The sequence below is a fragment of the Physella acuta genome, unplaced genomic scaffold (genome assembly GCF_028476545.2).
Source record: "Physella acuta isolate Inbredline_101_S28 unplaced genomic scaffold, ASM2847654v3 ptg001379l, whole genome shotgun sequence".
NCBI lineage: Eukaryota > Metazoa > Mollusca > Gastropoda > Physidae > Physella > Physella acuta.
The window spans coordinates 1-72,089 of NW_026732894.1; the positions used below are offsets into that span (position 1 = coordinate 1).

At 35.6% G+C, this 72,089-nt stretch overlaps 1 protein-coding gene and 1 pseudogene across 1 annotated transcript; both read right to left on the minus strand.

Annotated features, from left to right (window-relative positions):
- Positions 1-453: 453 nt before the first annotated feature.
- Positions 454-17,419, minus strand: LOC131927171 (zinc metalloproteinase nas-13-like; annotated as a pseudogene).
- Positions 17,420-18,837: 1,418 nt separating this feature from the next.
- LOC131927172 (uncharacterized) lies at positions 18,838-19,813 on the minus strand. Its single transcript, XM_059282891.1, has 2 exons — positions 19,425-19,813; positions 18,838-19,210 (listed from the first exon to the last, which is right to left on the minus strand). The coding sequence occupies exons 1-2, from the start codon at positions 19,697-19,699 to the stop codon at positions 18,838-18,840; spliced, it is 648 nt and encodes a 215-aa protein (XP_059138874.1). The 5' UTR covers positions 19,700-19,813.
- Positions 19,814-72,089: the final 52,276 nt, after the last annotated feature.

Below are 72,089 nucleotides of genomic sequence, written 5' to 3' on the forward strand. Positions count from 1 at the left end.
AATAGGTTCTGAGGAACCTTATCTTTCAGATTGTGGGTCTTTTCCCTCCTATCGCCAGGACACTTAAACCAGTCTAGTGTTCATTTTCTACTTACAACGGGTGTCAAAATGTCCTCTTAGATTTGTAGCTACACCCCTTTTAACTTCAGGTCTAGATGTGACGTCATCACACAGGTTAAACCCCCCCATTACTTAGGGTCTTGATGTGACGTCACCACTCATGATACCCCCCCCCCCCCCGTTACCTTCAGGTCTGCATGTGTAGTCATCAATCAAGTTACTCCCTCCTTACTTTCCGGTCTAGACGTGACGTCACCACACAAGCTAACCCCCCCCCCTTACCTTCGGGTCTAGACGTGACGTCACCACACAGGCTAACCCTCCCCCTCCTTACCTTCGGATGTGACGACACCACACAGGGTACAGCCCCCCCCCCCCCCCCCCCCTCCTTACCTTCGGGGTCTAGACGTGACGTCACCACACAGGTTGCAGGTTTGCCTGCAGTGTCTAGACATCCAGACGACGTTAGTGGACACAGTCACCCCTCGACCTCCACACGGCGCATCTCTCCGGTCTCTCCACGTCTGCACATGTCGTCTCTGGGGTCAAAGTTGTAAACAGTCGTGGAAATAGTCGTGTAAACAGTCGTGTAAATAGTCGTGTAAACAGTCGTGTAAACTGTAGTGTAAACTGTCGTGGAAATAGTCGTGGAAATAGTCGAGTAAGTAGTCGTAAAAATAGTCGTGTACAAAGTCGTGTAAATAGTAGTGTAAACATTTGTGTTAACAGTTTTGTAAATAGTCGTGTAAATAGTCGTGTAAATAGTCGTGCTAACAGTTGCGGAAACAGAAACAGCCATGTAAACAGACACTGAAACAGACTTGTAAACAGTCGTGTTGCAACATTTACACAAATATATAAAACCGACATTTTAGTCGACATTTCAGATAAACTCTTCTCCATCTGCCTTATGGACCGCCAGGTTTAAAAATTTTAAGCAAGCAAGCAACAGAAATTGAATCAAACTTATGCAAACAGACTATTTCATAAACATCCATTTAGACAGACCATTATTTAAACAGACGTTTAAACTAAGACATTTCTACAACCTCAATACTCATTGTACCTTCATTAAATTTTAACTACATTTTGTAGTTGGGGACCCTAACTCAGGGGCGTAGCGAGGGGGGGGGGGGGGGCGGGGGTGCGGACCGCAAAGGGTGACACCATTTAGGGGGTTGACACCAAGGCAAAAAATAGCAAAATATATAGAGAAAAACTTGATGGGGGTGCAAATAGAAAGTTTGAAGGGGGGGGGGGGGGCAAATGGAAAACTTGAGGGGGGGTGGTGCAAATCGACAGTTTGAAGGGGTTGGGGGTGCAAATCGAAAACTTGAAAGTTTGTCCCCGGGAAGGGTCGCTACGCCTCTGGGGGGTGACACCCGACCTCGCTACGCCACGGCCCTAACTACATTCTGTTTTGGGGACCTTACACTTGAGTTTAGAACCACTCTTCAAGCTATAGAAAAACCTACCCGTCTTGTCCGCCCCTCCCCCACATTTTGCACACGCCTTTGAGCAGCTGGACCCCATGAAGACGGGATTTCTCTCACACTCGCCCTGATTGGCCCACACGTAGCAGGCCCAGCTGTCGTATGTGTTCACACATTTGGCTGGGGAAACAAGAAAGACAACTGCTGTTTTGTTAAGTGTTCAAAGAGAAATTACTCGGTTACCTCTCTTTACATGTTCATGCGTTTAGCGAGTAAACAAAAATCTTGTTCAGTAAAAAAAAAATTGTTTTGTTCTATTACCCCCCCCCCCCCCCTTTCCCCCCCCCCCCCCCCCACCCCCTTCTCAATTTCCCTGTTAATTAGTTATATTCCTTGTAAAACTAACAATTATGTAGCTAACCAAGAAACAAATGCTTGTCAATAATGATAAAATCTTTTTTAAAAACAATTTTTTACCTACCCATAATTTCAATATTTCACCGATTTATGTATCCTGTTTATTTACATTTCTTCTAGTGGGGAAATCTTTATTTTATTTTTAAAGATTAATTTTTTATTTTTTTTTTTCGCCTCAGACACGTAATTTATAGCGTCAGTTGTGTGTTCGCTTTAGTATTACAGTTTTCATCATCGGCTTGTGAGGACTGATACAGATTTACAATAGTAATATTTCTTTCTTACTTGTAGCCTGTTTTCATTCATTTAAGATGGTTTACTTATACATAGATCTAATACAAAACGTCTAAATATAAAGAAAAAAAATTAAAAATAAACCGGGAGTGATCTCCCCAAAACTTTCTCGAATATTCTTATATAAAATAACAGGGGATGGGAACTCGGGCTACAGACATGATTTTTAATCCATTTTAAATACTTAAAAGTTTTAAAAATAGAATAAAATCTCGTAGACAAAAGAATTGCACACCAAGTGAACGCCAAATAAAAAGTGCATAATAGTGCGCAATATTATTAGTACTTTAAAAATTTACATTAGTTTCTTGAGAAATCAGAAATAGCGTAAATTAGTACTTCCGGTTAACGAAAATTACTCAAAATTTGACAGAAGGTAGAGAATTAGATCTTTTACTTACATGTTAAATTTCATTTATCTATCTGAAATAGTACTCAAGTTATAGGCTTTCGAAAAATTCAAAGCAGAAAAAGTACCACTTCCGGTTATCGGAAATCGCTCAAAAGTTGATACGGATCTACGATTTTGATAAAATACTTATATATGACATTTCAACAACCTAGCTGTAACGGTACTCAAGTTATCGTGTTTACACACACAGACATACAGACAGACAGACACACAGATAGACACACAGACATACGGACAAGATGGCAAAATTATGTTTTTCCGTATCAGTGAGATGTAAAACGTCGAGATTTGTAAAAAATCTCGTTTTTTTTTTTTTTTTTGCACGATTACAAGACTGTCTCTATACTTCGTATATACGAGAAAGTAAAAAAAAAAAACAACCTGAAACACTTTACTGAAATTTTTAAAGATTAAAAAAGTTGATCATCGTTGGAATTTATAATTAAGTAAACCTTACGACGACTCCATTTCATTTTCCTATTACATTGCTTATGTCCCAGGTCTACTGACATTGTTTATGAATAGCATTTATAAAACAAATGGTGTATAGAATACTTGTTAAAGAAAATTAAGTTTTAAACTTCGCTTAATTTTTTTTAATTTTTATTTTCTATGTCTCTTGTATAACTAACATTACTTCTGGCTAGCTAATATATAACAAATACTGATTTAAACTACAAAAGGAAAAATAACCCGTTTATCTCCTCTTAATTTCTCTATTTATCGGTTATGTCCCTTATATTACTAGCCTGTTCTAATTTCAGAAAATAATACTGTTAGTTTGCGTCAATATTTCAAACATTGTGTTCTTCGGGAGAAAAACTTACAATCATTTTCTTCATCTTCAACATGAGAAAAACTTACAATCATTTTTGACCTGTTTGGTCCGGTCACAATCCGAACTGCCGTCTCGACAGATACAGTTACAATTCTGGTCAAGATGGCCGTCTGACCCACATTTCTTTTGGTCTGGGCAGTGACCTGAAAAAAATCATGTGTCAACGGTTTGCTGAATTGGTGCGTATTTAGTCAAACGTGAGCATTTAGAAGAAACTTTTATTTTAATTAATTGTTTTTAAAAGTAGAGGGCTATTTAGTGACGGGGATGGGGGGGGGGGGGGGGGGGGTAGGCCTTGTTAATTTAAATATAAAAAATGTCTTCCTAAGTTTGAACACAAACTTGTTGCGTTGTTGCAACATTAAAACTTCTATTTTAAAGGTATCGGTTTGAAAAGTTTAAAATCAGTATTAGAAATAAAACATTTCTGACTGAAACCTATTTTCGTTAAACCTACCGACCTTTAGAAAAATACATGACATAAACCTACGTGACATAAAAAAAACAACTAATTTTAACGTAACTTAAGACATGATTTAATACACACGAATTAAACATATGACTCCAACACATTTAACCTACCTGAACGGAGGCTGTCTTAATCTTACCTTTCGTGAACATATCTCATTAAAAGCTACTTAAATTAAAACCTACATGACTTAACTTACATGGCTTAAACCTAACTGTCTCCTGACTCAAACCTGCATCACTTAAACCTACCTGACTTTACCGTACTGATTTAAACCTACCAGACATAAACCTACCAGACATAAACCTACCTGACATAAACCTACCTGACATAAACCTACCTGACTTAAACTTAACTGACTTAAACCTACCTGACTTAAACCTACCTGACTTAAACCTACCTGATTTAAACCTACCTGACATAAACCTACCTGACTTAAACTTAACTGATTTAAACCTACCTGACTTAAATCTACCTGACTTAAACCTACCTGACATAAACCTACCTGACTTAAACCTACCTGATTTAAACCTACCTGACATAAACCTACCTGACATAAACCTACCTGACATAAACATACCTGACATAAACCTACCTGACATAAACATACCTGACTTAAACCTACCAGACTTAAACCTACCTGACCTAAACCAACATGACTTTACCGTACTGATTTATACCTACCTGACATAAACCTACCTGACATAAACCTACCTGACATAAACCTACCAGACTTAAACCTACCTGACATAAACTTACCTGACATAAACCTACCTGACATAAACCTACCAGACATAAACCTACCAGACATAAACCTACCTGACATAAACCTACCTGACATAAACCTACCTGACTTAAACTTAACTGACTTAAACCTACCTGACTTAAACCTACCTGACTTAAACCTACCTGATTTAAACCTACCTGACATAAACCTACCTGACTTAAACTTAACTGATTTAAACCTACCTGACTTAAATCTACCTGACTTAAACCTACCTGACATAAACCTACCTGACTTAAACCTACCTGATTTAAACCTACCTGACATAAACCTACCTGACATAAACCTACCTGACATAAACATACCTGACATAAACCTACCTGACATAAACATACCTGATATAAACATACCTGATATAAACCTACCTTACTTAAACCTACCTAAATTAAACCTACCTGACTTAAGCCTACCATACTTAAACCTACCTGACTTAAACCTACCTGACTTAAACTTAACTGACTTAAACTTACCTGACTTAAACCTACCTGAACTGAACCTACCTGAGCAGTTGTACATAAGGTTCACCGCCCACACGTCCGAGTAAGCCAGCTCCTTCAGATAGACATTGCCAATGGACGCCTCCTTTGTCTTGTCCAGCGGTTCTATCGTCTTGTTGGTTTGGTCTTTAGAGAACGCCTGCAAGGTACCGTATGCAGTACCAGTGTATTCGTTTAATTAAGGACACAATTAAGCTCCTTCAAACACCACTTTTGTAATGGGGGTTCATAGCAGAGAGGAAGTGGATTTAACAAGTGTTAGTGACTTTCATTTAGAAGAATTGTTTTTGGTCAAGACATTAAGAATTTACATTACTTTTCTAATTTGAGTCCGGTACTAATTAGAGCTGGGTGACCTCAAAATGATACTAGTTAATATGTAACATTTTAGTGATAGGGTTGGGGTATTCGTTGAGGTGAAAGCTTATTTTATTGAACATCAAAAGATATAGTGTGGTGAGGTACGGCTAACCCAATTGGTGACTCACCGTGACACCGTAGTGCATGACGGACGAGTACTCGTAAGGCACGCGCATCTGGTTGACCTCGGCGGTTGAGTACTTGTTGAACCAGATGCGCATGTGCGGCTCGACGTTGTGGTAGAGGATGCTGATGTAGTTGTCTCTGTCGGGCAGCTGGTGCTCGTGGACTAGACCGATGGCGTGGCCGATTTCGTGTAGGTACAGCCCTTTCTGGAGGTCAGAGGTTAAATAATTAGGTCAAGTACAGCCCTTTCTGGGGGCCAAAGGTTAAAAATTAGATCAGTTACTGCCCAGAAGAAGTGGATAGATTCACCTACCTTGGAAGTATTGTTGATAAGCAGGGTGGGACAGAAGCAGACATAAAAATAAGGACGGGTAAGGCAAGAGCAGTCTTCAACCAACTAAAAAATGTTTGGGGTTCGGGAGATTTAACCCTTGGAATAAAAATCAGGATCTTCAACACACTAGTAAAACCTGTTTTACTCTATGGAGCCGAGACATGGAGAATAACTGCTATAAATAAGAAGAAAATACAATAATTTATAAACGCATGCCTCAGAAAGATCCTGCGAATCCGCTGGCCTAAAACCATCAGAAATGATGTTCTATGGCAACGGACAAATCAACTGCCAGTTGAAGTAGAGATCCTCCAGAGAAAATGGAAATGGATTGGCCACACACTCAGGAAGCCTGTATCCAGCATAACAAGACAGGCCCTCACCTGGAATCCACAAGGCAGGAGGAAGAGAGGCAGACCAGGAAAGGCCTGGAGACGTGACCTGGAAGAAGACACCAAGAAGATTGGATACACCTGGGGACAGTTGGAGAGACTAGCCCTGGACAGAGGCGCCTGGAAAGCTCTTGTCAGCGGCCTATGTCCCAGTAGGGACGACAGGCAAACATGACATGAACATGACTGCCCTTTCTGGGGGTCAAAGGTTACACATTGGTACCAGGTACTTTTATTTAATTTGCTTCTTCGTTCTTTTGTCTGTAGTCATGGATCTAAACTGCCGAGCAAAATTTCGACCACTTATAATACGTCGATCTTTGGAAAATGAAAATACTCTCTACACACCGAAAACCAAAAACAATTAACAAGTCAAGTCACATAACGCTTATCAGTTTTCTTCTTCTTAAGAGAAGAATAAATGTCACAATATGATGTATTTTAGTAATTTAAAAAACTGAACACGATGGTGTAGTTTACATCAAAACTATTTTCTAACACGAAGGACGAGGTTCACTTACAAATCGGCAACCTGGAGGTTGTAGGTTTAAGATCTGAGCACCGCCAACCATGCCAAGCTGTGAGTTACACCTGGTTGGGAGTAAACGAAGGTGTTAATGGCAGATGGTTACAGTTTAATGTGGTACTGTTACATCTGGTTAGGAGTAAACAAATGTGTGAATGGTAAATAGTTACAGTTTAATGTGGTACTGTTACACCTGGTTGGGAGTAAACAAAGATGTTAATGGCATTGTTACAGTTTAAGTAATGTGGTATTATTTCACCTGGCTCAGAGTAAACAAAGAGTTACAGTTTAAGTAATGTGGTATTATTTCACCTGGCTCAGAGTAAACAAAGAGTTACAGTTTAAGTAATGTGGTATTATTTCACCTGGCTCAGAGTAAACAAAGAGTTACAGTTTAAGTAATGTGGTATTATTTCACCTGGCTCAGAGTAAACAAAGAGTTACAGTTTAAGTAATGTGGTATTATTTCACCTGGCTCAGAGTAAACAAAGAGTTACAGTTTAAGTAATGTGGTATTATTTCACCTGGCTCAGAGTAAACAAAGAGTTACAGTTTAAGTAATGTGGTACTGTTACACCTGGTTGGGAGCAGAGGCGTAACGAGGGTGCCAAACTGGGTGTAAGATAAAATAAAATAGCACATTCTGAGCTGCATTACTGAATTATACACAGTCAAAGTTAAGAAAGCAAACTACTACTTATCTTTCCAGATTTATTTAACTGTTTTCTACATTACTTGTGTTTAAACATAACTTGTGTTTAAAATGGGGGAGGGGGCGCAAAATCGATCGTTCGCCCCTGGCTCAGGAATGGGTCACTACGCCTCTGGTTGAGAGTAAAGACAGCTGTTGTTGTCATACGGTGAGACGGTGTGGAAGATTGTGGTGCTGTTATTCTCAGAGTACCATATAATATAACTAAGAATAGACTTGATTAAAAGCAAAGTTTTTAAAAGTATTTAGATTTATGTTAGGTTTAGCTTCAGTTGTTATAATAAGGTTAAAGTTATTTAAAAACTTGTGTTACTTTTGTTTTACGTTGCGAGTTCGGTTAAAAGAAAGTGTAAAGTTTAAAGCTTCGTTAACCACGTTAAAACGTATTATGGATGTAAGAGTAATTAAGATGCAATCAGTTAATTTAACGCTTACATAACTGCGCTTAAATGTGTGGCTGGATTAGGGCCAAATTCCAAGTCAACCTTCATGACTGGATAAGTATAAACAAAACATGCCTGCTCATAGACTGATGTACAAGGGTAATACACATTTCATTTCTAGTCGCCCAGCATCTTAAAGAAACAAAGCTGACTGGTACCTAGCACTGGCCAGGAGTCGCTCTTTCAGTCAATTCTCTGAGGATATCTAAACCGTACATAGGTTCGATTAGATTGTTTTTAAACAAAACTAATATGTTGTAATATAATGTGAGTCACCTACCCGAGGCCACCCTGAATTCTGAGACTGTTTTTATCCGAGTCATTGGCCGGTCTAAACTTCATACAGGTGTAACGTTCCCACTCCGTCATAGCTCGCCTCATCATGTACTCTTCTGGTTTGGCTGTGACATAGACATACGTGTGCATAGACATATATGTACATAGACATACATAGACATACATGAGAAATCTCCTGCTGTGAAAAAGTACAATATTTATGTGGATGTTTACGGTAATTTCGAGCTAAGAATTACCGTCTTTGTCTTAGAACTTACAGAAATCTCCTCCAGCGAACAAGTACGGTATTTATGTGGATGTTTACGGTAATTTCGAGCTAAGAATTACCGTCTTTGTCTTAGAACTTACAGAAATCTCCTCCAGCGAACAAGTACGGTATTTCAGCATTGGGCCACCTCAGCGTTGTGTCTCTTATGGCTTTCCTTTTACTGCGGGTGCGCGAGCCCTTGTTAATGTTGTTGCTGTTGTTGTTGTTGTTGTTGTGTTGTGCTGGCTTCAGTCCCATCTTAGCCATTTCCCTGCAAGATTTATTGACAGCAACAGTTAAACCCACATGTAAGATGGGAACTAGCATAGGATTCGGTGTAGTTTATGTTGTAATTGGTTAATGTTAAAGTAAGGGTTACTGTGGGTAGATATGTATAGAGTGGTGGTGGGGTGGGCTTCTCAACAGGTGAGAGGGTTGTTGGGTGGGCTTTTCAACAGCTGAGAGGGTTGTGGGGGTGGGCTTCTCAACAGGTGAGGGTAGCGGGTGGGCTTCTCAACAGGTGAGAGGATAGTGGGGGTGGGCTTTTCAACAGGTCAGAGGGTAGGACAATAAAAATGTTTGTGCTTCAAGAGTTAAAAAAGATGGACAATTGAATAAGGGCTGGACAAGACGAAAAGGGACTGGACAATAGTTTAGATGGACAATAGAAAATAGACAAGTGCACATATCCGCTATAGTTATAGTTTCAAAAAGTGTTCAAGCTAAACATATACCGACGCTTGTGTACCCTTACAAAACAACCATGTAAACACAAAGTGCTGACAGAATGTGGGGTATCAAAACATCACTGACTCATCTCACAACGGCTGGTACAGTTTGACACAACAACCATGTAAACACAAAGTGCTGACAAAATATCAAAACATCACTGACTCATCTGACGGCGGCTGGTACAGTTTGACAAAGCAACCATGTAAACACAAAGTGCTAACAAAATATCAAAACATCACTGACTCATCTGACGGCGGCTGGTACAGTTTGACACAACAACCATGTAAACACAAAGTGCTAACAAAATATCAAAACATCACTGACTCATCTGACAACGGCTGGTACATGATGACACAACAACCATGTAAACATAAAGTGCTGACAAAATATCAAAACATCACTGACTCATCTGACAACGGCTAGTACATGATGACACAACAACCATGTAAACACAAAGTGCTGACAAAATATCAAAACATCACTGACTCCACTGAGGGCGGCTGGTACAGTTTGACAAACTGCTCTGGTGTGAGTACCATGTCCAGCTCTGCCATGATGTTGCCATTTTCTCCTTCCATCATGTTAACGGCAGCTGGGTGAAACAGAGTTTTTAAAAAGGGCAAAAATGGATTTTAAAAATATCGATCTAATTATGTCGATTTAACAAAGTCGATTGTACAATGTCAATTTAACAATGTCGATTTCACAATGTCAATTAACAATGTCGATTTTTCATTATCGATTTCACAATGTCATATGGAAAACGTCGATTTAACAATGTCGATTTGACAATGTCGATTTGACAGGAGAATTGTTATTAATTCGTGATGTATCAAACATATCCGCTATAACATCATGATGTATCAAACCTATTACCTGTAACATCATGATGAATTCAACTTACCACTTATAACATCATGATGTTTTAAGCATACCACCCATAACATCATGGTGTATCAAACTTATCATATATAACATCATGATGTTTTAAAAAGACGTATTAAACTTACCACCTATAACATAATGTACCGAAACTAACTTACCATCATGATGTATCAACATTACCACCAATAACATCATGATGTATCAAACCTATAACCCACAACATTCCGATGTTTAAACTCACCTCCGATACCCCCCAGGCTAGCAGTGATCAGCTCCTCCATGCTCCTCCACTCAAACTTCTCGTAGCGGTTTTTCAACGACCGGGGCGGGTCCCGAGATTGGGATTTCCCGACCAAAAACACAACCAGCTAGAAAACAAAACAAAAATAGTATGGAAACAAACAGATCCTAAGTGTATACTTTCTCTGCACCTACGGAACAATGACAACAGTTTTAATCGAGAAAAGAAAGTGTACTTTGATTATTTTAATTTATTCTTCAAAACATTGATTATTTTTGTTATAGTCTATATATTTTTTTAAAGCAATTATTTTTTGTTTCAAACATTTTAGCTTTTGTTAGTTGAATGAATGAAGTCATGTTTTCGGTAATGATAAACAAAATGAACTACACAGTAAACATTGGTGCCATACTACAAGAGATACACTATTTTTATATCTTTTCACTGACAATTGGGCTAATCAATCAATCGTCGCAGATGCATAGCGCCCGGGGACAAACTTTCGAATTGCACCCCCCCCCCCTCGAACTTTTGATATGCACCACCCCCTCTCAAACTTTCAATTTGTTTTTCCAACCATTTTGGCGCCCCCCCCCCTAAGCTCGGCGCCCGTGGACACATGTCCCCCCGCCACCCCCTCCTCACTACGCCACTGCATCGTCGTATCACCACACAATCTCTGACAATCAAGCTAAGATATTATTTTTTTTTAAATGGATTTTTATTTGTTGTAATTGAATATTTTAAGTTGATTGTCTGCCCCTTCAGACAACATTAATTAAATCTGGAATGGACCAGTCCACAGCAAGAATTTTATCATCTTGACCAATCAGATTGTAGAGTGCTGCTTTAGCATGTCGTGTGATCGAGAAATAAATAAATATTCAATCGACTTTGACCAGCCCACACTGGAAACCCATCCTGTATGTGAAGTGTATACTCCCAGAGGCGTAGCTAGGGGAGGGCGGGTGGGGCTCCAAACTGGATAGGATAAAAAAATGTAAAATCCCATTTTGAGCTGCATTACTGCATTGTGCACAGTCAAAGTTCAGGAAATAGATTATACTCTGCTCTACTTGTTTATTTAACTGTGATTTAAATCAATCTTGCGAATAATTAAGGCGTCCAAAAGTTGGGGGCCGTTTTTCGCCAACGAGAATAAGTATATTTTTATTCCAGGAACGTGGCTGAAATTTGATAGTTCGCCCCGGGCGCCGGAATGGGTCTGTATGTTCCTTTCATTTCTTTTGTTCTAATATCATGCAGTCTCACATGCTTGTTACGTTCTGGGTTGGTTTCAGATAAATGACAACTCTTCAAGACTTCGTTCGCTACTTTTATCCCGTCTCAGGGTCGGCGTGGTCGAGTCGGTAAAGCTCATGGATGCTAAACCGAAAAGTCTCGAGTTCGAACCCTCGGGCAGATGAGGCTCGTTAGCTGGGGACAGCCACTCTTCTAGGAGAGACAACTCCAAAATTAAACAACTGCTGCCTTGTAGTTTGTTCTTGGTTGGACAAAGGCTATGGAAGCAAATCCAAAAAGAAAAGCAGGCTGAAATCGGAGTCAATGGCGCATAACCAGTTGACACGTAACGCTTAATTGTGTTGGAGGCGTGGTCGAGTCGGCAAAAAGCTCATGGTTGATAAATTCGAACAAAGTCTCGAGTTCAAACCCACTGGCAGATAAATCTCGATCCCCTTCAACACTAATAATTAAGAACGAAGAAGAAGAAGAAGATCCCGTCTCAAATACATTCAAGCGTAGCCCTCGTCCTAACCGCTAGCAACTAACCCCCGACAATCATTCACTCCAGCTTTTATACCGCATTCGACCTTGGGATAACAATACATAAACACACCGGGGTTAACAATATTCTAGGGTGAACTCAACTCACACACGCACTCTCCCCTAAGTTCGAGACTATTCTACCCTATTCTAACCTGACCTCAACTGACCCGTAACAATGCTTGTCAGCTGATGTAGACACTATCAAGTTAGAAAGTGGCGAGTGTGAAATTGAAAAAAATTCTTTGGAACTTTCCAAAACTTGAACTTGTTCTGAGCATGATATATCCCAAACACGAAGTGTATGGTCCGATGAAGATGTAGAAACGTTTGAGCCATCGATCTAAACTGTAGATGAGACAGCCTCCTTGTGACCTGATAATGTAACCAATGGAACGTGTGTTCTTCTTCTTTCTTCTTCGTTCTTAATTTTTAGTGTTGGAAGGGATTGAGCCTTATCTGTTTGTCTGTCTGTGTGTCCGTGTGTAAACACGATAACTTGAGTACCGTTATATCTAGATTGATAAAATTTCATATATAAATATTTTATCAAAATCGTAGATCCGTATCAACTTTTGAGCGATTTCCGATAACCGGAAGTGGTACTTTTTCTACTTTGAATTTTTCAAAAGCCTATAACTTGAGTACTATTTCAGATAGATAAATGAAATTTCACATGTAAGTAAAAGATCTAATCCTCTACCTTCTGTCAAATTTTGAGTAATTGCCGTTGACCGAAAGTACTAATTTACGCTATTTCCGATTTCTCAAAAAACGCATGTAAATTTATAAAGTACTAATAATATTGCGCACTATTATGCACTTTTTTATTTGGCGTTCACTTAGTGTGCAATTCTTTTGTCTACGAGATTTTATTCTATTTTTAAAACTTTAAGTATTTAAAATGGATTAAAAATCATGTCTATAGCCCGAGTTCCCATCCCCTGTTATATTTATTTATTTTATAAAAATAAGATTTATTTTTTTTTTTTTTTTTTTTTTTTTAATATCTTTATTTTCAAATAGAAATCATTACATCAACATATACAAATGTGTGTGTGCTTGACATAGTGTGTATTTAACATAGTTCAAACATTAATAAAAATTGTCATTACATGAACAAAATGGTGAACATTATTAAAAAAAAGGATCAACAATTCAAATGAAGATAACCAGAATTAAAGAAATACAAACACGGTTTTTTTTTCCATAATAGTCTTAAGTGTTTTTACAGTTTTGTTGAGAATTTTTTGCAATATAAACAGCGTGAGGAATTAATAGAAAATATTAACAATATGTAAATAAAAGGTAGAAAGCGATAAACAGATGCATAGTAGACTCTAATTGGATACCAAATGGGTTGATGGTGGTGTTATCTTTTTTTCTTTTTTTGGAAAGAAGATTATTCCCCTTTAGGCCAAACTTAGCGGAGGCGGCAAGCCGTGTTTTACTTACTACGTCATGAAAAGACATGTGACACTGCATTGGGGAGAGAAGTGTAACAGTTGTTCGAGGCTGTATTTTGACACGTTCTATTTTGAAGCAAAGTATAAGAGGAACAGTTCAAGGCCAGTTTTGACACGTCTTAGATATGGCGCTATACGTGGGTCAGCTATAGAACTAGCATTAACAAAATTGCAGATCAAGGTCAAATTTGACATACTTTAGGCCTAGTAGGGCAGTGGTCTCAAACTAAGGCCATAATTGACACTTTTTGATGAATTTTAAATGAGGGCAAAGACTATACCGGTGCTGTGGGAAAAAGAAGACCTGAAAATATCTGTCCATAATGTCACCTAAACATAATTATTTTAATAGTTTGCATTTTATATTGTCTGCTGTCCGTCGAAATTGTCTGTGTATTGACTGAGTCTTGATCTAAGTCTCGATTTAAATATTTCATTGATAGCTTTGTCTGTATATTTAAATCTGTCATACTATATCTTATTTCGTAAATACCAGACTAGTGATCTAAAGACGGCCGTCGCAATCAGTTTGTCGTCGTCATATGTTGCGTCTTGTTGATTTCGTTAAATGTAATAGCTTTGTTTACAGTGATTGTTTTGTTTGTTTTCAAAATGGTCATTAGTGTTTGTTTTGCTAATCGAATTGTACTACATTCTAAAAAAATGTGTTTTTCTGTCTCGTGTATGTTTTGTTTGCAGGTCTGGCATGCAATTTTAAAGTTGTTGCGTGGGATTGGGGTTGTGTTAAATATTAACCTATAGCTAATCTCTCTTTCTTTGGGTGTTATTTGCTTCTTATGTAAGTTTCTGAAGGTGTCGCTTATATCTATTGTATTGTACTCTCTAGCCCATTTAATCCTATGGTATAGAGGGGTTGCTTGTTTCTCGACTAGGATGTCGTATATTTTTTTGGACTTTTCTCCAATGATGTTGCTGTTTCCTTTAGATATTTTTAATATTTCTCTGTAGAAGTTCCCTATATCATTCCCTCCATAATGTGGTGTTGTGATATTAACTTTGAGGATATTCTTTATTTTAAGCCCTATATAGTATTGAGCCAATGGGTGGTTGTGTGGCTCTATCCTAATTCTGTCTAAGTGTTTTAACCTAAAGGCATTGATTTTTGTATGTATATCGTGTAGCCCTATGCCTCCATTTAGCTTGCTTTGTATCAAAGTTTTGTTGCTAATGTTTCTAATTGTGTTTTTAAAGATGAATTCCCTAATTTGCTTGTTCGTTGTTTTAATGAATCTGTTAGGTATCACAGAATTTGTTGCTATGAATATTATTTTAGGTATGACATATCTGTTCACTAAGGCGGCTCTGGCGAAGATCGTTGTGTTAATATTTTTGTATTTTTTAAGGCACGATTCTATTTTCTCGGTCAGCTTTAGCCAGGTAGCATTGTCTTTAATCTTGTTGTCGTCTGTATAGGTTATTCCGTAAATTTTTAGTTTGTCCACCACTGTGATGTCTGTATTGTAGTCGTCTTTGTCTACCCATTGTCCTGCCCCCATAACCTTCGATTTGTCCGTGTTGATTTTTCCGCCACTGGCTTTACCAAAGTCAATAAATCTTTCCATTACTGTCTTTATGGCTTTCTCAGATTGAAGTAGAAAAGTCGTGTCATCGGCGTAGGCCAATATAAAAAGATTTATAAAATTTTATTCGAACATCACTGTCATGAAAAAACGACTTTTATTTTTTCCTTTCAGATAATGAGCTATTTCTCATTTTAAAAATACACTCCTTTTTTACAAAAGAAAACGATTTTAAAATATTTCAAATTTGAAATTTTCATCCAGATTAAGACAAAAAGCTAAAACATGATTAATTTTATGTTATATATATGTAATGAACATAGACAAAAGTTATACCAGATTGAATTATAAATAACGAATGAACTAACCATCAAAACAGCCATATTATGTCCCCTCATTTTATTCAAGTATGCCCGAATAGAGTAATAACGTGGTCCTTGAAATACTGACGTGATTTTAAACACAGTTGTGATTGGTTTTATTCAATCATTACCATTGCACAGGGTATATTAACCATATATATTTGTTTATACATCCACATGAAATTATTTTTTTAACCTAACCTAAAAACAGTATTTACTTGATTTCCTTAGAATTATAATTAAAGTAATAATAATAATAAAACAGAATTAAGACTATACAAAAACCCTTAACTATCAAAGAAATGTGCATGTTTCTTTCCCCTCTTTTGATTTACGAAATAATATTTTAAAATAAAAACACAGGTTGTCGCACAAACGCATACGCGCCTACGGAACAGCTCACTAGTAAATGAATTGTCCTTTATAGTTGCAGCATACAGCTTGAAAAAGACAACTTTATACATTAAAACTCGCTAATAAACGCAACCAAAATGTCGCAATTACGCAATAGTTTTCGCATTAATTAGGTGATTTCCATAATTACGGCGAGTTCCGAACTTGGCCTCGACCTATGAGATAATTAGTCCTGTCTGCTAGCCAGAGTAATTAGCTTGCATTTTTGTATGATGTCATAATTTACTATTCGCGAAATGTTTATAACTATGTGGCCTGTTACATAAGCTCGAAGTGGGACGGCGTGGGCTAAGCGGTAGATCGCTTGGCTGTTATCACCGAAAGTCTCAAGTTCGAATCCGGATCAAAGTCAGTAGAGTTCTTGAGTCAACCCAGCTCTGATGGGTACCTAACTCACGTTAAGGAACGTAAGGCGGCTGGTGATATTGCTGACCACACCTTCCCTTTATATGCCGATTTCAAGAAACATATGAACTCTACTTCACCTGTCCAATAGATCGCTAGGTCTAAGCTCGATGTTAAAGTATTGAAAGTAAAATGTATAGATCTACAAACTAACGACGTATTGCAACAATAAAGCAATTTGTGTCCAGGTTGTTATATGGATGGATCGCTTGTGATTTTAAATCAGCAACAACAAACGCTTTGTGACGTACTTGTTAAATGGTTGAAACTTTTATATACGTGTCTAGAGTACTAATTAATTACTCCATATAATTACACATCTGCTCAATACTGCCACATCAACCAAAAAAATTAACCCCTGTCAATTCACCCCCCCTCATTGTTATTACCCCCTCTTGTAAATACATATTATACTTGATATCTGTCAAGATGAAAACACAGCATAGTTTAAACAGTCTAGGCATTATAATTTCTATAGAATGTCTTAATTACGCCGACAAAATAAGAAAAAATAATTACCTCTTGGGGAAACTAGCTATGTGCAGATTAAGCTTCTTCCCTCTTCCTTACCTTTTCTCTATTACTATTAATATCCCCATCCTCATCCCTATACCTATCCCTAATCCAAACCAAACCGTAACCATCGGCATAACTATAACCATAATTATATTATGTTTAAGGCAATTAGTAATCAATGGCAGTTAACGTTCTACTGTAGATTTCTGGTCAATGATAATCACAATCACAATGCCCCCGCCCTCATGGAAGTTTCAACTGTCTTCCCCCCGCCCTCCCCCCCCCCCCCCCCCCAACCGCGGTAAAAAAAAAAGTCGGTAAGAAAACCTGTATGAGACCTTAACCAAAAATGTTTCCCAATACCATGTGACGATGTAGATTTCAAGTCTCTTAACCGAGTCCTCCGTGGGTTCCGCCTCTGAGCCTAACATTTTTCTAGCCACGCCTCTGTTCTGCAACAGCACTTGCTAAAATTGGCCTGTTAGACCTCGTTCAGGGGGGAAAAAATCTTTCATCAGTACAAGCTAATCACACAGAAAATTAATCAGGGTAAGATGACCTCACTCCCAAGCTAATGTCAATTGTCATATCCATTTTTTACCTTATATATATATATATATATATATATATATAAATATATATATATATATATATATATATATATATATATATATATATATATATATATATATATATATATATATATATATATATATATATATTTATTTATTTATTTAACACAGAACAATAAATACCACAGATAACAGAAGCACAAAAGTCTATCAATACGAAATGTACAACAGTCTTTTTAATTAATTAATGTATTCAACACACCAAAAATAATCGATGAGAAAACTTATAACAGCAGAAAGTGTTTAAGCAAAGGTACAAAAGATGCAATTCATGTTTTCTTCTTTGATTACTTACCATGAAGGTTATTTAGAAGTCGGTTAAACAAAAGATACGGTAGGTATAGGTTCAAATACTAAACACGTATGTAACAAATTCGTAAAAATTCTAAACATGTATGTAACAACTTCGTAAAAATTCTGAACATGCATTTACAAATCAAAGTAGGCCTACTTAGCATGTATGTAGCAAATCAGTAAAAATGCTAATCATAAATGTAACAAATTAGTTTATATACAATACATACATGTACAAAAATTAGTATAAAAAATACTAAACACGCTTGAAACAAATTAGTAAACAAACTAAACATGCTAGTAGCAAATTAAACAAATCTTTATAATCAAACCATGACAATTTGCAAGTAGAATAAACACGCTGATTTGTTACTATATGTAGCTTGAGCTTGCAGAGTCTCAAACTAAAAGTTTTAACATACTGTTGTTGCTATACGAAACTTTACCCTAACTATTTCAGTATTTTGCATTCACTTCGTAATGCACTTTAAAGTTCAAATATGTAAGCTGCCCTTTGTTGGGTATAAAGTTTTAGTGGACAACTAGTCACACTGGGTACATAGTCTCACTGGGTACATAGTCTCACTGGGTACATAGTCACACTGGGCACATAGTCTCACTGGGTACATAGTCTCACTGGGTACATAGTCTCACTGGGTACATAGTCTCACTGGGTACATAGTCTCACTGGGTACATAGTTTTATTGGGTAACCAGCCACGACGGTGACCCTGTCGTAGCCTCACAGGATACCAAATCTTCATTGGTAATTAGGACAAGGACATCCAATCACCAACTTCACCTAGCACCTAGGGAGTGAAGCTCTACGACTTGTCCAAATACTCTAAGACTCGTCCAGAAAATCTAAGACTCGTCCAGAAACTCTAATACTCGTCCTGAAGCTATAAAACTCGCCCAGAAACTCTAAGACTCGTCCAGAAACCAGCTCCTACGAAGTGAAGCTCTCTTCTGTCGTATCTCTTCCACAGACAGCGCTGGCGATTCCTGAACTCCATCTGGATTTTGTTGGACATTCGCGGCCTGTAACCCTGTTTCTACAGGTCTGACTTTTCTGTAGCGTACCCCAGCTTGGCCTTGGACTACTGGCGGCCTCGGCAAGGCGTCCACATTCTCCCCTGTGCTACAGTGTTGGACCTCTCCTCTTGTTTCGTCTGCACTTCCTTGACCAGCATCTGATCTCGTGGCTTCCTGTTGCTGGACACTGGCCGGCAGAGCTTCTTCAGCTGGTTCTGCTGGTTTCTCTGTTGGAACTTCTGAATGGCGTCTCTCGTCAGCACTGTAACAATCCATTTATAGAAGGTGAAACTATGTAAACAGAGAAAACATTTAGTGTCAGATGAAGAATACATAGAAAAAGAGGGTAAGAGAATCGTAAGTTGAAAAAATAGCTAGATCTATATTTCTTAAATAAAGGCCATGTAAAATTTTCATTAAACATTTTTTTACCAATACAGACAATTGTGTATAGCTAAATTAACCCGAGACTTTACCAGTTTTGAGTGTAGCCCTCATTGAGGCAGCCCCCAGAAGCTGCCTGTGTGTGGACATTGGTCCGGCGTCTAGGAGAATGTGTCGGTGGGAGGTCTTGGTTGCCGGCCCCAGGGGGATGTACCGTTGGCTGGCTATTGTTCCCTCCCCCAGGATGGTCAGCCGGTGGGTGGACGTGTATGTCCTCCTGAGGTTCTTGCTCCCCAGACAGACAGCTGATGTCCCTCAGGGTCAGACACTTCCAGGGGCTACAGCTACGTCTACTGGACCGTCGCATTTTGGTGGAGAAGATTTGCTGCCCATACAATCATCTAGATCACGGGTTCCCAACCTTGGGGGTCGCGACCCCCCTGGGGGTCGCGAAGGTCTTTCTGAGGGGTCGCCAATTGGTATACTAAACCTAAGTAATTTGAAACAAAACATAAATATTTAGAAGAATTTTTGAAATTCGGCCTTATTAACATCACTGGAAATGTAATATAGAAGAAACAAAGCGCACTGTACAAAGTTGTTCTCAATCACGAATCTATAAAAACTTCAAAACTAAAACGTCATTTGAAACGAGTCATTCGGAACACACCAAAAAATATATGGAGTTCTTTCGTCGATAAGAAGCTATTTGTAAACGCCAGAGACTTGATCGAACAGGAAGTTTTCACCAGCATTAGTGCAAGCATCAAATAAAGTCGCGATAGAAAATGCCAAGCAAAAAAAAACAATAGGAGAATATCTCATGTACGTAAATGTTAAATAACACATTTTTATTGAAATTAAGCTTTCACCAGTGTCTGCTTTTCATGTTGATAAATCAACAGACGTGAGTTCGTGTTCGCAGTTGCTGGTCTGTGTCTATATTCATGCGGATGATAGCAAAGATAAAAGAGTTGCTCTTTTGTGAAGATAGCATGGAGAAAATAAATATCTTTTTTTAAACTTGATGATTAAAATGGGTTAGAACGGCTGTGGGGGTTTGCGCCATCTATGTTTAGCTCAAAATCGGGCTTTCAGAAAACAGAAAAGATTTAGCTCCCTAACCACTGCCCTAACCAATCGACATCAAGAGTCCATTGCTAGTATAAGTCGTAAATTATATAAAATCTGGAGCTTTCAAAGAACTGAGCAAAAACATTAATATAGATCACGAGGTTCTGCTCTTCTACACTATAGTACGCTGGCTGTCAAACGAAATGTTGTAAATTGTGTTTTTTAATTGAAATCTGAAATCAAATTGTTCTTGGGAGTGCAAAGGAAACAAGTCTTTTTGGTATACTTAAAAAGACATAGAGTGGTTGGAGAGAGTATCATACCTAGCAGATATGTTCGAACATCAAGATAAGCTTAACCTGAAGCTTCAGGGAAAATGAACGAATATTATAACTTTCCATGATAATCTCGGGGCATTTTTATCAAAGCTGCAAAGAAAACAAATCTTGGAAATATTGTAAATTTGAGAAACTCTGCGGTGTGGTAGATGAATCTGATTGTGAGATAATTAAAATTTTGAAAGAAGCGATTTCTGGGCATCTTGAAGCTCTTGAAAACGAACTACATGGCTATTTCTCTGAGCTGAAAAAAGAAGAATCTGCAATTACGCAATACCCATTCTCTTCTTCCCTTGATGTTGCCAGCATTTCCGATGAATTGCAAGATGAATTCTTTGATTTGCAGAATGATTCTGTGTAAGATAAAAACTGCAGACATAATTTTGGTGTAGTATTCACCATTCATACCCAAAAGTAAAATTGATTGACTTTTCGAGAATATATTTTCATAAAAAAAATTTTCAACACTATTCTTCGATTAAAAACAAAATTAAGATAATTATAATGACATAGGTTGGCGTTAACACAATTTTTTTTAAAAATTAAAAACTTAACCACGAAGGTTTAATGAATAGTATGCAATTTTACTCATGCTATTAAAACAGTTATCAAGAGTAGTTTACATTGAAAGTCTACTAGAAAATCTTATTTTAGTGCTTATTAATTTCCATACTAATTTCGGCTTTTTAATTCTATGGGGGTCGCAGGTCACTTACTTTTTATAAAAGGGGGTCGCCACTCGAAAAAGGTTGGGAACCACTGATCTAGATCATCCAATAGCCCGTCAGTCAATGAAGTATTTACCTCTTAGGCGAAGTATCGATGTTGGGCTTTGTTATATTGCTGGTAGGATTTCATACTCATAGAGGGAAGGGTCTAGACTTCAGTAGGTTGTGCTATGTATGAGACAGAGGTTTAAAAAATGTGAAATGGAATGTGTCTTCTTTAGATCAGTGGGAGCGCGGACGCCATTGAAATAAGATAACATTTATCGTTTCATTAATTGTTCAGTGAAGCGGAAAACGCAAGCCTCTTGCGTCTTATGTCATCCGCGGGTCACGTGGTTCTTTAAATAAATATAACTGATAAAAACGTGGGGTGTTTTACGAGAAGGATGGGTTTCTTAGAAGGGCTTAGGTAACATTGGTTTGACTTATTCTTGGATTAGGATTGGGACTGGTGTTGGTGTTAGTGCTGGATTAGGTTTTGGGGTGTTGTAGATGTTGGGGTAGTAGTAGATGTAGGGGGTGAAGTTGATGTTGGGGGTGTTGTAGATGTTGGGGTAGTAGTAGATGTAGGGGGTGTAGTAGATGTTGGGGGTGTTGTAGATGTTGGAGATGTAGTAGATGTTGCGGCGTGGTAGATGTTTGGGGGGGGGGGTAGTGGATGTTGAAGTGTGGTAGATGTTTGGGATGTAGTAGAAAAAAATTTAACAAAAGCTTTACAAAAATTAATGTATGTGATGCGTGTAATATCATTGTTATATCTACGAATTCTATTTTTTTTATCTGATTTTGGTTGATACATAAAATACAAAATAAAAACCACAAAGAAATTATAACATACCAACTAGTCCAGTAGTCTGATTAGGCACAGAGCTAGGTAATATTATTAGGGAATTTGACTGTGATGCGAGAGTGATACTGAAGACCTTTGACGTATTAACAACACTCACATTTTAATCGAAGGCTAAACTGGTTTCGAACTCAGAACCTTATCAACATCGTCAAGAAATTTCAGAACATCAAAGTGGTGGGAAAAATTAAATTACTGTACGTCTATTTATATTCCAAATCTCTGTTTCTATTTATATTTCTAAACAAAAACCATTATATTAATTTACTTGCACGCCTAAATTATCAACCCTCCACAACAATATGCACTTACAGGTATTTGATTTATACACCTAAAATTATCAACCGTACATCCTCTATGCGGAATAATATGCAATGCACTGTTTGAATAGATAAATAAAATATCAAGACACGTCTCACTTTCCTTATAATAGCCGACCACTCTCAGGAACAAAACGCTGATTTGAGTACGGCTTCCTATAATCAACAAAATGGAATCATGTTTTTACAGTCATGTGACATCCATGACGTCACGTGGACTGCCAGTATGGTTACGTTTATCTACACTGTCAGCTTGTAAAGGAAAATGGGCTATTGATATCAATGATAGGCTAGGATTCCCCTGTCTGTTTATACCCACAACACACACACACACACACACACATATATATATATATATATATATATATATATATATATATATATATATATATATATATATATATATATTCTTTGCGTCTGTACTTCTTAATATAACTCAAAACATAGTTCAAAATTGTATTTACATCCTAGATTTAAGTATTTTGTGTTAGTTACACATCATGATATTGTTAACTTTTTTTTTACAATTTAACTCGAAGTCAAGATTATCGTATTTAATTTCAATCATATATAAATATGTGTGTTATAAATTCAACCTAGCGTCCCCTGGTCCGTTATTTTCTATTGGCTTAAAGATTTTAGCTTTGTAGCTTTAGTGTAGATTTTTTTAAAAACTATTGATTACAACTGTAAACTTTCACAGCCCTAGTTCGTGTTATATCAATAACTGAATTTACTGAACACACCTTCCAGTATACTGCGTCGTGAATATATAATCTCTAAACTTATGTGTGTATGAACTTCAGTATACTTATCGCATACTTTCGCTTACTTTCCGCTATCGTGGGTTTTGATGTGTGTATTGACACTGGTCTGAATAGATATGTATGTAGGTTTTAGGAAAGTAGGGACATGCGAAAGTTAAAACTGACTGCAGTCGGGAACAAGATAAAACATACTGCGAGAACCAAATGTCTATGTTATGTGACTTGGGACTAAATAATAAAGCGAAGGAATTAAACTTGATGTATCGAATTACTTTCGGATTAAATACTGACGCCAAGAACTTTAACAGTTTGATTAAATGATTCACTTCAAGAAATATTACAGGCAATGGAAAAACTTTATAGTTCCAGTTGACTTCAAAAAAAGGATTGAAACATTTACGTTAATTGACTAAAACGAGTATGGAATTAAAGGGAACGGAATTCAACAATTAAATAGAAAGAGATTCAACATACATTTAGATTGAACTAGAATACCCGTCATCCGTTGGATAACTGTGGGTTTCGGGGGTCATCCATCAAAAAACATCACGTCTGTCACTCAGAGGCATAGCGACCCTTCCCGGCGCCCGGGGACAAACTTTTCGATTTGAACCCCCCCCCCCAAGATTTCGATTTTCAACCCCACCCCTCAAACTTTTGATGTGCACCCCCCCCCCCCCACACAAACTTTCCATTTGAACCCCCCTCAACCTTTCAATTTATTTTTCAAAACCATTTTGGCGCCCCAACATATGTCCCCCCCCCCGCCCCCCTCCACCTCCCCCCGCCTCCCCTCCACCCCCCCCCCCGCCTCCCCTTCACCCCCCGCCTCCCCTTCCCTCCCGCCCCCCCCCCCCTCCTCGCTACGCTAATGCAGTGTCACTTATCGTCACAAAAAACAGACCCCGCATTCAAAAATATGTTTTTTATCTTTTAAAAACACCGAAAACACCGATTTCGGACTATCCCTTCATATACTGACGTCACAGGTGACCTACTCAACTCTACTTCACCTGCCCAGTGTCCCGCCAAGTCTCAGACAACAAAAACGATTCCAGCCGAGCATGTCTCTGACCACACTATCCCTTCATTTGCTTAGGACAAAGAAACAGATGAACCCTACTTCACCTGCCCTGTGCCCCGCGAGGTCCTGATAGTCAACCTTATCATTCACATATAGGGCTTAAGAAAAAATAATTGAAAACGTAAAAAAAAAAAAAAAGTTCTATTAATGTTTATGACACTGACTTTAAAATTTAGCCTTCATTCTCCAAAGCAAATTTTAAAATGCTTTTCTGGCATATCTAGCCCTGGCCACCTATACCATGTTTAAATAATGTAAACACCCGCCATTTTGCTCGTGGTAAACATGGCCTAAAAATTGTCGGAAGACATGCGTCCGGTCCGTACGCCATATCCGGTCCGTACGCCATATTGTTGTTAGCAGCCGACCACGCCTCCAAGTTAGTGAGTAATCCTACTATATCTAGATATAGAACCTAGATAACAAAAAAATCCCATGTATTCTCGAATTAGATGATCATTGAAGCTAAACAAAGATTTATATAAAATAATTAAGGCCCGAAATAGATTCTAGATGTAGAATTTACATTAAGTCTAGATCTAGAATTTACATTGAGTCTAGTGACCTAGATCTAGAATCTAGATCTAGATCTAGGCCCTAGGCTAGATTCTAGATTCATAACTAACTTTCCTTCGACAGCTGATCTTTAGATCTAGAGAAATTTATTGTAAAACTAAATGAAAAAAGACAGTTTAAAATTGATATAAGTGTTGGAACGTAATAAATACAGCAAACGGACGTATTGTTAAAGTTATGACCGACAGAAAATTAGATTTAGAACGCGTTAAACTTTTGAAAGGAAACACAATTTTCTTCGATAGACGCCGCCATTTTATTGTACTAAAGAGTAAACAAAAACCTGTGACGTCACTATTCCCACAAAGTTTAGTCGATGTGTTAACATTTTTAAAAAAAATGGGTTACTCTAAGTATGAATAAATCAATTAATTAATTAACGTCTTTAAATAAATTTGTGATCAACAGTCTGTCTGCATTAAAAAATTATTCTCTACCTACATACTATTTTACAGCTTTCCAGATAGAGTCGAACATATCACAATTTTCGATCGGACAAACAAACAAATAAATATTCAAACATGTAAACAAACTTGACTTTTAGTAGTATATAGATGATAAGGATGAATTTTTAAATTCACCGTTTTACTTCAAGAAGATTTGACGTAGGCCCACACTTGGATTGAATGATTGAGTAGAAATAATTAATTGATGATATGAAAGATTATCTTGAAAGTGCTTTGATTAAATACGACTTCAAAGATTAATCATTTTAACTTCTTTGAAACCGTTTTAAAGAAACTTTTTCATAAAAACTTGGAATTTAACAAGAAAGTTCGAGGATATTTTCGCACATTCGGCATTTTCTTTGGATTGGATTTTTTTCTCTATTACTGACCACGGTCAGTTGATGAAATAAAACGATGTCAGACAGTGTCGTCTGCCAGAGGTCTCTGTACCAGACGAGAGTTTATGTCTGGGGTCGATTCGGTGGGAACAATATGGACATCATAGCTACAACAAAGATATCATACATCTACACATCTACGCCAATATTAATGGATCAATTAAGGGTTCAAAATTCAAAACGGTGTAAAAAAGAAAATGGCTGAAATTGATTTCGAGACTGGAGATTGAGATTTATTGAGTTCATACGCCCAAACCAAGGGGTGTAACTCCTTGTATGTGATATAATCCAGTTATGTTTCTTTGAATATGAAATATCCTAACCATTACGTGGAGATTACTTGGCTAAAAATAAGATAATGAAAATCCCGATTTAGATTTACCTGTAGAAGAAAGAAAATATTCTAAAACGTGGTTTTGAAGAAAATGTGAATATTTTTTAACGAAATGTTATTTAGTGATTAATGAATATTGTAAGTTATATTATTTTTTATGGAATTCGTATTTGAAAGTAAGACAAACTGTGCAACTTTTATGATAGCTTTTAAAAAAAAAGTGTTCTCCGAATTTTGAAAAAAATAAGATCAAAATGTTTAGAAAACTATTGAGTTTATTTTGAAAACTTTTTAAAAAATAATGATAATTAACGTAAAATAACTTCAACAAAACATATAATCATACAAAGAAGTATTTTTTTTCACATTTTAATGCTGAAAATTATTTTGTACGCAAGTTTGATTATAATTAGGTCAATAAAAATGGCTGAAGCTGAAGGTCAACAATGGTAGGTTTGTGTCGTTAACCTGTACAAAGTGTCGAGACATGAAGGGAAATGTGTATGGGATCACTAGAAGGGATACTTCATGTGTCAGGAATAGATGGACGTGTACAGACATTGACGTGAACACGGACAACCCAACACACCAACCCTCATCTAACTTGGTGTACCCTGCTACCGTCAACCCAACACACCAACCCTCATCTAACGTGGTGTACCCTGCTTCGGTCAACCCAACACACCAACCCTCATCTAACGTGGTGTACCCTGCTACCGTCAACCCAACACACCAACCCAAATCTAACGTGGTGTACCCTGCTACTGTCAACCCAACACACCAACCCTCATCTAACGTGGTGTACCCTGCTTCGGTCAACCCAACACACCAACCCTCATCTAACGTGGTGTACCCTGCTACCGTCAACCCAACACACCAACCCTCTTCTAACGTGGTGTACCCTGCTACCGTCAACCCAACACACCAACCCACATCTAACGTGGTGTACCCTGCTACGGTCAACCCAACACACCAACCCTCATCTAACGTGGTGTACCCTGCTACCGTCAACCCAACACACCAACCCACATCTAACGTGGTGTACCCTGCTACCGTCAACCCAACACACCAACCCTCATCTAACGTGGTGTACCCTGCTACCGTCAACCCAACACACCAACCCACATCTAACGTGGTGTACCCTGCTACCGTCAACCCAACACACCAACCCACATCTAACGTGGTGTACCCTGCTACGGTCAACCCAACACACCAACCCTCATCTAACGTGGTGTACCCTTGTACGGTCAACCCAACACACCAACCCTCATCTAACGTTGTGTACCCTGCCTCGGTCAACCCAACACACCAACCCACATCTAACTACCTTGTAGATCTACCTGTACTTCGGCCACACAACCTAGGCACTACAACTAACCTCAGAGACCGTAGGTCAGCTTCCCACAATCTTCAACCAAGTCGCCACACGCTAGACGCTGTACCCACCTCGCTGAACTGTAAATGTGTAATACAATAGGTAAATATTTTATGTTCTCTAACATTTTAGTCGTGTAATACAATAGGTAAATATTTTATTTTCTATAACATTTTAGTCGTGTAATACAATAGGTAAATATTTTATGTTCTCTAACATTTTAGTCGTGTAATACAATAGGTAAATATTTTATTTTCTATAACATTTTAGTCGTGTAATACAATAGGTAAATATTTTATTTTCTATAACATTTTAGTCGTGTAATACAATAGGTAAATATTTTATTTTCTCTAACATTTTAGTCGTGTAATACAATAGGTAAATATTTTATTTTCTCTAACATTTTAGTCGTGTAATACAATAGGTAAATATTTTTTTTTCTATTTCTATATTATTTTAATCGTGAAAAAAATTTAGAAATTTCATTTAAACCATCTAATTCTTAATTTAAAAAAAAATATAATGCTGATTTGAATTATTAAAAATCTTCTATATTATACATAAAATGTTATATATAGAAGGCCCATACATTATTTAAATGTAAATATGTATTTTAACTAGTAAAACTAATTAATTAATTTTACCTTAATTTACGTGTTTATGTAATTAATGAGAGAAAATGTAAAGTCTTGACACGAATTTCTGATGTTATATTCCAGAGCCTGCCAACAAGACATCAAATATCTCCTACATCACAAGATCCACGACGTGCTATTTTTTAGATAATTGTTAAGATTGCAATATATTTATACAGAGTCATTGTTTTTTTCTTTCAAATGATTCATGTTTAATTATAATTTCTGTTAGATAAATGTGCCCAAGTAGCTAATTATAGTTTAGTAAACATATAATTAAGAAAAAGTTTAGAAGAAATGTTTTTGCTGCAGAATTATTTTTTTCCTTTTCTTTCTTGAGCAGCTGTTATTTGTTTCACAAAATGTAATCAGACTTTACTTTAAAATTAACTGTAGCTACTGATTAAGATGCATAACAAATGTGTTCATAAGTAAGTAAAGTATCCTTTTAAAACTGATGGTCCATCTGGCAGGTGAAGTAGAGATCACCTGTTTCCATGACAACGGACTATGAACGGATGGTGTTTCTACATGAAAATACCTTTAAAAATCTTGCAGCTAAAGTTAAAAAGTATGTTATTTAGTAGGACATGTTGATTATCAATGCAAGCATTACTCCCATATAACTATCCATTTTTATACTTTACAATTAAAAAACGAGAAGCTTTTAATTTATTTACATTTTAATTTACGTTAATTTACTTTTAAATTGATGATAGTAAATATTGTGCAATGTTAATTTATGGCAATTATTGTGTAAAAGTTGACTTATTTTATTAAAATTTGACTTTGACCTTGACATTAGCCTTGACAGCATTATCTTGAGAATATTTTAAATATACCCTCCTTTATTCAAAACTTTCTGGTACCCAAAAATGCTGAGTCGACTAAAAGCGGTCGTCAGTTAATTAAAAACGTGCCAGCAGTTGTAATATTTATTTTTGCCGCTCACGCAGTAGCAGAAACCACCAGCTTTACAGAATGCAATAAATAACAAGCTGTCGAACTAAATGCCGAAACAAAACGAACTCCACAAAATGTATGTTCGGCTGTATATTTGGATGGTGGCTGTTGTATCGTCTTGAGTAATATACTGTAACTATATTATATATATATATATATATATATATATATATATATATATATATATATATATATATATATATATATATATATATATATAGCGCTATGTTATTTTTCTGTAGTCAACTTATTGTGATTTTACCAAACTGACTTGCAGATTTTTATTTCACAATACACTTGTTTGAAATACATCTCATTATCTCATGAAAATCTTACTCTTTTTTAAAGATTTTTTTAAATCGATTTACCACTAGCTGTTTTGTGTTTGGTGTCATCAATTTTTGTAAATCTGCTTTTCTATTTGTCAAAAATAATTGGCATCGCTTGTACCAGGCAAGTGGTTAACTTCTGTGAGAATAGAGCAAATCAAACTGTGAGTAAAGCCAGCAATTATTGGAGATGATATGTTCCTGTTCAAGACGTGAAGTTCCATGGCTACGTTCAACACATTGATTAGACACAGTCTATAGACATCATGTTATTCGCATGTATTGGACACAGTTTCAAAATATTTCTCATATTATGTCATATGGATCCTTAATGTCGAATCATTTGACTTTCTAGAGTCATTATTTTATATTAAACACACAAAAGAAAACGAAGCACCAAAAATGTATGTTTTTATTCTGCTGCTCAGAACTGCAAATCCTAATATATAAAAGCCCATGTGCGCACTTCTCTCTCTCTCTCTCTCTCTCTTTCTGTCCGCAAAATATTTTCGCCGGATATCACGTCCAGTGGCGTAGCGAGGTCGGGTGTCACCCGGTGCGGCACTTAATGGTGTCACCCCCCCCCAGAGGCGTAGCGACCCTTCCCGGGGACAAGCTTTCAAATTTTCGATTTACACCCCCCCCTCTAACTTCAATTTGCACCCCCCTCAAGTTTTCGATTTGCACACCCCCTCAAACTTTCGATTTGCACCCCCCCCCTCAAGTTTTTCTCTATATATTTTGCTATTTTTTGCCTTGGTGTCACCCCCCTAAATGGTGTTACCCGGTGCGGTCCGCACCCCCCGCCCCCCTCCCCCTCGCTACGCCCCTGATCACGTCAGAATCTTCAGCGATATATGAAGAACTTGATAAGGACTTTAGTTGAAAATAATATAGTAGATGTTTTTAATGTATTACCACGATTTTATTTAAATAAGAAAAAAAATATAGGCGTTTTCGAATGTAGAAAAACAGTTTCAAATTATGCAACAGGAAAAGCGTTTATAGTTGTGAAAAAGAATGCATAAAACAGTGACGTCACTAATGTTTATACATTAACTAATGACGTCAACTAATACAAATTATTCAAAAACAACGTAATAACTATTGAATAGCCAGATTTTTAACGGAATCATTTAAGTCACTTAATCAGTGCGTGCCTGTGTTATGTCAAATGTGTCGGATTTTTAGCTAATTAGTTATTATTTTTGCTTTGTCGCTAATATCGTTCAGCGTGTAGTAAAGCACATTGCGTTTTGACCAATAACTATTTCATAAATTATTTTTCTCAAACAAGTACAGTTTAAAATATACAGGCCTAGATCTATAATTCACGTAAAACGGGTACCGATGGCTAGTTTTAATATAAAAAAAAACAAAAGCTTCCGATTTAGTTACATAAATTCTTACATATATATATATATATATATATATATATATATATATATATATATATATATATATATATATATATATATATATATATATATATATATATATATATATATATAAATATATAAATTATATAACATGATGAGATAAATACTGAATTAAATTACATGCGCAACTGAACATTTTCAACATTGTGAAGAGATCTAAATTTAGTCGACCCCCCCCCCCCCCCCCCTCCTTCCCACCTAAACCCCCTAAACATATAAAAACCCGCAAAATATATGAAGTCTTAACCTGCCCCAGCCCCCACCCCTCCCACTACGTGTAGTTAAACATCTTATGTATATTTAGCAAAATAGTAAACTATTATTCAATATTCCACAGTGACCTCCCATGTATGACCTTGAACTTTCAATACATAGATCCATTAAATTCTGCGCTGGTGTAACTTCTCCATCTCGTCCCACCCTTTCTACGCCTCTGGATGTATGTATTTATAACACATTTATGGCCTTGTGCTAGAGAGCTCGACTGCTGACCCGAAAATCTTGAATTTGAATCCAGTTTCAAGTCAGTAGAATGTCCCTGAGTCCACCCAGCTCTGATGGGTTCCTAACTCACGGGCAAACAAAGGCGGTTGGAAATAGTGCAAACCACACTATCCACTAGTAAGTCGAGGTCTCTGAAACAGATGAACTCTACTTCATCTGCCCCATGTGTCTTGGCTACAAACGGGAAAAGCTTATCATAAAATTTATTTGTTTCAACCCGTCTCACTTTGTTAATTATGTCAAAAGTATAAAATTTAAAAAAAAAAACATGAAAAGTTCACTTTATTCTTTACATCAAATGTTTGCAAGACAAGATCACTCGTTGAAAATCAAAATGGCTTTAAACAAAAATGTTTAGCTGAACAAATTAAGTAAAAATACTATTTTTCGAAATTTTGGACTGAATTTTTTGGTACCATTTTCAAAATTTCTTGCTGGATGTGTTTATTTAGCATGTACAGTTCTAAACTTTATTAGGTCTTCTATTTAAATTTTACCAATTAAATAGTTTAAACAACATTTTAAAAACTTTATTTCGGCTACGAATGTTTTGAGCTATAGTGCCTTCAGTCTATATTAACTTATAATGAACTCAAATAATCTCAAAAGCTCAGCTCAGCATTTTGAACTTCGCCCGATATCTCAAGGACTTTGATAGCATCAACAGAAAATACATACGGATAACTAATCACATATCTCCCATCAATGTACACAACGAAAGCGTCTCCAACAAGAAGGAAATACACATCGAAAACCCGTCCAGGGAGAAAGGGGAAGGTACTCGTCTTCGCTTCAATCTCTGGGCCCCAGTTGTTGTCTCTCCTGTAGTTCAGGATCACAACGGGTTGGGTTGTGTTCGCGGATCTCCGTACTCTGAAGTGTAGGTTGTAGTTGATGTAGCTGTTGTTTTGGAGAAAGTTGACAATGAATCCGTTGTAGCTAACAAATACGCCTTTGACGTGGACCTAGATTAGGAAGTATAAGATTAAAAGATTAGGAAATATAAAATTATAAGATTAGGAAATATAAAATTAAAAGATTAGGAAATATAAAATTATAAGATTAGGAAATATAAAATTAAAAGATTAGGAAATATAAAATTATAAGATTAGGAAATATAAAATTATAAGATTAGGAAATATAAAATTATAAGATTAGGAAACATAAAATTAAAAGATTAGGAAATATAAAATTATAACATTAGGAAATATAAAATTATAAGATTAGGAAATATAAAATTAAAAGATTAGTAAATATAAAATTAAAAGATTAGGAAATATAAAATTAAAAGGTTAGTTAATATAAAATTAAAAGATTAGGAAATATAAATTTAAAAGACTAGGAAATATAACATTAAAAGATTAGTAAATATTAAATTATAAGATTAGGAAATATAAAATTAAACGACCGATATAAGTTGTCAATGAATTCAACGAATTGGAGTAACAAATGTTTCAAATTCCGCCTAGCTTATAGACAGTTACCAAAATAAGAGGTTGGTAGGCAACAGAACACGGGCCGCATCCGGCCCTATATTTATTGTTATTCACACAGTGTAGCTTCTTTCTCGTTGTTTAATTGTAATTCTGGGAGCTATTTTCTCCAACGCAATTAATTATTAAGTGTCAACATGTTATGCGCTATTGAGGCCATTGACTCCGATTTTAGCCTACTTTTCTTTTTTGAATTTCCTTCCATAGCTTTTGGCCATCCAAGAACAAACTACAAGACAGCGATTGTTTGATTTTAGAATGTTTTCTATTATAGTTTCTTCTTTCTTCCTCTTTCTTCTTCGTATTTAATTTTAGTGTTGGAAGAGATTCCCTCAAACACAATAAAGTATTGCGTGTCAACTTGTTATAAGCTATATAGACCATTGACTCCGATTTCAGCCTGCTTTTCTTTTTGGATTTGCTTCCATAGCCTTTGTCAAACCAAGAACAAACTACAAGGCAGCTGTTGTTTGATTTTGGAGTTGTTTCTCCTAGATGGGTAACTGTCCCCAGCTGTCGAGCCTCATCTGCCCGGGAGTTCGAACTCGAGACTTTTCGGTTTAGCAACCATGAGCTTTGCCGACTCAATCACGCCTCTCCTATATAGCTCTAACATGTCACATTTTCAGAACAATTAATCAGAATAATAAAAAGCTAATTAAATGTTTTAATTGATGGTTTTCTAACCCTTAGAAAAGATGATGGATTCAGTACCATACTATGTTTTCCTTACTTTGTACTTATGAGTATTCATTACTCAAAATAACAACAAGTAAATATGGAATTCTAGCTAACATAATCCCTGGAATCGAACTCTGAGTTTAAAATTAGAAAGCACCTGCTGTACCACAAGATGACACACTAACAAGTTTTTTTACTTTGCTAGCTTCCAATTTTTAAAACCAACGACTTAACACATGAAAAGATAGAAGTAAATTTGTGGTCAGAAAAAGTGGAAGAAATTTAAAGAAACGCCATTAGCACTTACACATGCACCTGGCCAACGACGCATACAATAGGGCTGGTAAGTAGGTCACAACTTCTCGTTCTCGTACTATGCAGCTAGTAGATTTCGAGGCCGTAGACTTACAAGCCCTATTAATTTAATGTTTTTTTTTTTCTAGCTTCGAATTTTTAAAAATCAATGACATCACAAATGAAAATTACAGTTAAATTTGAGGAGAGAAAAAGTAGCGAAATAATGAAATGCAATTTGCACATACCAGCGTACCTGGCTATACGCCTACAATTAATTTTTTTAATTGTTTTTTACTTTCTCGTATATACGAAGTATAGAGAAAGTATTGTAATCGTGCACAAAAATCATTTGAAATTTTAACAATTTTCACCGTATTATACCTCAGTCCTTCTTCACATCCGAAGTATAGAGGACTTATTTTAATCGGGCAAAAATTATCAATCCAGATTTATCAAAATTAAAAGGTTTTATGCGTAATCCAGTCTGAAAAACTGGGCTTTGCAATTCTGTCCGTATGTCTGTGTGTATGTCTGTGTGTGTGTGTCTGTGTGTAAACACGATTACTTGAGTACCGTTACAGCTAGGTTGATGAAATTTCATATATAAGTATTTTATCAAAATCGTAGATCCGTATCAACTTTTGAGCGATTTCCGATAACCGGAAGTGGTACTTTTTCTACTTTGAATTTTTCAAAAGCCTATGACTTGAGTACTATTTCAGATAGATAAATCAAGTTTCACATGTGAGTAAAAGATCTAACTCTCTACCTTCTGTTAAATTTTGAGTAATTTCCGTTGACCGGAAGTAGTAATTTACGCTACTACCGATTTTTCAAAAAACTAATGTAAATTTTTAAAGTACTAATAATATTGCGCACTATTATGCACTTTTTTATTTGCCGTTCACTTGGTGTGCAATTCTTTTGTCTACGAGATTTTATTCTATTTTTAAAACTAAGTATTTCAAATGGATTAAAAATCATGTCTATAGCCCGAGTTCCCATCCCCTGTTGTTTTATATAAGAATATTCAAGAAAGATTAGGGGAGATCACTCCCGGTTTATTTATTTTTTTGTTGTTTTGTGGTTTGTTTGTTTTTTTTGTTTTTTTTTTTTTGCTAGCTTTGAATTTTTTAAATCAATGACATCACAAATGAAAATTAGAGTTTATTAGAGTTTTCTTTGAGGAGAGAAAAAGTAGAGATATAATGAAATGCAATTACCACCTACCAATGTACCTGGCCTTACGCCTCCTACTACATCCACCTGCTGTTTAACCACACCATTCACCTGAGGCCAGTTTGTCTCTACTCATGTCGTATTCCAAAAAATATGGCCAGTTCCCATAAAAGTTAAGTTGGTCACGTGATCCCCGTAGAAGAACTCACAGGTGTACGACACCTCAGTGTGGGTAAACGCCACACACCTGGGATCCCGTGAGCACATCCAACCACATTCCAGCAAACTCCGGGCATCCGTCTGTAGACTCGGTGTCTCATGGCATCCGTCTGTAGACTCGGTGTCTCATGGCATCCGTCTGTAGACTCGGTGTCTCATGGCATCCGTCTGTAGACTCGGTGTCTCATGGCATCCGTCTGTAGACTCGGTGTCTCATGGCATCCGTCTGTAGACTCGGTGTCTCACAACTTGCCTGGAACTTTCTGTACATGCTAGACACGGCTGCTGAAAGATAAACTACAGGGGCGTCCTCTGCTGAAAGATACACTAGATACACTACAGGGGCGTCCTCTGCTGAAAGATACACTAGATACACTACAGGTGCGTCCTCTGCTGAAAGATACACTAGATACACTACAGGGGCGTCCTCTGCTGAAAGATACACTAGATACACTACAGGGGCGTCCTATGCTGAAAGATACACTACAGGGGCGTCCTCTGCTGAAAGATACACTACAGGGGCGTCCTCTGCTGAAAGATACACTAGATACACTACAGGGGCGTCCTCTGCTGAAAGATACACCGCAGCTACCAGAAGAAAAACTGTCCTCAGCCCAAAGATTTGAGATACGAAAGACGAAGAAAACACCATGATAGACACCCACTGCCACACAACCTTGCTAGAAATGAACTAAGATAAACTTATCAGATTTTGTGGGAGCGACTAACTAAAACAAAATCTTTTTGATTTGATTGAATATACATTATTGAGTGATGGTGTTGTTGTTCAATCGTAGTACATGAACAATAATCATTGTGTACAGTGTCTTGATAGACAAGACTTGCAAGAGAGGATTGATACATTTTTAATGAGTCGAATTTAAGTGTAAAGAATTCATTGCTACATCGACATTTGTAGTGATTCTATTTGAATATAGGCACAGGCATAAGCATAGGCATAGACACAGGCATAAGCATAGGCATAGACACAGGCATAGGCACAATGTATATTTATATGCATAAGTATGTGAACATATATGTATTTGCAATTTGATTCGTTAATTGAAAAACTACAACTGCATAAAGAGCCTTGCGATACTTGATACAATGGAGCAAATGCTAAAGATACAGGCTTACTCGGTGGCAAAAACATAAATTTTGTTTGGGAATGAATAATTTAGTTGTTGCGACAATTGTGTTTTAGACTTGCCCTTGAGTTGAAAAAAATCTTTTAGGATCTCACTCGATTGATTGAATTTCATCCTCTCCAGATTTCAATGAATTGCTGCCAGTGATCGGGGGCGATCATAGAGTAATTTAATATAAAAAGGTACGTTCTGCATCCAATGATATTTTATTAGACGTATGCAGACACTAAAAACACCAATGGTGCCTTTATTTTTGTGATCAGTGTTTCTTTCAAGCAATTCTCTGGAGGGTGGGGGTGGTTTATCTATAACAAAAAACGTGGGTACATTCACCAACAAATTTCCCGACCCATCTGCCCGACCCACGTTTTTTGTCATCAAATGTATGAACAGTCATCACAAGAACCTGCACAGCTCGATGAAGCACAAAATCTACGAGCAGTCATTGGTAGATCCCCTAGGGTCGGAAGAAAAATTTATTTTCTACTTTTTAGTCCACAAGAAAAACGTGTTTTTTTTTTTTTTTTAATTTTAAGTATTTTATTTTCTCCTTTTTAGTCCGTTGCTACACATGAAAAACGTGGTTTTTAAAAAGTTTTTATATAGTTTATTTTCTACTTTATCTAATGACTTGATTAAGTATGACTTGACTAAGTGTTTTTAAATTCATAAAAATTTAGAGGATTTTTAGGTACCCATCAGAGTTGGGTGGACTCAGGGACGGTCTACTGACTTAAACCCGGATTCGAACTCGAGACTAACGGGTTAGCAGTCCAACTCTCTACCGCTAGACCACTCCGTCCCACACCAAGTGAACGCCTAATAAAATGTTTATAAAAGTGCGGGATATTATTAGTACTTTATAAATTTACATGCGTTTTTGAGAAATCATGTCCTCAATTTTAGGGTCCTTGGGGCGTAACTTAATTAAGCTAATTTAGGTCTCTAATTGCTAGTTTTTATGATTGCATCTGAAATTGTTAGGCGAAAATAGCCTGCATGCCGAATTTCAGATGTCTAGAGCAATCAGAAGTGGGCTAATTTTCGTTGTCAATTTTAACAACAAACCCATAAACAAACAAATAAACGCGAAGCTAAGTTAAGAAAAACGTGTTAAAATCGACTTGAGCACGATAGTGTAATATTCTTAAATTGTTTATTATCTAAATGAATGATTAAAAAAATAATGTGAATGCTTTTGTAAAACAAGTTTTTATTTCCCAAACTAAAAATTTTAATTAACGTCCCGTGGAATAAACAAAGTTAAAGAAAATGTATCACCCTCACAAAATTTTTAAAAGTGTACAAATTACTTCACTTTGTTCCTTTATTGCCAATTACTTCCCTTGATAGATCACCAAAAAATTAACTTCCCTTTATAACAAAACATTAAATCGGGGGACAGAAATACTTTTTATTAGTTTGTTTTGGAGTTGAAAAAAAAATTATATAATTATCGTGGATTGATGAAGTGCAATTGTATTGGTAAAAAAATTATATTTTAAATACGGTGCCGGGGCGAGTTTCAATTTGGCGCCCTGAGCTATCCTTGGAGAGCTATCGCGCATACATTCCATACATTCCTTTTAAATAGTGCGATAGATATTGGATAAGAAAGGATACTATAATCTTTAACTAATTCGAATCCGGTTGTCCTCCGAAGCCCCGACAGGGTGCTATATAGCGCTCCGGGCCTTCCCGTGAGCTCTATGGCACCTACGTTCGGTTTTGTGATTTCAATTGACTATGGATAAGATAAAGTATTATCGTCTTTTACTAAGTTACCCGGTAGAGTGCGATTTGGCACCCATAGCTATATTGTGAGCACTATGCGCTTATATTTGCATTTTATTTGTATTTATGTTCTGCGTTATAATTTGCTTTTCAGTTTGTATTTGTATTTTTTTGTTTGTGTTTGCGTTTGCGCTAAGTTTGTATTTGCTTTTGTAATTGCGTTAGTATTCCCTTTTTGTTTGTGTTTATACTTGTTTTTTGTTTCCTTTGATCTTTGCATTTGTGTTTGCCTTTATGTTTGTATTTGTGTTGTTTTGATTCTGTTTGCGATTGCTTTAGTGTTTGTGTTTGATTTTGTGTTTTCGTTTGTGTTTTCGTTGTGTTGTGTTTATTTTTGCTTTTGTGTTTGCGCTTTTGTTTGCTTTTGTTTTTGTTCGCTTTATAATTGCGTTAGTGTTTGCGTTTGTGTTTGTGTTAACATTTATGTTTGTTTCCTTTTTGTGTTTGCGTTTGTGTTTCAGTTTATGTTTTCATTTGCGTTTTTTTTTGTGTTTGCGCTTGCTTTTGTGTTTGTGTTTTAGTCTGTGTTATTTTTACGTTTGTTTTTGTGTTTGTGTTTTGGTTTCGGTTTTTTTTTTTTGCTTGTGTTAAGTTTAAAGTTAGAGTTTGGTTTAGGATTATGTGTTCATCTGTCAAACGTCCATGCTGTGCATATGCTGCTTAATAAACACACAAGTCATGGTCCTTTACAGATAGTTTTTTTCACAGAGGCCAGAGATATATTTTTTGCTAATTGTAATTATGAATTTATGTCTACTTTGTTGTAAATGTGCTGTATTTCTTTATGAACTTAAAGACTTAAAAAACCTGATTCCAAATTTTAAACAACTATATTACACAAAGCAAAGCAACATAATTGTAATGTTTTTATTTTGCTTCTAAGAAATGCAAATTTTAAAAATAAAAACAAAGACTTCAGATTTTGTTAGATTATTTTACATACATCATTCAAGTTAATAAAAATGTGTATATTTGTAATTATATAATATAAAATATTAAAATGAGAATGAGATAAGTAGAAAATTAATACATGACATTTTTAAAGTTATTCAACAGATTCTTCTATTATTTAAATAAGACAATTTCCTTCCTTGAACTTTCAATACAAAGATCCATTAAAAGTAACCTCTCCATCCCCCCCCCCCCCCACACACACACCCTTTCTACGCTGCTGAATGTATGTACTTATAACACATTTATGGGACGGCGTAGCGGTAGAACGCTAGACTGCTAACCAAAAAGTCTTGAGTCCGAATCCGTGTTCAAGTCATCAGAATGTCCCTGAGTCCACCCAGCTCTGATGGGTACCTAACTCAGGGGCAAACAAAAGCAACTGGGCCTAGTACTATCCTTAGTACCACACTATCCTCTCGTATGCCGAGGTCTCTGAAACTGTTCACTTTATTGTTTACAAAGAATGTTTACACGACAATAAGATCATTCATTTAGAGTCAAAATGGATTTGAATAAAACATTTAATATTGAGAAAAAAGAAGTAAAATACAGATTAAAATAAAATTCAGATTTACAGTCGTTGTACCATAAGTGTTTTGCAAAAGTTTTCTTTTCATATTGTCTATGCGGCAAGTGAAATAGAGTTCACCTGTTTCTTCCCAGAGTGTCCCTGAGTCCACCCCGAGCTAACAAAGGCGATTGGGCTTAATACTGACTATATTATCCCCTCGTATGCCTAGGTCTCTGCTTTATCAGCCCCCTTGTGTCTTGGGTACGAACACATGTATTTGTTTTAACCCCGTATCTCTATGTTAATTACGTCTAAAGTATCAAATTTAAAAAAAAACATGAACAGTTCACTTTATTGTCTACAAAGAATGCTTACACGACAATAAGATCATTCATATAAAGTCAAAATGGATTTGAATAAAACTTTTAATATTGAGAAAAAAAAAGAAAATACTGTAATAGATTGATGTTTTTATTATGATACACTGGACGATAGAACCATGTTGATTGTATCTAGTCTTTTAATCAGCTACCGGAAGACACATAACAACAAGGGACATCACTCAAAACAACATTATAAATATAAGACTAATACAAGAAGAGTGAGTTCCCTTGACTTCACAATTCTCAATATATTACAAATACAGTTTCAAAAAAATAATTCAAACTTACAGTCGTTGAACCATAAATGTTTTGCAAAAGTTCCTTTTCGTACCTGACTGTCCATGAGAAAGGTGAAGTAGAGTTCACCTGTTTCTTTTATCTTGGCATATAAGGTGTGGTCAGCACAATGTGAATATATGTATGTCAGCATGTATCATGGAGTCAACGTTCAATGCTGACTACGCGTGAGTACAATGATTTTGGGTACGAACTGAGCCTTCATTCCAAGTTACATTTGTTGTCAAACTACCTGCACTTATGGGTATGTGTCGTATATAGAATTAAGGACGTCGCAATATATATGTTGCATGTATATGTGATTTGTGCTTTTTCAATTTGTGTACATTTTCTATAATATATATATATATATATATATATATATATATATATATATATATATATATATATATATATATATATATGTATATGTATATGTATATGTATACATATATATATATATATATATATATATATATATATATATATAAATATATATATATATATAGGCCTATATATATATATATATATATATATTGTCTGCTTGTAAATGTGTAAATATGTATTGTATTTTCGCTGCAATATGCATAATGTATATATGCATGTTTATAAATAAATTGATAAGCTGCTAAAAACTGATAAAGCAGGCTGGACAGTTTTCAAAATGTTGGAATGTATTTGTTTGTGTACCATTTTAAAATTTTCTATTTTTTTATTTGATTTGTTTACTTCCTATTTATGTCTACAGTTACTAAACTTTCTGAGGTCTGGTTAGTGAATTTTAGTAAATGAAATATTTTAAACAATATTGAGAAAACGTTTTTTAGGCTACCAATGCTTTAAACCATCCTGCCATTTGTCTCTATTCACTTTAAGTATAATAAAGTTACGTGATCTCAATAGCTTAGCTCAGCAACTTCAATTTCGCCTGCTATCTCAATGACTTTGATAGAATCAACAGAAAATACATACGGATAACTAATTAAATATCTCCCATCAATGTAAACAATGAAGGCGTCCCCAACAAGAAGGAAATACACATCGAAAGCCCGTCCAGGGAGAAAGGGGAATGCACTCGTCTTTGCTTCAATCTCTGGGCCCCATTTGTTGTCTCTCTTGTAGTTCAGGACTACAACGGGTTGGGTTGTGGTCGCGGATCTCCGTACTCTGAAGTGTAGGTTGAAGTTGATGTAGCTGTTACTTTGGAGAAAGTCGACACCAAATCCGTTGTAGCTTTTAAATACGCCTTTCGCGTGGACCTATAATAGAAAATTAAAAGATTAGTAAATGTATAATTAAACAGCCGATATAAATTAACAACGACCTGGACCTAAATAAAGAATGTATTTACCCCAAACAGTGTCTGAAAGGCAATAAAATACTGGTCGCCTCCGTCCCTATGTTTGTAGATTTTTTTGGTGTTAATTGTAATGCTGGGAGGGATTTCCTCCAACGTCTTTAAGTATTATGTCTCAACCTGTTATGCGCCAAATAGGTTATTGTCTCCACTTCGGCATGCTTTTTAGTATACGATTTGCAAACTACAAGACCGCAACTGTTTGATTTTAGAGTTTTCATTATTGTATTTTCAAACATCACATTTTTAGAACAATTAATCAGAAGAACAAAGTGCTAATTAAGTTTAATTTTTGTTGTTATCTGACTAAATCTACTATGCGCTAAAGTGATGAAGTGATGATACAAATTTTGCTGGGGTCTTTGCCATACTCTGTCTTCCCTTCATTGTCCTCACGTGTATTCGTTGATCAACATATATATATATATATATATATATATATATATATATATATATATATATATATATATATATATATATATATATATATATATATATATTAGTAAATATGTAAGTCTTACTAACGTTATCTTACTAACGTTATCCCGGAAATCGAACTCAGAGTTTCAAACTAGCAGGCATCTGCTGGCTTCGAATTTTTAAATCAACGACACTGCAAATGAAAAGGTAAATTTTAGGGAGAGAAAAAGTAGAAATAAAATGTAATATAAAAAAGCACCTACCAATGTACCTGGTCTTAAGCCTCCTCCTACATCCACCTGCTGTTTAACGACACCATTCACCTGTGGCCAGTTTGTCTCTACGCGCGTCGTATTCCAAAAAATCTGGCCAGTTCCCAGAAAAGTTATGTTGGTCACATGATCCCCGTAGCAGACTTCACAGGTGTGCGACACCTCTGTGTGGGTAAACGCCACACACTTGGGATCTCGTGAGCACATCCAACCACATTCCAGCAAACTCCTGGCATCGGTCTGTAGACTCGGTGTCTTACAACTTGCCTGGAACTTCCTGAACACGCTAGACATGGCTGCTGAAAGATACACTACAGGGGCGTCCTCTGCTGAAAGATACACCACAACTATCAGAAGAAAAACTGTCCTTAGCCCAAAGATTTGAGCTAGGAGCGACGGTAAGACCAACATGACAGACACCAATGAACGCCAGAAAGAAATGACCGTGGGTAAGCTAATCAGTTGCTACGTGCCGAATGGATGGTAGCTTCCACTTGTAATAAAATGTAATAGATTTCTTTTAAGATACATTATTGAGTGATGTTGTTGTTCAATGGAGCACATAAAACACTAAACATGGTGTACTATTTCAGTTGCTTGATAAATATTTGATCAGTTGGATGTTAGACAGGAAAACTTCAAGGCCACATCGGCAGTTCTATTGATTATTTTATAATCATCATTTTTTGACGTCCGTGCCAAACATTAAGGCAGATGAAGTAGATTTCCTCTGCTTCAGAGACCTTGGCTGAGTTGTCAGCGCTATGTCCAGCCGCCTTTGTTTTCCTTACTATGAGTTAGATACCCATCAGACTCGGAGCTGGGTGGACTCCTTGACATTTTCCCGGATTTGAACTCTAGACTTTCGGGTCAGCAGTTAGCAGTCTAGTTTTTTTACGGCTAGGCTACGCCATATCATGATTCTTTTATAATCAGATTGAGAAGGCAGGAAGACGAGGAAAACACCATGATAGACACCCACTGGTCCAAAATCTTGCAAGAAATGAATTAAGGTAAAATAAGAGTTTGTGGGAGCGCCTATTGCGACAACATCTCATTGTTTTGGTTGAATATACACTATTGAATGATGGTGTTGTTGATCAGTCGTAGTACATGAACAATAAACATCATGTTCAGTGGCTTGGTAGACAAGACTTGCAAGAGAGGATTTAAATGTGAAGAATTCATTGCTACATCGACATTTGTGGTGATGGGCATAGGTATAGTCATAGGCATAAGTTGGAAGATATATGTATTTGTGATTTGATTCGTTAATTGTAAAACTACAACTGCAATAAGATTCTTTGCGCTACCTAATACAATGGAACGAAATCTAAAGATCTTGGGCAACTCTGGGGGAAAAAACGTAGATTTTTTTTTTTGGATATGAATAATTCGTATGTTGCGACAATTGTGCTTAAGACTTGTCCTTGAGTTGAAAAAATCTCTTAGGATCCCACTCGATCGATTGAATTTCGTCCTCTCCTCAGATTTCAATGTATTGCTACCAGTGAACGGGGACGATCATAAAGTAATTTAAATTTTTTAAAATTCATAAAAAACGTTTTATTAACAAGCTTTAATTTACTAATACGCTAAAAAGTAGAAAATAAATGAGTTTCTTTAAATATATAGTAATACACTACTATTTAAATAACTATAAAGAAAAGTGTGGGTCACTTTATTATCTATTGGATACCTTTACTAATATTTACGAGACCCACGCTTTAAGAAATTCTTTTTCGTACTTTAAATTTTTTAATGCAATAGAGTTGCATGACTAAAAACCATTGCGCACCTAATGGGCGTGATGACGCGTGTCTAATAAGCGGAATAGTTTGGACAAAATTATAATTAATTAACAAAAAACTAATTAGACATTCAATTAAGTCAAATTTAATGTCATGTTGTATTGTCTTTATGTTTTGACCCACGTACCAAATATGAACCGAATTTATTGGTTAGAAGTGCCCAAATCTTCGCTCGGGCGTTTCGATCAAGACTGACGACAGAGGTAGGAAGTTAAATAAAGCTTGTAAAAAAAATCATAAAAAACGTTTTAATAACAAGCTTTTATGTAATAATGCACTAAAAAGTAGAAAATAAATTATACACTACTATTTAAATAACTACAAATTATCCACACCAATGCGACGCATACACCAGGGACATGCAACCGCCACCAGTGCGCAGCGCGGGCGCTCTGCTAGTTATATATAAAGCGAACTGGGGACTGTTTGCTACTCACACCCTGAACTAGAGTAAGTAAAACAGTTTCCCTTTAAAACCTGACGGTCTATGGGGCAAGTGAAGTACAGTTCAACTGTTTCTGTGACCTCGGCATATGAAGAGAAGTGTGGTCAGCACTATGCCCAGCCGCCTTTACTTTCCCTAACGTGAGTTAGGTACCCATCAGAGTTGGGTGGACTCAGGGACGGTCTACTGACTTGAACCCGGATTCGAACTCGAGACTTAACGGGCTAGCAGTCCAGCTCTCTACGGCAAGACTTCTCCGTCCTTCTGAACTAGAGTATTTGCAGGCAAATACCAGAGATCGCTCTTGATAAAGTGGGCTATTAAAATTCATTCCAACGGGAAAAATAACGCGTTCTCAATAGAGTCCTTTCATATGACGTCACGTCCGTTTGTGATACCTACGTCCGCCGCCACGGTGGTGTACACCGGACGTAAACACAATCAGCTGTTCACCAGCGCTGGACGCGTTCACTGTATGTAAAGAACCGCACCCGCGGAAAAGGAAAATACGTTTAAAAACTTGAACTCTTAGGAATTGAAGATCCTTATACTGTTATTGACAGTTTCGTAGATAATATAAATATGTGGCCAAAATTTCTAAATAAAAATAATGTTGTTAGTAATACTGTTTGCGTTTAAAGTAAGTAGATGAATCTGATCAAATGCAGTTCTCGATACTTTGTTTCAGGTAAGGACAGTAAAATAATAAACTTCATTTTAATTATAAAAGATAGCTATTAATAAAACAAATATGCTCGACCTTCAAAAATACTAATAGTAAAAGACAAAGTCAAAAGTAATAATAAGAATAATAAGATCTAATAGTAGGCCTAATAATAGTGTTTTAATATCTAGATCTAGAATCTAGCTCTAAACATGGCGTAAACAAAATTCGGACCACAGATCTAGATTCTGGATTTAGGGTGTCTGGCTCCGCTGGGTAGACATAGAATCTACTTCTTTACTTAAATTTAATTACAAAATTTAGATCTACATTCGATTCAAAATACACCCGTAATAAATCAAAAGTAGTCATAGTAGGCCTAATAAAGCATTTTATTGTCTCTAAGATTTAAAATCTCGTTCTACAATCTAATCATTTTTTAGCAAACGAAATTTTCTGAAATTGAAATAGATTGTATGACTAGACTTAGATCTAGAATCTGCTACTTAAATTAAATTTTAAAAATTTTATACAAGCATGTAATTGATATTATTGTAGTAGAAGGCTTTAATAAATTACTAAGGCCTACCTACTTTGTGTCTTTTTACAGCAATATGTATCTGATACTGGACTGAGTTTAATTAAATTAAAATGCATATCTAGTAATTAGTCTACTAAGTTTATGTAGCCTAGTAGTAGAATCTAGATCATACCAGTCAACAACAAATAACCACATTATTATTATTTGGTTAATGATTAGGCTAATTTTTTTTAATCCACTGTTTATAAAAGAAACAAATCAAGGTAGAAACATTATAAGACTGAGATGGTTTAGAATGATAACAATGGACCCAGTCTACAATTGATACAATTGCAGGTCTACATAGGGCATACAGTCTAGTAGTTTACAGTAGGCACCTAGTGTGTAGCTAGTATACTAGTGTGTAGCTGTCCAGAGTTAAGATTCTTAATGCCTTAATGCTTTCCCCTGATAAGCCATGTGTGCTATAAATGACATAACATGACATCGACGTGAGAAATGTTGATGGGAGAGCAGTGGGACTTTCCCCTTTGTTCTCCCTGCTGGGCCCTGAGGGTATCACGGAGGTGAGAAATCTTCAGCGGAGGGCAGTGGTACTGACTCCTCTTTGGTTTTATAGTGGGCTAGAAAAGTGTGGGGGCTGGCCATCATGAGGGTTGAACTTCAGTATTAATGTGTCTGATAACTTCCCTGCTGGATTATAAGGGTCTTAAATTGTATAACATGCTACCCAGATTGGCTGTGATCTAAGAACAGCAGTGGTTATTACCCATGAATTATATTAGCCGTTGTAGTGTGGGTTTTGTAGGAGTTAAGTGGTATCACGTTTGCTACTGTAGCGTGGTTGTACTAGATCTATTGCTACTAAATCTTATACTTAACAGAGAATCTATAATCTACATTAACCAGATTTAGATAACCTATAATATACCTACTTAAACTCTAAACGCAAACAGTATTACTAACAGAATTTTTATTTAGAAATTTCGGCCACATAGTTATATTATCCATAAAACTGTCAATAACAGTATAAGGATCTTCAATTCCTAAGAGTTCAAGTTTTTAAACGTATTTTCCTTTTCCGCGGGTGCGGTTCTTTACATACAGTGAACGCGTCCAGCGCTGGTGAACAGCTGATTGTGTTTACGTCCGGTGTACACCACCGTGGCGGCGGACGCAGGTATCACGTGATTTAGGTCACGTGTTAGCAAGGACTCTATAATCATGTTATAATGACCGAAATAAACCTAGATTGGCCGCGGCTTGATATAAACTATATTTTTTAAAAGTCCTTGAATTAGATCACCTAGTTGCAGATGCGACACAAACTTGATATTTGGTATGGAGATAGCTTTGGTGTCAAAGGCACCTGGATTCTCCGAAATGTCACATTAAGGAATGAAAACCTGACTTGCTTATCTACTTAATTTTGCTCTTAAAGAACTATTGATTTTTAATTCTTCCCGTTCTCTGACTACAATAGCCATCGTTACCCGTTTCACGTGAATTATATGCCTATATATTTTAAAATGTTGTACTTGTTTGAGAAAAAAAGTTTATGAAATAGTTATTGGTCAAATCGCAATGTGCTTTACTACACGCTGAACAATATTAGTGACAAAGCAAAGAAATAACTAATTAGCTAAAAATCCGACACATTTAACATAACACAGGCACACACTGATTAAGTGACTTAAATGATTCCGTTAAAAAATCTGGCTATTCAATGGTCATTATGTTGTTTTTAAGTAATTTGTATTAGTTTGACCGATAAAATTGTATATATTTCATAGCGTACGTCTTGATGAGTAGATCTATAGATCTAGCTCTAAATCAAATTTGAATGAAGTAGTTCCTTTCTTTATAGTCTAAAATCGGAAGATTGACATATTAAAAAAAGTTGTAAGTTTGACTTGGTGTGTCTCGAACCCGCACCACCTGCGTGGTATTAAGTACATTATCATCTAATGGAGAATGAAAGAAGTATTTAAAAAAACTTAAATGCCTATTCTTTCAAATTATTTTTTTATCCCAAAATAGCCATTTCCATAGCTAAACAAACAAAGATTTCTATAAAATAATTAAGGCCTGAAATAGTTAAATGTAGAAATTTATTTTTGGAATGGATTCTACAGTAGATAGAGTCTAAATCTAGATCTTAGCGACTTTGCGTCTGTGTCTAGTTTTTGCGTAGATTTAGATCTAGTCTAGATCTAGAATCTCTAGATCTAGAATCCAAATAGATAAAATAAAAGTTATTAAGTTTAGGTCGTAAAAAATTGTATTGTATACATTTCATAGCGTAAGTAGATCTAAATCAAATTTGAATGAAATAGTTCATTTCTTTTTATTCTAAACTCCGCAGATGACGTCATTAATTAATGTATAAACATTAGTGGCGTCATTGTTTCATGGGTTCTTTTTCACAACTATAAACACTTTTCCTGTTGCATAATTAAAACTGTTTTTCTACATTCGAATATGCCTTTATTTTTATTTTTCTTCTTTAAATAAAATGTTGGTTATACATTTAAAACATCTACCATATTATTTTCTACAAAAGTCCGTATCAAGTTCTCCATATATCGATGAAGATTCTGATGTGATACACTGCGAAAATATTTTGCGGACAGAGAGAGAGAGAGAGAGAGAGAGAGAGAGAGAGAGAGAGAGAGAGAGAGAGAGAGAGAGAGAAGTGCGCACATGGGCTTTTATATATTAGGATGAAAAAAATATGTCCTTAAAAATTTAGGCACATTATTTTTAATTGTGTAAAAATTAATTAATCAATAATGACTAAAATGATTAAAATGAGGTATCAAGCAGCGTTGGCAATGTTCATTATTCAAATATATTTATTAGTCTATTATGTATAGTAGTTCAGTACGCTAAGTTCAAATCATTCAGATAAATGCATCTCCAATGTCAATGCAATAATATGGGATTTTAAATCTAATTTAATTTTAAAGTAGTCGTAAAGATTATTGACTTGACTTAACTTAGTCAACTTTGCTCCTTATAGAACACAGGGCCTCCGCCATTTCTTTCCAATTCGTCCGATCCCAGTAAATATTATTAATGTTAAGATTTTAGTTTTTAATGACCAAATTTAAGTCAGTCAGAGTTTTCCCAGCAGACTGTCGGCCAGTCCACCCCCTGCAACAAGATTATTCTTTAGGCAGAAGATGTTTACGTCTGATGTTGTTTGTTGCCATATGTTTTGTGTATGTCTGAATGTGTATTGTGTGAGTGATGCATTCCTGAAATTATGTATTACAAATAAAATAATATGCTGCTATATGCAACGCATTATTGTATGATAAATACTTTTCCACGTTCAAGTCTTACTTTAGCACGCTACTCCAAAAAATCAAAAGTTGTTTTTTTTAGTTTGGACTCAAATGTTTTAACGCTTTAAAACTTTCTATGTTTTTTACACGATTCTTTGACTTAGTATGCACAGTTTAAAAAACTTCTAATGTCTGCTGTATGACTTTTTGAAAATAAACTACTCGAAACATAACTATGAGCAAACGTCTTTTTGGCTACGAACACTCCTAACTTTCAAACTTGTGTCCCCTGTCTCTAAGCCCTTAAAATTATCTTTAATAGCTTAGCTCCACTATTTGAATTTCGCCGTTTACAATAATGCTTTTGACTGCATTAACGGGAATGGCGTAAGAAAAACTAATCACATATCTCCCATCAATGTAAACAATAAAGGCATCCCCACCAAGAAGAAAATACACATCGAAAGCCCGTCCAGGGAGAAAGGGGAATGTGATCGTCTTCGCTTCAATCTCCGGGCCCCAGTTGTTGTCTATCTTGTAGTTCAGGACTACAGTGGGTTGGTTGGCAGAAGGGATCTTTCGTGCTCTGAAGTGTAGATTGTAGTTCCTGTAGTCTTGGAGAAAATTAACATTGAACCCGTTGTAGTTGATAAATACGCCTTTCAAAATGACCTACATTAGGAAATATAAAATTAAAATATTAGAAAATATATAATTATACGACCGATGTAAACCGACAACAAAACCGTTTCTGAGAAAATATTTCTGAGAAATATGCCTTTCACATGGGCTTAGGAAATACAAGGTTGACTAAAAAAATTGGGAACAACTTTTTTATATTTGAGAAACGCCTGCCAAAATGCGATTTTGTAACTATATACCACAAAAAGATGTTGGTAGGCAATATAACACGGGCCGCATCGGCCCAAGGTATTAGCTTAATTCACACATTGAGCTTCTAACATCTCATTTTTAGAACCTTTTATCAAAGGAGGGGACGATAATAGGGCTTGTAAGTAGGTCACCAACATTTTGTTCTCGTACTTGCCAGCTAGTATTTTTCAAACCAAAGGAAAACATTTTTATTTTAAAAAATAAATAAAAAATTAGAAAAGTTATTTCGGCTATTGGTATCTATCTATCTATCCTAATATATAAAACTCCACGTTCGCACTTTTCTCTCTCTGTCCGCAAAGTATTTTCGCCGGACATCACGTCAGAATCGGCAGCGATATATGGATACCTTTATACGGACTTTTGTTGAAAATAATATGTTAGATGTTTTAAATTTATAACCACAATTTTATTTAAAGAAGAAAAATAAAAAATAAAGGCGTATTCGAATGTAGAGAAACAGTATTATTTATGCAACCGGAAAAGTGTATAAACTTGGGACAAAAACGCATTTAACAATGACGTCGCTTATTGTTTACACTAAATAAATAAACCGGGAGTGATCTCCCCTAAACTTTCTCGAATATTCTTATATAAAATAACAGGGGATTTGAACTCGGGCTATAGACATGATTTTTAATCCATTTTAAATACTTAAAGTTTTAAAAATAGAATAAAATCTCGTAGACAAATTAATTGCACACCAAGTGAACGCTAAATAAAAAAGCGCATAATAGTGCGCAATATTATTAGTACTTTTAAAATTTACATTAGTTTTTTGAGAAATCGGAAGTAGCGTAAATTACTACTTCCGGTCAACGGAAATGACTCAAAATTTAACAGAAGGTAGAGAATTAGATCTTTTACTTACATGTGAAATTTCATTTATCTATCTGAAATAGTACTCAAGTTATAGGCTTTTGAAAAATTCAAAGTAGAAAAAGTACCACTTCCGGTTGTCGGAAATCGCTCAAAAGTTGATACGGATCTACGATTTTGATAAAATACTTATATATGAAATTTCATCAACCTAGCTGTAACGGTACTCAAGTTATCGTGTTTACACACGGACACACAGACACACAGACACACAGACACACACACACACAGACATACGGACAAGATTGCAAAATTATGTTTTTCCGTATCAGTGAGGTGTAAAACGTCGAGATTTGTAAAAATCTCGATTTTTTTTTTTGCACGATTACAATACTTTCTCTATACTACGTATATATGAGAAAGTAAAAAAGAGCACAAAATCTTCCGAGTTTAGAATTTTAAAAAATGAACTATTTCATTCAAATATGATTTAGAGCTATGTATGCTATGAAATGTAGACTACACAATACGATATTCTCGGCCTAAACTTAAAAAAAAATTATTTTATCTATTTGGATTCTAGATCTAGAGATTCTAGATCTAGACTAGATCTAAATCTACGCTACGTCGCTAAGATCTATTCTAGATCTAGATTTAGACTCTATCTACTATCTACTGTAGAATCTATTCCAAAAATAAATTTTTATAATAAACTTTTTCAGGACTTAAATATTTTATAGAAATCTTTGTTTGTTTAGCAAAGGGTAAAAAAAATAATTTGAAAAAATAAGCATATTCGTTATTTTTTTAAACACTTCTTTTATTCTCCACATTTAAAAGGTACCTAATTAGCTAAGATGATAGTGTCCCTTGATACCAGACAGGTGGTGCTGGATCAAGACACACCAAACCAAACCTAATTTTTTTTTATTTTTTAAATATGTGAATCTTCCTATTTTAGACTATAAAGAAAGGAACTACTTTGGAAATCTTTGTTTATCTATGCAATTTGCTAATCTCTATAATATATGAAGCAAAGTTGTCGGGTGCCCGACATCGGGCACTTCCCGGCGCCGCAGGCGCTTCAAATTAGGCAGGATTTTGCCTTGTGGCGACAGAACACGGGGGCCGGTGCCGGTTGGCCTAAAGGTCTACGATGAGGGGGTCAAAACAGACCTCGACTGACCGGCGCCTTATATGAGCTATAAATCGAAAAAAATTTGTCCACGTAGGAACCTCTTCATAACTCCTGAGGTCGTAGACCGACCCTCGGGCGAATTAATTAAGCATTCAAATTCTCAATGTTTTTGAAAGCCTAAGCGAAGCTGGGCAGCATGCCTAGTATACTACTAAAACTTAAGGTTGTGTATATATGTTTGAATTTATTTATTTTTGTCTGATTGAATACTGGACAGAATCGGCGCTAGGTGGAGAGCTGTAAAATAGTATGTAGGTAGAGAACAATTTTTGTTTTCAGACAGACTGTTAATCACAAATTTATTTAAAGACGTTAATTAATTTATTGATTTATTCATTGGTAGATTAACCACATAAATTTTAAATTTTTCAAACAATGGCCTTACCTTGACTGAATAGTGACGTCACATGATTTGTTTATTTTTTAGTACAATAAGATGGCAGCTTCCATCATAGACTTTGTGGCCCATTCAAAAGTTTAACGCGTTCTAAAGCTAATTTTCTGTCGGCCATTACTTTAACAATACGTCCGTTTGCTGTTTTTATTACGTTACAACACTTATATAAATTTTCAACTGTCTTTTTCATTTAGTTTTACAATAAATTTCTCTAGCTCTACAATCTGTCCAAGAAATTTATCTATTTGTTTATAGATCGGGGGGGGGGGAGATCTAAATATCAGGTGGCCAAGAAAGTTATTTATAGATCTAGATCTAGAATCTAGGTCAAACCAAAGATTAATTAGATACAAACCAAAGATTAATTAGATAAAAATACAATCCATTTTATAATCATAATACATTTTTAGTCCTTAAATATTTGATATAAATCTGTGTGATTTATCTATCTAGATCTAGATCTATCTAGCTAGAATAGGTCTAATGATTAGATCTATATCTAGATCTAGATTCTAGATCTAGCAAGAGTTACGCAAAAACTAGACTCAAGACTTAAGCTAACGAGTCGTAGAAGCTAGATCTAGATAATTATATCTAGATCTAGATAATTTCAGACCTTCATTATATTATATAAATCTTTGTTTGTTTAGCTATGTAATTGGCTAATTTAAGATAACATTTAATTTGAAAGTTACTACTACTACACTTAGATCTAGATCTATGCGGGTAAATCAAGTTGCATAAGGAGACACAAAGTATGAAACTATAGTTTAAAAAAAAATCAGTGACGTCAAGAGTTAAATAGCTAAGTTGTTAGTGTAATTGGCTTTCATGCGGGTGGAACGGGCTCTAGACAAGTCAATGTTTTTGTTTTTTTTCAATTTTTTTTTTTTGAGATGTGAATGATAAAGTTGCCTATTTCTATTTGGCGGGATACAGAGAAGGTGAAGTAGAGTTCATCTGTTTCTATGTTCTCAGCATATGAAGGGATAGTGTGGTCAGAGCCATGCTCGGCCGGAATCATTTTTTTTTTATAAATACAAACATATCTGAGACTTGGCTGGACACTGGGCAGGTGAAGTAGAGTTTAGTAGAGTCTTTTTGAATATGGGGTCTGGTTATTTAGGGATGATAAGTGCTGACAGACGTGATGTCATATATGGATGACCCCCGAAACCCACAGTTATCTAACTAGATAAAGGGTAGTCTAGTTAAATATTAAAAACAATGCTGATGATAGACTACAGGCTAGCTTAAAGAAACATTTAAATTGTTAAAGTTAAAAACTTAAATTTTGATTTTTTTTTTTAATAAAGCATACCGTTGGACATTATTTATAAGTAAAAAAATGATATTGTTGCATTTTGGGTTCTCGCGTTATTTTAAAATCTTGATGCGAAGCTTAGAAAGAAATAGCCGGCATGTGTTTTTTTTAGTTAGTTGTGAATAATGTACACGAAAAAATATTTTAGTTCGAAAATTTATATTTCTCCCTGACTAACGAGATTTAAAATTTTATGCTAGAGAGACTGAGACTTACAAGCCCTTTTGACTTTTTACTTTCTCGTATGTACGAAGTATAGAGAAAGTCTTGTAATCGTGCAAAAAAAAAAAATCGAGATTTTTGGAAATCTTGACGTTTTACACCTCACTGATACGGAAAAACATAATTTTGCAATCTTGTCCGTATGTCTGTGTGTATGTCTGTGTGTGTGTCTGTGTGTGTCTGTAAACACGATAACTTGAGTACCGTTACAGCTAGGTTGATGAAATTTCATATATAAGTATTTTATCAAAATCGTAGATCCTGATCAACTTTTGAGCGATTTCTGATAACCGGAAGTGGTACTTTTTCTACTTTGAATTTTTCAAAAGCCTATAACTTGGAGACTATTTCAGATATATAAATGAAACTTCACATGTAAGTAAAAGATCTAATTCTCTACCTTCTGTCGAATTTTAAGTAATTTCCGTTGACCGAAAGTACTAATTTACGCTATTTCCGATTTCTCAAAAAACGCATGTAAATTTATAAAGTACTAATAATATTGCGCACTGTTATGCACTTGTTGTTTTGGCATTCTTTAGGTGCGCAATTCTTTTTTCTATTAGATCTATTCTATTTTAAAAAGTTTAAGTATTTAAAATGGATAAAAAATCCCGAGTTCCAATCCCCTGTTGTTTTATATAAGAATATTCGAGAAAGTTTAGGGGAGATCACTCCCGGATTATTATTTATATATTTTGCGGACAAATGTTTTTTTACGTTCGTGTTCGTTACTCCAAACAGCTATTTGTTAACATAGACGTCAAGCCGACACCATTCTGGGAATTTAACAAGAGGGTTTCAAATCAGCAGACCTCTCTGCAAGACAGTTTCTCACTACAAATCTTCTTTTATTGCTAGATTATTTTTTTCAATGACATCACAAAGGAAAATTTGAGGAGAGAAAAAATAAAAATAATGAAACGTCATTAGCACCTACCAGCGTACCTGGCCTTACGCCTCCTATTACATCCACCTGCTTGTTAACCACACCATTCACCTGTGGCCAGTTTGTCTCTACTCGCGTCGTATTCCAAAAAATCTGGCCAGTTCCCAGAAAAGTTATGTTGGTCACATGATCCCCGTAGCAGACTTCACAGGTGTGCGACACCTCTGTGTGGGTAAACGCCACACACTTGGGATCTCGTGAGCACATCCAACCACATTCCAGCAAACTCCTGGCATCGGTCTGTAGACTCGGTGTCTTACAACTTGCCTGGAACTTCCTGAACACGCTAGACATGGCTGCTGAAAGATACACAACAGGGGCGTCCTCTGCTGAAAGATACACCACAAACACCAGAAGAAAAACTGTCTTTAGCCCAAAGATTTGAGCTAGGAGCGACGGTAAGACCAACATGACAGACACCAATGAACGCCAGAAAGAAATGACCGTGGGTAAGCTAATCAGTTGCTACGTGCCGAATGGATGGAAGTTTCAACTTATAATAAATTCTAATTGAATTTTTTTTTCAAAGTTACATTATTGAGTGGTGTTATTCAATCGAAGCACGTTAAACAATAAACATGGTATACAATTACAGATTATCGATACATATTTGATCAGTCGGATTTTACACGGGAATAATTCAAGGCTACATCGACTTATCTATTGATTATTTTATCATCATTATCTTTTGCCGTCCTTGCCCAAACACACGAGGCAGATGAAGTAGAGTTCATCTGGTTCAGATTACCTCGGCATATGAAGAAATAGAGTGGTCAGCACTTTGCCAAGCCACCTTTGTTTTCCCTAATGTGATTCAGAGTTGGGTGACTAAGGGATATTCTACTGACTTGTACCCGGATTTGAACTCGAGACTTCTTTCGAGTTTGCAATCAAGTTCTTTACCGCTGGGTTACGCCTTAGCATGATTATTTTATAATCAGTTGAAAATATTCAGACGCTGCTATGGGTTTAGTATGGATTACTTTGCCCGGGCAAACAGACGCAATATAGATACATATTGATACAGATACAATATAGTATCTCTGTTAGAAAACTTATCCGTTTGCGGATGAGGTTCTTTCAGAGAAATTACGGGAAGCGAACATCCTATAGTTTGTTTAACTATGACGTAAAATATTTTTATAAGCTTTTATTTAACTTGCTTCCTTGAGCTTTTGGCGTGCTTATTGATCAAATCTAACGAGCGAAATTCGACCATCCTTAAAGCACTTATTCACTGCATAATATAACGTTCCATTCTTTCATTTTTCGTTATTTTAATTTTAGTAATTATTTTTAAGGAAAATCATTTCTTTTCCCCATTTTAGTGCATTTTATATAAAAGCGTGTTATTAAAACTTTTTAACGGGGTATTTTTTTAGTACTTTAAAATTTTAATACAAAAAATCTTTAATACTAAAAACTATTGCGTACCAAATGAACACGTAAATTGTGTTTAATAGCGCGATAAATAGCACTTTATATAGGAAATGTTATGTAATGCTGAAAATCTAAATTAAGCATCCAATTAAGTTAATTTTGATGTCAGACTGCTTTGTCATCGGGTCTTGATCAACGTTTCAATTTGAAACGAATCGGTCCGTTAGAAGTGGTCGAAATTTAGCTCGGCAGTTTCGACCCAAAACGACAAAAGCAAATACAAAGACATATAGACATACCGACATACAGACAGACAAAAGAACGAGGAAACAAGTTTAATAAAAGCTCGTAAAATGCAAGTTATGAAAAAGTTTTTTATAAAAACAAAATTTACATGGTTGCCGATTTTTAAAATAACTCAATGCTACCCCTCCCCGTCCCTTAAAAGATCGTTACAAATGTCAAAAGATAACGAATAGTCTTTTAAGTCTATTTCTATATATTTGTCTTTGTCTGTGTCTATAGAAATGACATTGTAAAAATGTTGTTGTCTCTATCTATATCTACGTGAATGTGAATGTGAATGTGAATGTGAATGTGAATGTGAATGTGAATGTGAATGTGAATGTGAATGTGAATGTGAATGTGAATGTGAATGTGAATGCGAATGTGAATGTGAATGTGAATGTGAATGTGAATGTGAATGTGAATGTGAATGTGAATGTGAATGTGAATGTGAATGTGAATGTGAATGTGAATGTGAATGTGAATGTGAATGTGAATGTGAATGTGAATGTGAATGTGAATGTGAATGTGAATGTGAATGTGAATGTGAATGTGAATGTGAATGTGAATGTGAATGTGAATGTGAATGTGAATGTGAATGTGAATGTGAATGTGAATGTGAATGTGAATGTGAATGTGAATGTGAATGTGAATGTGAATGTGAATGTGAATGTGAATGTGAATGTGAATGTGAATGTGAATGTGAATGTGAATGTGAATGTGAATGTGAATGTGAATGTGAATGTGAATGTGAATGTGAATGTGAATGTGAACGTGAATGTGAACGTGAACGTGAACGTGAATGTGAACGTGAATGTGAACGTGAATGTGAACGTGAACGTGAACGTGAACGTGAACGTCTCTAACTTAGTTATTCAGAGGACCTTATGGTTTCGAACCTTGAGCTATTTATTCAGGTGTAACAAGATCTAATCATCTTTCAGCCTGTATAAAACAAAACGTAGATCGTATTACTGAATGAATTTCGCTGATGCGACACTGGTGCTCTCAAGACAAAACCATCTCTGACAAAAACAACAATAGATTCAATCGTGTACGGTCCAGTGATTCCACGGCCCAGCCCTCAATGGACCGTGCTTATCACAGATCTACTGGATGCATCACGGACGTATCAAACAATGGTTGACAAAATATATTTGTTTGTCGTTTAAATAAAGCGAGCGTGATCCCCCCCCCCTATATAACACTAAGGGGGACGCCAACTCCAGTTTTGCACCCTCTCCCCCCTCAAACTTTCGATTTGCACACCCCCCCTCGAACTTTTCATTTGCACCCCCCCCCCCTCAAACTTTCGACCTCAAACTTTCAATTTGTTTTTCCAACCCATTTTGCCCCCCCCCCCTAAGGTCGGCGCCCGGGGACATATGTCCCCCCCCCCCGCCCCCCCCCCCCACTCGCTACGCCTCTGGTTTAAACAGATTATAACAGAGACTAACATTAATTATGTCGACTGTCCATACACTGTCACTCTTGATTCAACATCTAATGGTAATGTAGAAATTTAATCATGATCTTCTTGTCCTAATTTACCTTCTTGCATAACTAGAAATGTATCAATATACTACTAGAACTCAAGAAAGTGTATATTTTTATTTTATTTTTTTATTTTATTTTTTTTTTTTGTTTGTCCGTTCGTCTTGATCAGAGCATCCGCGATGTGTGTAAAACTTTAAAATACGTTTTTATGTAAAGAAACAATGTTGTATTTCATTAAAAATATTACAAAATATTTTATTTGAAGACGTTAATTAAAATAACAGTATATTCATTTGTGAAAACCCAACATTAATTTGTGAACAAATCGGCCTACTTTTTTTTTGCCTAATTTGGCTTCATGTGCAAATTTTTAGAAGCGATTGCAAAGTTTAATGCATTATAAATAAACATTTTCTGTCGACCATAGATGAAACGATATGTCTGTTATTTTTATTTAGCTCCAAAACTATTATCAATTTTTAATAGGATACGCTTAACAGATCATCTAAATCAAGAATACAATGAATTTGTTTAGATCAGGGGTTCTTAATATTTGTGGAGGTAGAGAACCCTTCCATTTTTATATGTGCATTCATGGAACTCTTCTTAATTGTTCTATCTTCCGCACTGACAAAATCCAATCGTGAATCATATGAGTAGGGTGTGTGTCTTGACCTGCACCGAACCCCTGAGACTGACTCACCAAACCCGTGGGTGCGATCGAACCCAGGTAAATACAGAGGCGTCGCGATGCGGTGGGGGGGTGCGGAACGCACCGGGTGACACCATTGGGGGGGGGGGGGGTAACACCAAGACGAAAAAATTGCAAAATATATAGAAGAAAAATGTTTGTTGCCTGTTCAGTTAATGAATAATTAAAGTTTAAAAGTTTTATAAGTACACATTGACCATATATATACTCTTTCTCCTTTGGTGTGTGTAGGGGGTGGGTGACACCACGAAGTGCCGCACCGGGTGACACCCGACCTAGCAACTACACTGTGTAAAGAACCACTAATCTAGAACTACCGATAAACTAAATTTAAGCCATTTATAATTCTGTCGGAGAACAATATTGATCTAGAATCTATGGCGATCAAGGACAACTCATAATTAATTAGTTAATACAAAATAACAACTATAAAAAAATTCATAAAAAACGTTTTAATAACAAGCTTTTATGTAATAATGCACTAAAAAGTAGAAAATAAATTATAGACTACTATTTAAATAACTATAAAGAAAAGCGTGGGTGTCTTCCTTAACATTAGTAAAGGTATCCAATAGATACTAAAGTGACCCACGCTTTTCTTTATAGTTATTTAAATAGTAGTCTATAATTTATTTTCTACTTTTTAGTGCATTATTACATAAAAGCTTGTTATTAAAACGTTTTTTATGAATTTTTTTTTCAGTACTTTACATGTTTTATTTACAATAGAGTTACATGACTAAAAACCATTGCGCGCCTACTGAACGTGATGGCGCCTACTGAAGGTGGTGGCGCAGCTATTGAACATTACAGATCTATAGGAAATCCGTCTTTACATATACTTACGTTAGGGGGAGTAAACTCGTTTGAATAAAAAAAACTGTATTTAAATATATAGAGTTATAGAACCTTAAAGTTAACAGATGATGAAAAAAATAAAATAAAAAAATTAAAATTAAAATTAAAATCCACCTCCCCACCCACCTCACTTAGGTGGTGGAATCCTTTACTATATATCCTTTACTCCTACTCCTGTCCCCCTTCACCGACCTGCTTACCCACCTCACTAAGGTGTTGAAGTATTTCCCCCTTCACCCACCTGTTCACACCCTCACCCGCCTGCTTACACCCCTCACTCATGTTACTATAAGCGAATATGTATTGAACACTTGTTAAATTTATCTGGCTCAGGGTGGTCAAATTGGTGGTCAGATCAAAAGAAAATCGGAACGGTCTTAAAAAACTTAATTACTTTTCCAGACTTGTAAAAAAAAAAAAAACATGTCTACCCCCGCATACCTTACGTACCAACGCACTAAGTCGCCTCTGTCGCCCATTAAAAAGCACGAACCTACCGAGACTTCGTTTCGTCTCAAACCTGACTTAACGGTGGTTGAAAGAAAATTCCAACCCTTAAATATATTTTGTTTTTGCTGACCCTCGCTATAAGCGAATAGTTACAATCATTAATCTTTCATACATAGCAAGGGACGGTTCGTAGGACATGTGGAAACAAAAATTTTAATTTGATCAAAGAATGACCGGGAGTATGATATGTGAACCTAGTTCATGGACAGCTGTAGTCTACCGCCATACCCCCCTATGGTGCGCGGTGAGAAGCACTTAATGGCTTCGCGATAATTACCAGATCCTATGCTGTGGTCGCGCAACAGCTGTTGCACAGCTGGTTAATGGATACACAGGTCGATCAATACTATTTCTTTACTCGATCAAAAAACCTATGATACTGTACGTATAACTGTTAGTGAAAAGTATGGCGACCGGGAAAAATCAATTAAAGTGGTAACAGGTGTTCCCACACTTAACGCGGAGAGGCACTTAATGGCTCGCATTAATTACCATAACCCGTCAAACCGATCGGGGAAAAATCGGTGATGCATAACAAAAATTTAATTAGGTGTGATGGCCCAGCGGCTGGGATCAATATAATACCCATAAATCTCCGGGCGGCGCGTGTCAAAAACAAAGGATTGCGGATCGATAAGCAACAGGTGTTGATAACGATTAGCCGCGGATAAATGGATGATATACAAAGAATGTTCTAGTACATGCTAGCACACCCCTACCCCCAAACCCCGTCATTACTCCCCTCTCCTCCCCGACCATCCCTCTCCGTTTACTATTAAACATACATACAATCAAATAAACAGTGTCTTTTATTTTAAATACCATACATACAAGCAAATAAACAAACCAACAAATAAACAAATAAACAAATTTAAAAAATTTAAAATTTAAAAATAAAATTTAAAAATAATAATTTAAAAAATTTAAAAATTTTAAAAAATTTAAAAAATTTAAAAAATTAAAATCAAATTACGTAACTAGTCAATAAAAAAAAATTACACAATATAAACAAAGTAATTAAATTAAATTCAAACTAATTATAAAATAAAATTTTAAAAATTTAAAAATTTAAAAAATTAAAATCCAATTACGTAACTACTCAATAAAAATAATTAAAAAGTAAACAAATAATCAAATTACGTAACTCGTTAATAAAAATTAAACTAATTAAAAATTAAATTAAACAACAAGTAAACAAACAAATTAAACAATTAAAAAAATCAAACAAATAATCAAATTACGTAACTCGTTAATAAAAACTAATTAAAATTTTAAAAAACTCACTAAACTAATTAAAAATATCATTAAAAACGCATTAAAATTGCGTAACTAGGTCAATGATTACGTCATAATGTCACTGATTACGTCACAAGGTCAACGGAGATTACGTCACCCCTCCTGCTCCGCCAACCCCAGTTGGCGTAGTATTTTACTATATCTCGTTGTCCCGCCGGCGCATCCTGCTCCACCACCCTTACCCAGCCTCAGCGCCAGGCGGGGAGTATTTTGCTATATGTCATTGTACCTCCGGCGCATCCTGCTCCCGAGTATTTTGCTATATTTCATTGTCCCTTCCCACCACCTGCTCCACCACCCAAATACGCTCCAAAAGTGACCTAATATACTACTTTCATATTTAATATAAATCTTTTTTTCATAGCAATGGAGTAGGTTAACTTAGGATATAATTTAATTTCAAAATAATATTTGGCCTAATTTTACTTCATAGCGAAGAGTGGTCTTGGAGAGTATATAAAATAATACGAATAATTTTCACAAAAAGGTATGTGCTTGGCTGGCCAAGATGACGGTGTTTGTGTCCATGTTAGTGGTATGGGTTAGAACGGTAAACGAAAAAATGCGCAACGGAAAACCCTTCAAACAAACGTAACATTATTTATGAGTGACCTCCTAAACCCAGTTATCCAAAGCAGTGGCGTAGCGAGGTCGGGTGTCACCCTCCCAGAGGCGTAGCGACCCTTCCCGGCGCCCGGGGACAAACTTTCAATTTGGCGCGCTCTTTGGATCAACCTTTCAATTTACGATTTGCACCCCCCCCCCCCTTTCAAACTTTCGATTTGCACCCCCCCCCCCCCCACCCTCCCTCCGCCCTTGGTCGGGATTTGTCAAATTTGCTCTTAAAAGACTATTTAACACTTGAATTAATCCCTTAATTAAGTGGAATTATCATTTTTCTCTATATATTTTGCTATTTTTTGCCTTGGTGTCACCCCCCTAAATGGTGTCACACGGTGCGGTCCGCATCCCAGCCCCCCTCCCTTCGCTATGCCACTGATCCAAAGGATAATGAGTGGTCTAGTATAAAGGAACATTTTTATGCCACATTTTTGTCGCTTATAGCGACATTGATATTTGTGTGTGTGTGCGTGCGTGCGTGCGTGCGTGTGTGTGTTTGTGTGTGTGTGTGTTTGTGTGTATGTGTGTGTGTGTGAGAGAGAGAGAGAGAGAGAGAAAGAGATTCTTCGTAATGAATATACAGATAATATTCTTCCTACGGTGATGTACATGGTACAGTTTAGTGAAATCAAACACAAGTCCAATTCAAGATATTCTACAATGTTTCTTTATTCAACACAAATCAATCTCCTACTTCTACCTAACTAGTCTATACTATATACCGCCTACTAACACTATCTAACTATACACTCCCATGACCATCCCTAACACACTATCTACCTCCAACTCTCTACGTCTTTCCCCTAGCGCTACCTATGTCTAACTCCTCCCTAACTCTACATATCTCTGACCATTCTCTACCGCTACCTATCTTTAACTGCTGACCCACGTTTAAACATTTTAAATGCTAGCGTGCATTGACTTATTCCTTTGGAGCCCCTGATGACCTGTGATGAAGAAAGGGCTGCAACTACACATCTCCATCGGACTCTGTTTTGGGCAGCTCTCTTTAGCTGAGCCCATGTAAACCCAGCATCCCTTGCTTCCCCCTCCACTGTCTTACTCCAGGATTGCTTAAGTCGATCTACTCTTCTTTTCCCCTGGGGATTCCAGTCTTAAGCTTGTCTCACGATGTTACTCTCTTCCCTTGTCAGTGTATGCCCTATCCGATCCATCCCCGATTGTTGTCTTTAATGTCCCCATATATTGGCTGTTATCTCGTGGTTTCCCACTGGTTTTCCCTTAAATCCTAAACTAATTAATCAAGTTAAGCTCACTTTTTATTTAATAAACATAAATTAGAATCACTCAATCCAGACAGCAACTTAAAAACAATTCTATCCAATAGAAAAATATCAATTTGTTTTTTAAATAAGACCAAAGAGCTATTTAAGAACACTGTGATCAATCTGTAGAGTAACAGTCATTTCATCTCATAAGTTACATATAAACTATATTTTTCTAACAAATATCCAAATCTATTTCTACACGTAAAATTTAAACAACCTGCTGGTAACAGGCTAGAGTTCTTTATATTTTTTTATTCTAAAAATACACGTTAATCCTAATAGAAATTATGGACAAAAATTTAACCCTAAAGTAAAGATAACTAAACAAAATGTTAGGTTAAATCAACATATTTCAATAAATATTCCCCGTGCTTGACAAAAGACGCTCTTATATAATGAACATAAATCTGAACTTTCTACTTATAGATGTCAAGTAGTCTGAACTTTATGATGATTATTCCGTCTGGGAGTTTCTGATTTTCTTCTGGTAACTAATGTGTCCTAATTATCGTAAACACTGTGTTGTTGTTTTTTGCTGCAGATCAATTTGTAGTTGCGGTCGTTTTTTTTTTTTAATTTTTGTTGGCTACTTTTTATTTTATCTATATTTTAGTTGTTCTAGAATTGATGTTTAAACGCAGGTCATGGGTCTGAGCTTCTTTTAATATAAAAATGGCTGGTCTATCAGAGAAACTTTATTCTAAATTTAATATCTAGCCCTATAAAAAAATAATTAATTAGCTTTAGTTAGGCAGCAGCTTAAATGATATAACTGTATGTTGTTTACTATAAGGTTCCAATACTAGTTTGAATTATCTAATTCAAGAATACAAGCGATAAATATAATTAAGTCATTTGCTAGGTCTGCGTTATGTGAATCGGAGAAACTCGATTCTAGATTACACAATAAATAATTGAGTTTTTTCTGAACTATTTTAGGCCTTAAATATATTATTTTAATCTTTGTTTCTTAACATTGGAATAGGTTTAATTAGGTTATAATTTAATTATAACAAGATTTTACTTTGAAGATTACGGAGAGTATACTAAATAATACAAATATTTTAACAATTATTATAAGAGTTCCTAGGCACTATGATAGCGCGTTAATTAATCAATCAGGTGGCATGGGTACGGAACCTGAGCAGTAATTATAAAAAAAAAATTAATGTTTTCAACAGAAAGTGCACAGAGAGAAATATCAAAGTACGCGAATGGCTCTAAATGATTTTTTTTACCTTTGGTTTAATAATTTATTTATATATTTATTATTCATACGGCGCTCGCGCTAGAAAGAAACGGCCTCATAATTATTATGACTCTGATTCAGATTAAGTGAACCAAGGGTTTTGTTTTGTGCTACCGCAAACCCGCGTGCGGCGCACTGCGCTGAAAACATATCTATATTCACACAAATGCGACACAGACACAAGGGACGTGCTACTGCTACGCAAGCGCTCTGCTTATAAATATATATATATAAATATATATATATATATATATATATATATATATATGAATTTAAATATGTATGTATATATATATATATATATATATATATATATATATATATATATATATATATATATATATATATATATATATATAAAGGCCTATATATATATATATATATATATATATATATATATGTATATATATATGTGTGTGTATATATATATATATATATATATATATATATATATATATATATATATATAGATATATATATATATATATATATATATATATATATATATATATATATATATATATATATATATATATATATATATATATATATATAAACTGATTATGATTCTTTCCAAAGCGACTTGAGGATTTTTTTTGAACTGTAAACATGTTTGAAATAAATCTGATTAAAACCGGATTTTTTGTGAAAAGATTTTCTTTAAATGTTATGTATTACTTACTGTTGTCTTTTTGCTGTCATATATGTTTGTAAATATGCGTTATCTTGTCTTTCTTAGACTCCTGAATGACTTTTGTCAGTATTCTGTATTAAACAATTACACTACACAAAACAAAGCAACTAAAATGTAATGTTTTTGTTATGCTTCTAAGAAGTGCAAATTTAAATAATAAAAACAAAGGCGTCAGATTTTGTAAGAAAGAATATTTTACATACTTCATTCCAGTTAATAAAAATCAATATATGTCTTTGTAATTATATAATATAAAATATTAAAATTAGAATGAGATAAAAAGCAAATCAATTAATTACATTCTCAAAGTTGTGCAACAGATTCCTCTATTATTTAAATAACACAATGACCTCCCATGTATGACCTTGAACTTTCAATATATAGATCCATTAAAAGTAACCTCTCCGTCGCGCCCCTCCCTTTCTACGCTGCTGAATTTAAGTATTTATAACAAAACGAGCCGACCCGCAGCGTATCATATGCCGCTATTTAGTTGTTTTATTTTCTACTTTTCAATAATCCATAATTTGTGAATTCGACAGTACCAGTGCTGACACTGAAAATGTTTGTTTAAAAACACTATCAGTAGGTCGTTAAGGACGTTACTATCCACAAAACCCTCCTTTCCCCCAACCCCTACCCTATACCCCCCCCCCCCCCCCCCCACCCCCGTGAAAGCAGCCTCCTCTTAGTTACCTCCCCTAAGTTTAAAATCGTTTCAAACTAAATTATCTGCCCCTAATAGTCGTCACTAAACCCGGCTCTACGATTGTAAACACTTAGCGTGAACCACAGCTCGCCAGACCATGTGGGGGTGGGGGTGCTAGCGGTATGCCTAGAGAGGAAGATAGGGGGCTGATAGGCGCGCTTACAGCTTGGTGTTTTCTAGGGTATCCAAGAAGAGAATTATATATATAGATTATGGGACTGCTAACCAGAAAGTCTCGAGTTAGAATCCGGGTTCAAGTCAGTAGAATGTCCCTGAGTCCACCCAGCTCTGATGGGTACCTAACTCAAGGGCAAACAAAGGCGACTGGGCTTGGCACCGACCTTACTATCTTCTCGTATGTCGAGGTCTCTGAAACTGTTCACTTTATTATTTGCAAAGAATGTTTACACGACAGTAAGATCATTCACTTCAAGTCAAAATGGATTTGAACAAAACTGTTTAGTTTTGAGAAAAAGAAGAAATATACAATTTTTTTTAAAAATTCAGATTTGGAAACGGTGTGCTATAATTGTTTTGCATAAGTTACTTTTTCGTACATGACTGTCCATGCGGCAAGTGAAGTAGAGTTCACCTGTTTTTGTTATCTTGGCATATAAGGTGTGGTCAGCACAATGCAAATATCGAAGTAAGCCTTCATTCCTAGTTACATTTCTTTTAAAACTACCTGTCTTTAAAATTATCAACGCATTGTGCGTACAGCTTCTTGCCAAGTAACTAGTTTTGTTGTTTTTTTTTTGTTTTTTTTTTCGTGTAATGTGTCGTATATCGATATAATGAATTCGCAATATATATGTGACATGTATGTGTGATGTTTGTTTTTGCAATGTGCTGTGAATTGTTTATTTTATATGTTTATATATATATATATATATATATATATATATATATATATATATATATATATATATATATATATATATATATACATGCTATATGTCTTTGTAATTATATAATATAAAATATTAAAATTAGAATGAGATAAAAAGCAAATCAATTAATTACATTCTCAAAGTTGTGCAACAGATTCCTCTATTATTTAAATAACACAATGACCTTCCATGTATGACCTTGAACTTTCAATATATAGATCCATTAAAAGTAACCTCTCCGTCGCGCCCCTCCCTTTCTACGCTGCTGAATTTAAGTATTTATAACAAAACGAGCCGACCCGCAGCGTATCATATGCCGCTATTTAGTTGTTTTATTTTCTACTTTTCAATAATCCATAATTTGTAAATTCCACAGTACCAGTGCTGACACTGAAAATGTTTGTTTAAAAACACTATCAGTAGGTCGTTAAGGACGTTACTATCCACAAAACCCTCCTTTCCCCCAACCCCTACCCTATACCCCCCCTTCCCACCCCCGTGAAAGCAGCCTCCTCTTAGTTACCTCCCCTAAGTTTAAAATCGTTTCAAACTAAATTATCTGCCCCTAATAGTCGTCACTAAACCCGGCTCTACGATTGTAAACACTTAGCGTGAACCACAGCTCGCCAGACCATGTGGGGGTGGGGGTGCTAGCGGTATGCCTAGAGAGGAAGATAGGGGGCTGATAGGCGCGCTTACAGCTTGGTGTTTTCTAGGGTATCCAAGAAGAGAATTATATATATAGATTATGGGACTGCTAACCAGAAAGTCTCGAGTTAGAATCCGGGTTCAAGTCAGTAGAATGTCCCTGAGTCCACCCAGCTCTGATGGGTACCTAACTCAAGGGCAAACAAAGGCGACTGGGCTTGGCACCGACCTTACTATCTTCTCGTATGTCGAGGTCTCTGAAACTGTTCACTTTATTATTTGCAAAGAATGTTTACACGACAGTAAGATCATTCACTTCAAGTCAAAATGGATTTGAACAAAACTGTTTAGTTTTGAGAAAAAGAAGAAATATACAATTTTTTTTTAAAATTCAGATTTGGAAACGGTATGCTATAATTGTTTTGCATAAGTTACTTTTTCGTACATGACTGTCCATGCGGCAAGTGAAGTAGAGTTCACCTGTTTTTGTTATCTTGGCATATAAGGTGTGGTCAGCACAATGCAAATATCGAAGTAAGCCTTCATTCCTAGTTACATTTCTTTTAAAACTACCTGTCTTTAAAATTATCAACGCATTGTGCGTACAGCTTCTTGCCAAGTAACTAGTTTTGTTGTGTTTTTTTTTGTTTTTTTTTTCGTGTAATGTGTCGTATATCGATATAATGAATTCGCAATATATATGTGACATGTATGTGTGATGTTTGTTTTTGCAATGTGCTGTGAATTGTTTATTTTATATGTTTATATATATATATATATATATATATATATATATATATATATATATATATATATATATATATATATATATATATATATATATATATATGCGTTTGTCTGCTTGAAAATTTGTAAATATGTATTATATTTTCGCTGCAATATGCAGTATGTATGCATGTATGTGTATTTTTATAAATAAAATGATAAGCTGAAAAAAACTTATAAAGCAGGATGGACAGTTTTCAAAATGTTGAACTCTATTTTTTGTACCATTTTCAAAAAAATTCTGAATTTTTATTCAATCCTTTTACTTTGTATTTTGGCCGACAGTGTCTTAACTTTTTGAGGACTACTGTGCAAAGTGAATTTTAGTAAATGTAACTATTTAAACAATATTGGATTATTTTACCATTGATTTGAACCACCCTGTCTCTATTCCCCTTATATATAGTGAACTTACATGATCTTAATAGCTCAGCTCAGCATTTTGAACTTCGCCCGATATCTCAATGAATTTGATAGCATTAACAGAAAATACATACTCAAAACTAATCACATATCTTCCATCAATATAAACAACAAAAGCATCCCCAACAAGGAGGAAATACACATCAAAAGCCCGTCCAGGGAGAAAGGGGAATGCACTCGTCTTCGCTTCAATCTCCGGCCCCCAGTTGTTGTCTTTCTTGTAGTTCAGGATCACAACGGGTTGGTTTGTGGTCTCGGATCTCCGTACTCTGAAATGTAGGTTGCAGTTGATGTAACTGTTGTTTTGGAGAAAGTTGACAATAAATCCTTTGTAGCTTACAAATACGCCTTTCACGTGGACCTAGATTAGGAAATATAAGATTGAAAGATTAGGAAATATAAGATTAAAAGATTAGGAAATATAAGATTAAAAGAATAGGAAATATAAGATTAAAAGAATAGGAAATATAAGATTAAAAGATTAGGAAATATAAGATTAAAAGAATATGAAATATAAGATTAAAAGATTAGGAAATATAAGATTAAAAGAATAGGAAATATAAGATTAAAAGATTAGGAAATATAAGATTAAAAGATTAGGAAATATAAGATCAAAAGATTAGGAAATATAAGATTAAAAGATTAGCAAATATAAGATTAAAAGATTAGGAAATATAAGATTAAAAGAATAGGAAATATAAGATTAAAAGAATAGGAAATATAAAATTTAAAGATTAGGAGATATAAAATTTAAAAAAAATTTAGGAGAAATTAAAAATTAAACGACCGATAAAAATTGACAACAAATTCGTTGTAGCTTTTTACGTGCACCTAGATTTGGGAACGAGAAATTAAACGACAATTGGAATAGCAAATGTTTCAAATGAGGCCTATCTTGAATATTTACCCCATAAAGTGGTCGGTAGACAACGGAACACGGGCCGCATCCGGTATTATGTTTAGTGTTATTCACACATTGTGGCTTCTTTTTTTATGTTAACCGTGAGGCTGGGAGGGATTTTCTCAAACAAAATTAATTATTACGTGTCAACTTGTTGTGCTCCATATATAGGCTCTTGACTAATATTTCAGCCTGCTTTTTTTCTGGATTTGCTTCATTAGCCTTTGTCCGACCGAGAGCAAACTACAATGCACCAGTTGTTTGATTTGGGAGTTGTCTCTCCTATAAGAGTGGCTGTCCCCAGCTGCCGAGCCTCATCTGTCCTAGGGTTCCAACTCGAGACTTTTCGATTTAGCAACCATGAGCTTTACCGACTCGACCACACTTCCCTTTTGAGCTTCTAACATTTCACATTTTCAGAACAGTTAATCAGAATAATTAAAAGCTAATCAAATATTTTGATTGATGGTTTTCTAACCCTTAGAAAAGATGATGGGGTCAGTGCCATACTATGATTTCCTTACTTTGTACTCATGTGTACTCAAAATAACAACAAGTAAATATGGAAATCTAGCTAACATAATCCCTGGAATCGAACTCTGAGTTTAAAATTAGAAAGCATCTGCTGTACCACACGACACACTAACAACTTTTTAAACTTGGCTAGCTTCCAAATTTTAAAACCAACCACTTCACACATGAAAAGATAGAGGTAAATTTGTGGAAAGAAAAAGTGGAAGAAATTTAAAGAAACGCCATTAAAATCTACCAATGTACCTGGCAAACGAGGCATACAATAGGGCTTGTAAGTAGGTCACAACTTCTCGTTCTCGTACTATGCAGCTAGTAGATTTCGAGACCGTAGACTTACATGCCCTATTAATGTAATTGTCACAGGGTTTTTGTGACTGGGTTCACGATATAAACTTGCCACAGGCCTTTCTCCTACCTTTATCTATCACATACGAAATCACAAGACAAGCCTTCTTTTACGTTTTATATATATTTATTTTGTCTTGACATAGACGGCGTGTTCAGCCAAGCTACGCCATGTTCTTGCCTTCCTCTCCCTTCCTCTTTTCGCGCATGCGCACAACCACTGTCTTTCTGATGCAATCTCACACACACACTCCCAAGATACGATCCAACAATGTTTCACTGTTATACGCCCTTTCTCCCGTTAAAAAAATTAATTTATTAATTTTTTTTGTTATATAGATCACATTCACTATAAAATCTTCATGATAACATAACAGTGAAATGAAAATCATGTTGAAAAAGAAACTTGCTAATGAACATCCTAAATTATTTTATATGTACACTTTTTAAAAATTAAAACAATGATATTCATAAAATACATGGCAGAGTGTAAAGCGTCACTTATCTTATAAGTATCACCATTAAGAAAAATTGTAACTTAGGTGAACCTTCTTAGTTTAGTAAGAACAAATGACTCTAACTAAGGAACATCTCCTCTTAGTGTAACAAACAAAAGAAATCATTAAACCTCACTAAGGAATATTGCCTCTTAGTGTATCTCACAATAAATCTAACTGAGGAAAACTGTCTCCTATTAGAACAAAATTATAGCTATGTAATAGTTCCCATGGGCAAATACTATCCTTGATTTCCCTACTTCACTGGTTGAGGTAAACTCCTCATCATAACATATGTAAATTACCACATCTGTCATGTCATACTGCCATAATCATGTTCATTACTTAACAAGATATACAGTATACATACAAGTCATAAAAATACAACAAAATGTATGTTCATTTTCATTACTAAATTAAAATAGTGGTGAAACATATTTATACAAGTCATGTTATGACTTATTCTTATCTTGCTCACATTTGTAAAATGCTAATGTTCTCTGGAAGTACACATCACATACTACATTATTCAAAATTTCCTTATAAGAATTGGCTGATATGTCTCAGGTCATTATTTTCTTTAGTCAGTTCCATGTTTGTTTTTTCATCTTCAATCTGTCTTGATAAAAAATTCAGCTAGTGTATTGTGCAGTCCCTTTACAAGTTAGCTATTCTTGACATAATGTTCTTAGACAAATCCATTTTTCTTATAAAAGCAATATTTACCAAGTCAAGATTCCAAACACATAGTTAAGCTCTGTTAATTGAATACAGCTTTAAACAACAATAGGATCCATGAGTATTACCATATAAGGTGTAAAAGAAATACACAACTGTTCTGTTCATCAACATCAGTTAGCAAAATACAAGGTCTAATAGCAAACGAAACATTTGTCTACACATTATGATAACAAACTCCATGGTTTAATATAAAT

Excerpts from the sequence above, each read along its gene's own strand:
- LOC131927172 (XM_059282891.1), bottom strand. The coding sequence starts at position 19,699 with ATGCGACGGTCCAGTAGACGTAGCTGTAGCCCCTGGAAGTGTCTGACC. Across the intron at positions 19,211-19,424 it reads GAGGGCTACACTCAAAACTG|TGCTGACGAGAGACGCCATT; the intron begins GTAAAGTCTCGG and ends GGATTGTTACAG.